The sequence below is a fragment of the Melanotaenia boesemani genome, chromosome 2 (assembly GCF_017639745.1).
Source record: "Melanotaenia boesemani isolate fMelBoe1 chromosome 2, fMelBoe1.pri, whole genome shotgun sequence".
Lineage (NCBI taxonomy): Eukaryota > Metazoa > Chordata > Actinopteri > Atheriniformes > Melanotaeniidae > Melanotaenia > Melanotaenia boesemani.
Genome location: NC_055683.1, coordinates 4,423,623 through 4,488,713, shown reverse-complemented (window position 1 = coordinate 4,488,713; position 65,091 = coordinate 4,423,623). Strand labels below are relative to the sequence as shown.

The following is a 65,091-nucleotide window of genomic DNA, read 5'->3' as shown; positions in this document are numbered from 1 at the left end:
TGAGCATGTTTCATGCTAGCAGCTATTTAACAGTTGCTAACATTTATGCTCTGGCTAAACTAGCTTAAAATAGCAATTTTCCTTGAACTAAACATAGATTTTGATAAAAAGCTTCCATTTAAAAAATATTTGGGTTTTTCTTTGAAGTTCTTATTAAATTTATTCACCCAACCTGCCATTAGTATGCACAAAAGTAAGAATAAAATGTGCATGCTTTATCATATACTTACTGTCGAGCCTTTTGAGCTGATTGCGTCCATTCTATTACCAATGGCAACATCGGTCTTTCATCTTCCAGCTTCAGTGTTCTTGCTCTAAGGCCCTTTCAGTAGGACCCTACATGTGAGGTGCCCTCTGTATGCCTGATTAAAATATTTTTATTTACTTTTTTATTAGCTTTTGAAATAGTTTGACATTCAAATATAAAGAAAGTGTGCTGTGAAGTGGTAATAATAAAAAAATAAAATAAAAAAATAAAAATACACTATTTTCTGGGGTGGCCAGTGGGGTGGCCAGCTTTTTGTTCAGCGTGGCACTGGCCACCCCTGGCCACCACTTGGGGGCGTCCCTGTGGTTACTTAATCTAACATAAAAACAAGGAAGGGAAATAAAGGATAAAATGAGCATATTTCATGCTAGCAGCTATTTAACAGTTGCTAACTTATGTGCTCTGGCTAAACTAGCTTAAAATAGCAATTTTCCTTGAACTAAACATAGATTTTGAAAAAAAGCTTCCATTTAAAAAATATTTGGGTTTTTCTTTGAAGTTCTTATTAAATTTATTCACCCAACCTGCCATTAGTATGCACAAAAGTAAGAACAACCTGTGCATGTTTTATCATACTGACGAGCCTTTTGAGCTGATTGCGTCCATTCTATTACCAATGGCAACATCGGTCTTTGATCTTCCCGCTTCGGTGTTCCTGCTCTAAGGCCCTTTCAGTAGGACCCTACATGTGAGGTGCCCTCTGTATGCCTGATTAAAATACTTTTTATTTACTTTTTATTAGCTTTTGAAATAGTTTGACATTCAAATATGAACAAAGTGTGCTGTGAAGTGGTAATAGTAAAAAAAAAAAATAAATAAAAATACACTATTTTCTGGGGTGGCCAGTGGGGTGGCCAGCTTTTTGTTCAGGGTAGCACTGGCCACCCCTGGCCACCACTTGGGGGCGTCCCTGTGTTTTTAGTTAATCTAACATAAAAACAAGGATGGGAAATAAAGGATAGAATGAGCATGTTTCATGTTAGCAGCTAGTTAGCAGTTGCTAACATTTATGTTCTTATGAAGTTTGTTCACTTTACCTGCTACTAGTATGCGAAAAAGTACAAAAACATTAAGCATGTTTTATGCTTGCAGCTGTTTAGCTAACTGTTCATGTACATTTGCAAGAACCCACTTAAACATGAGGGCGATGTCTTACATGTGGTGCCATTTCACGTGAGTTAATGAATTATGCATGTTCAAACAATCTAACATAAAAGCAAGGATGGGAAAAGGACAAAATGAGCATGTTTCATAAAATATAGCTTTTATTTTCTATTATATTTGTTTGGATAAAGTCCCACATTAAACACGAATGATCTAATTCTTTCTGATCATGGAAATTATACCGTTTCTTAACATCCCATACCTTCATTTTTATATTTATCACCTGGTGATAGTAAAATAATCTGTCATAAAGAAGGTCTGTTTATTTCTTTGAGTCCAGGAGGCTAAAGAGAAACAACATATAAATGCAAATATACAAATATTCAACAAAGTGAGATCAAGCAAGTTCTGATTCTAATGTGCAGAAATACTTATGGAAATAAAAATCATCTTTAGCAGTGATTTCCTCTAAAACTAAACAAAGAACAAAGAAAACCACCATATAAAAAGTCAAATATACAACAGAACAGCAGAGCAGAGACATCACAACAATTAAATCTTGGCAACTAATACAGAAAATAACTTTACGTTACAGATATCAGCAGTGGATCCAACACTCCAAATCCAAAGTCCAGCATGGAGCGGCTCAGTGAATGTAGTCTGGACTCTGTGGAGGAGAATCCTCGTTTCAGAGACGCTGTAAAAGGACAGAATACTTACTCTGTGATCCAGGTACACTCCTACTCTGGAGGACCGAGGACCTGAGATGGAGGTACTGATGTTGTTGTAGTAAAATATGTAACTAGTTTGGTCACAATCTAATGCCCAAGATTTGTCATCATGTCCAAATCCACATTCAGTCCTTGCTCTGCTGATGTTCCTGTAATCGACTGCTACAAAACCTCTTTCTCTCATTTCCACCTCCCAGTAACAACGCCCAGTCAGACTCTCTCTACTCAGAACCTGATAATATCCAGTAAATCTGTCTGGATGAAGAGGATAAGACTGATCATGATCCATTACGGTCACCTTTCTGTTCCCCACTGATATGGGGGTATTTTCCTATCTTTAATGAAGAGCACAATTGTTTGCTTTGAGAGCAAGATTTCTGGTTTTCACACTCAAATATCATCCTGCTCGCTCTCAAAACTCTGATCTCACACTCAGAAAGTCCCTCTTGCTTTCAAATATATTGTTCTTCCTTTCAAAACTCTGTGCTCAGACTTGGTCTCTTTCCCTCACACTCAGACACTTTCTCTGCGCACTCAAAACTTCTGCTCTTGGATATTTTTTCCTCTCTCTTGGGTTGTAGAAAGAGCTGTCTGTCAAACCTCCTCCAGCCAATAGAATACAAGCTAATTCGAGCAACTCGTCCTCACCTTCTTCAGGGTGCACTTGTTTTACTTGACACAGTGACTCCACACTCTTAGCCCACATTTTGTTTGAATATAAACTATTTAGTAATGACTAATTATCATTTTATGTTTTGTACAACAGTTTCTCATTAATAAAACAAATAAGTTGTTTCTAATAGTTTTCTACATTGTGCAGTGTAATAATAATGATTAGCAAAGAAAACTCAACATGTTACATTTCTGTCAGAGGGGGTGGGGCTATTTTCAAAACTCAACATATCCAGACCACAAAGGCTCATGGGAGATGCAGATTCAGCTGGAATTTAACCTTTTTTTTATTGCTGTGCTATAAATTTGAGTTTTCTGCTTCAATTCATGTGTCATGTTAACAAGTAGACAATGTCATAAAGTTCTGCCCTCTTTGAATTTTAAATTTGGCACCATGAATGCAAAGGACAGTACAGGAAAGGAAATCACCACCAGCATCTAGTTTTTACTGTGTAATGATTAATGTAAAGAATTACGGGAGCGTGGCGCTGTCACCCAAATAAAAAAAAAAATCGGACCTTATAACGTGATACTTTATTGTAAAAACGTGAAACGTATCACGTTAAAACGTGATAAGTTTATTATAAGAACATAGCCTGTACTGTATGCAGATGTTGTTACGACCTATATTGGAGCAAAATACATTTTATGGAAAATATTCTCATCAAGCAGAAACATTTCAGTTCTTTTTGACGATGATTAATTGTTCTACTCTGATTTATTGTTGTACAGAAATGTGGGACAGTTATGAGAAACATGTAGGTCACCTGCCTGCGCACAGTGAGACGGTGCGTGCCTGTGTGTCTGAATTGCCACAGAGCAGGCATTTTGTTTTAAAATTAGCATATTAGCATGAAATTAGCATGTAATTAGCATATAATTAGCATATTAGCATGAAATTAGCATGAAATTAGCATGAAATTAGCATGTAATTAGCATATTAGCCTGAAATTAGCATTAAATTAGCATATAATTAGCATATTAGCATGAAATTAGCATATAATTAGCATATTAGCATGAACTTAGCATGTACTTAGCATATAATTTGCATATTAGCATGAAATTAGCATGTCATTAGCATATAATTAGCATATTAGCTTGAAATTGGCATGTAATTAGCATATAATTAGCATATTAGCATGACATTAGCATGTAATTAGCATATAATTAGCATATTAGCATGAAATTAGCATGTAATTAGCATATAATTTGCATATTAGCATGAAATTAGCATGTTAGCATGAAATTAGCATGTAATTAGCATATACTTAGCATATTAGCTTGAAATTAGCATGTAATTAGCATATAATTAGCATATTAGCATGAAATTAGCATGTATTTAGCATATAGTTAGCATATTAACATGTAATTAGCATATAATTAGCATATTAGCCTGAAATTAGCATGTTAGAATGGAATTAGCATGAAATTAGCATGTAATTAGAATATAATTAGCATATTAACATGAACTTATCATGTACTTAGCATGTACTTAGCATATAATTAGCATATTAGCATGAAATTATCATGCTAGCATGAAATTAGCATGTAATTAGCATATAATTAGCATATTAGCATGAAATTAGCATGTAATTAGCATATAGTTAGCATATTAGCATGAAATTAGCATGTAATTAGCATATAATTAGTATATTAGCAAGTAATTAGCATGTAATTAAAATATAATTAGCATGTTAACATGTACTTAGCATATAATTAGCATATTAGCATGAAATTAGCATGTAATTAGCATACAGTTAGCATATTAGCATGAAATTAGCATGTAATTAGCATATAATTAGCATATTAGCCTGAAATTAGCATGTTAGCATGAAATTAGCATGTAATTAGAATATAATTAGCATATAATTAGCATATTAACATGAACTTAGCATGTACTTAGCATATAATTAGCATATTAACATGAACTTAGCATGTACTTAGCATATAATTAGCATATTAGCATGAAATTAGCATGTAATTAGAATATAATTAGCATATAATTAGCATATTAACATGAAACTAGCATGTACTTAGCATATAATTAGCATATTAGCATGAAATTAGCATGTAATTAGCATATAATTAGCATATTAGCATGAAATTAGCATATAATTAGTATATTAGCATGAAATTAGCATGTAATTAGCATATTAGCCTGAAATTAGCATGTTAGCATGAAATTAGCATGTAATTAGCATATAATTAGCATATTAGCATGAAATTAGCATGTAATTAGAATATAATTAGCATATTAACATGAACTTAGCATGTACTTAGCATATCATTAGCATATTAGCATGAAATTAGCATGCTAGCATGAAATTAGCATGTAATTAGCATATAATTAGCATATTAGCTTAAAATTAGCATGTAATTAGCATATAATTAGCATATTGGCATGACATTAGCATGTAATTAGCATATTAGCAAATTTTTAAAAAAACAATTTTGTTTATCATGCTCTGCATGCTGACACAGTCACTGAGTTGCCCAGTGGGTTTTTATACTAAGCGATAATTCTTTTTTTTTTTGTTAGTATCTGGTCGCTGTTATGTCTTTTTGATTTGGTTATTATTTAAAATCTCTTAATGACTAGCAGCCCTGTTTTTTCTGTGTGTGTGTTTCTGCTTTTGTAAAAGTTGTAGGAAATTTTCTGGTGTGTTCATGTACAGGTATAACAGTTTGTTGTCTGGTGATGGTGTGGATTGAAGGGTCGTTGCCTTCTGTCTGTGATCTTTTTATCTCCTTTCTTCTTTCCCTTTTGCTCTTTTTGCTATTTTCCATCTTTTTCTGTCCCCTCCGGTCAGGTCCAGCAAGATTACATAGATTCCGTGATTCAAAGTAAATAAATCAATAAATTAATCACATTATCAAGAGGAGCCTTACCCATAGGTCTCCCCTTGGCAGAGCAAATTTGTTCAGTACGATACAGCAACCAGATTATCATTTTGCTTGCTATGATACTGGACAGGACAAGTTAAAAAAAAAATGTTTTAAATGACAGTTTAACATACTGAGATCTGCCCAAAAGAACAAGTTTTGAGCAAGCTATAACTGTTCCCATTGAAATTCTTTGAGGAGATTATCTAAACTCTCATCTCCTATTTAACTGCAACCAGCTGTCATCTGAAATGTAGAAGTGATGCATGGCAAAATATTTTGGCAACATGTTCCAAGTCCAAATGTTTTCTGTAGTGCACCATCTCTGTATATCACAGTAACCATGATCCATTAAAGTAACTGTGTCACACCATGTTTAACTTTTTAACCCTAGTTTGTATTTTAACCCTGAACCCTAACAGTTTGCAAGTGAAGTAAAAATGTGATAAGACTACTGGAAATGTTGATTTGGTCTTGAACTAAGCTTTGTCATGGAACTCAGTGAACCAAAGTCTTCGTCTGTCTCTTCTTCCTTTTATAATTAACATTGTCCCAATGAACGATGTTAAATATCTTCATTATCATGACACTGAATGGGAGCATGATGATGGCTGTGGTGAGACAATGGATGTCAAACATCACCACACCATGCCAAGAAGGGACAAGTTGGTAAACCTATGTCATGTAATAAGACATGTAACATTGAGCTAGTGTGTTAGTGATATATATATATATCCTGATCTCTGATCTGTTCTCCAGGCCACCAAGTGATCTGGAGTGTGGACCAGAATGTTTACAAGAGCCCATGTTGTCAAAACATTAGTTTGTCTGCTACATTTTCCCAATCCCAGGCCATGGTTTACTGTCAACTGTCATGGTGCCACCCCCACTTTGAAAACCACTAATCTACTGCACTGCCTTTTTTATGTCTCTTTCTCAGAATGAAAATCACTATGATCTCCACTGTCATGTTTGCTGTTGTCTTAAACTGACGTCAGAACTTGGAGGTGAACTGTTAAATTGCCCTGCACTCCCCTCTGGTGGTTATGTTTGCTAACCATGCATGAAAGTATGAGAGCATTGACGTTTGAAGTGGATGTACCTAATCATGTAAATAAAGGGAGCATAAATGAGACTATAGCTGTAGCGTGCCTTAGGAAGAACTGTGTATGAACCATCTGGACAGGAGACAAGAGAAGCTCTTACATATCTTTATTCACCAACTCATTCTGTACATATACAGCCCTTTATTTATATGTATCCTACCTAAACCAACATACTGTACATTGGTTCCTACCACATTTGCTCCTGCTACAGTAGCACACAGCTATTACACATTCTGTCATGACATTGTGTTGTGTGAGCAAAATATAAAGGCTCCTACATGTGTGATCACATGAAACTCATATGCAGCATTTAAACCAAGGCTGGATGAAGGGCAGAAAATGAAATTGGTCTTCTTCCCCTATTAAGAGAAGTGTGGGGCTCCTGTGTGCAGCAGACCTCTCCATACCTGAGAATGTCCAGTTTCCAGTGAGGATCCTTTAGTCCGGCTGATAGCAACTTCACTCCTGAGTCTCCTGGATGGTTGTAGCTCAGGTCCAGCACTCTCTGATGGGAGGGGTTGGAGGTCAGTGCTGAGGCCAGAAAAGCACAGCCTTCCTCGTGATCAAACATCCTGATAAGCTGCAGAAAACAACACATATGACAAGCAATCAGAGACTGAAAATAAAGGTGAACCACTGTGGGCCCAAAGACGACCGTGGATCAGCTTGCCATTTTACATTGAAATGGAGGACCATCCACACTCTTTGCCCTGTGAGATGAAGATAAAAATAGCCAAGAAAAGAAAAAGAAATAATAACTGGGAGCAAACGAGCGTGTACATTGGTGGAGCATTTACCAGATGGAGGCAATTGATGAGGGAGAGGGACTTAAAAACTGATGCAGAGATTGCAGGCTTTCTGCTGGATAGGTAAGTTAATTCAATCTAGCAGCAAAGTTTATTTTGCCATTATGTTAGAAACAGGGCAGGGTAGTCCAGCAACTACTTTATCCTCCTGTTTAAGTCGTATCATTTACTGTTACTTGTTTTTTAAAGCAGCAGAAATGGCTAAGTTGGTAGTTAGCCTACAGTAGAAAAGCTCCGTTGCAACAGTTTTCAGTTGTTACTCTTCACAGAAGTCATACCAGTAGGCGACCGTGCGCTTCTTTCAGGCGTATTTTCTGAGAGCTTTCCCTCGTGTTTCATAATTTATTTCAGCTGATTTGTCAATGTGGGTGGAGGTGGTTGTCCTCCTTCTAGTCATACAAAATACACCAAAGTAATACCAGTTTCTCGTCGTGATTTAATCACTAGAACCGCAAACATTTTGATGCAAAAATATCTTTCAGATAATTATTTCAAATCAATATGTCACCCACCGTCCTTGATAAATCAGCTGGAATATATGTTATCAAACACAGAGTAATGTTACAGCGTGGGATCTTCCTCTTGCAGCGCTGACAGGTTCATTGCCCTGCTTTGACTTCCTCTTTCTCGCCCTTCATCAGATGATCTCTGAGTCTCCAAGTCACAAAAAAATGTTTTCACACAGTAACATTAGCTGTTAGCAGTAGCTTGGTACCAAATACATGGAGGCCATGCTTGGAATTTATCAGCAAAAAAAAAGACATTGTTACGTATCGTTCTGTACCTCACTCGAAATTCTGCGAGATGGCGACATTTTAACATTTATGACTCTCCGCGGCTTCTGTAGCTGTAAAAACGTTCTTAAATGGTGAGGTTCCAGTAGAGCACTACTCGGTTGCTTGCATTACATTAGCGCACCAGTAGATGGGAGTAATTCTTACATACTGGGACTTTAAAAAGCCAGTTCGTGCTTGAAGAACCTCCAATGTGCCTGAATTATAACAATTCTGCAAAGATGAGTGGGCCAAAATTCTTCTACAGTGTTGTAAAAGACTCTTTGCAAACTATTGAAAACAACAGATTTTTTTTCTTTTTATTTTTTGCTAAGGGTAGCCCAACCAGTTGTATGGTTTAGGGGCAATCACTTTTTCACGCAAGACCATGTATGTTAAATAAGCCAGACCTATCAAGATAAGCCCGGCTTTCCCTTAATCCAGTTTCGTGGAATACCCCTCTAGTCTGTGTCAGTAACTTTGTTCCCTGAATTGAACCCTGGATTATTGTGTTTGTCTGCCTCCTGCCTTGTCAGTCCAATTTTCGGTCCACTTCCTCTCCACTGCTGTGACAGAAACATTTAAGTGTGACAAATATGCAAAAAATAAGAAATCAGGAAGGGTGCAAAAACTTTTTCACACCACTGTAAGTAATATTCCTGTGTCAAGAACACTTATTTAGCTGTGTAGTCTAGAAACATTTTCAGACAATTTCAAAGGATGTTACTAATTGTAAAGTAAATAAAAACTAGAAAGAAATTATATTTATCCAAATGATGTTTATTTAACCACATTCTCTGGGTTTAAAAGACATTTGTAAAGATTAGAAAATATATTTTTGCAAATTGCAGCACAGATTAATTGCAGCTGAATTAATCAATGAATCCTGACCTGAGAGTTTCCAGTTTGCATTGGGGACTCTGCAGTCCACCAGACAAAAGCTCCACTCCTGAATCCCACAGGTTGTTGTTGCTCAGGTCCAGTTCTCCCAGGCTAGAGGACTGGGAGCTGAGAACTGAGGACAGAGCATCACAGCCTTGGTCTGAAAAAATTACAGTAACTCAGTCTGAAGAGAAAGTAATGAGAAAAGATTTACAGTTATGAGCTATATAAGAATCTTTAGTCAAACAAGTAAATCATGACATGATACAAAAAATAAGAGGTGCTAATTCAGTGAAACATCTGTATTAATAGCTGAATGAATGTCTCCTGCTTTAATGAATAAATGGAAGGCTTGTTTAAAAAAAAAACAGCTGAAAACCTGTTGAAGTCTTAGCTGAAGTAATTCTAGGGTTGAATGGCTATAATGAAAGAATATAAAGCTGTATAAACTGTTCTATAAAATGTCCATGGCTTAATTCTCCTTCTCACAAATTAGTAATCAATGGCCATGACTTAATAACATGTGGCCACATGTTAAAAGTTTCCATGCATAAGTAATCTGTGGCCACACAATAAAATATACTTTGTCTGGTGTCACCAGACAGCTAGCCTTTACTTCAATTACTATCTTTTTTTTATATATGTTTAATAATTTAAAGAGTAGAAGATATTTAAATATTTAATATTTGAATTATTTCAAAAGCAGAAAATGTCAATTAGTTGTTGGATTGGAGGAAACTTACAGAAGTCAGATATTCTGAATGTTTTATAGAGGAAAACAGAATACTGGCTTAGCATCCAAAACACAGATAAACTATCAGACTTATGTAGCGTCCACTTATCTGAAAAGCAGGACCACAGAGTGTGTCTGCTGTAACTCACACACACAGCAAGGTTAAGTATATGATGCGATTGTTGACTTAAAGCAAAGACATCCATTGGGCACTGCAGTTTGCAGCAGAAAGTGAAGGTGCCAAGATGACAATTAGCACAGCTAAGTCTAGGGCCATTGTCCTCATCTGGGAAGGGGTGAATTGCTTTCTTTAGGCTGGGAGGTCACTGCCTCAAGTGGTGCAGATGAAGGATCTCAGAGACTTGTTCATGAGTGGAGGGAAAATAGAGCAGAATATAGACAAACTGATTCAGCCGCTTTAGCGATATGGAAATTGTTCTGATCTGTCATGTTGAAGTAAAGGTTAGCCTAAAGGCAAAACTGTTGATATACCAGTCAGTTTTCATTTCAGCTCTTTTTCAGGGTACTGTGCCACCACCCACAGTGTGTGCATTCACACAGGCGCTGTTTGCTCTGCTTCCATGGATGACCCATTCGTTTTGGAGCAGTGTGAACTCACATTCGGACTCTGCTGCAGACCAAAGAAGCAGACTCTGTTCCGCTTGAAAACAAGAGGTCTTGGTCCACTTGCAGGTGAACTCTGGTTTGGTGCACTGACAGTGGGAGAGCAAACGGACCATTCCCGAGAAGTGACGAATGAGGCGATGTATGACAACATGTTGGATATCTGGCTGCCTCTCCTGCTGCTCAGACTCAGCGGATTCTTGTGAAAACCGCATTAGTTTTGAACACCAAACTTCAAAACAAAAACCCCAAGACTGAATAAATTTGTTATTTCTTCGTTGTTTAATTGCAATGAACAAGCCTATTGTAGTTACTGGGTGACAAGGTTAAAGTGGTTTGATCCATTTGAGTAAACAAAGGTGCGAAAATTTTTGGATTTCCTGTACAATCGAACAAGGTACCCTGGACTATTCTAGTGTGAAGACAGAGAGACAGTAAATAAGTGGAAATGAGCTGCCTCCAATGGGGAGCTGAGCTCACCGTTAGAGATTGATTGAGGTCAGTCATTAGGGAGGTGCTGAGAGAAGAGTTTGTGCTCCTTCTTATCAAAAAGACTAAGTCAAGGTCAAGGTGGAGCAGCTTCGCAGGATGCCTTCAGGACACATTCCTAGGCAGGTTTTTCAGATATGTCCTACTGGAAGGAGGCTAAATAACAGATCCAGGACTCCTGGAGTGATTTCAACCCTTAACTGACAAAAGACTTAATGTCCCTACAGAAGAGCTGGAGGAAGTAACCGGGGGTAGGGAAGGATCGGATCTCTGCCCTGCATCTCCATTCTAGGTTAAGAATTGGATGGATGGACAGATGGATGGATGGACAGATGGAGTAAAATAAATGAATAATTGTTCATTAGATGTTGCCACATTCTTGTTTTGTCTTTCTCTTGTTTTCAGAAAACTGACTTGAATCAACTCTTTCCTACATGAAACTGAAATTCTGAAATTATGAATTCTTTTCTTTCATATGAGCAAGAAATTAATAGAGTTTCTGCAGCACTGGAGGGTGCAGTTCCAGGACAATCCTTTTCAACATTTTCCCATAGCAATGCATTTAAAAAGCATGTCCCATTGTGCATCTTTTGTGTGACAAATATATAGAAATAGAGAAATAAGCCATCTCATTTTACACTTTTAATAATCCAAATGGGTATGGTATAAGTACCTGGCCAGTGCCATTTTGTCACGATACATACCACAACTCAGATGCTATTATTAGTTTATAGTCCTCTGAAATAACTATCTAAAAAGATTACAGTCCAGATGTTGTGCTTCTGAAGTTCATTTACTCAAGTAAGCAGTGAAAAATTTTTAAAAATAAACTTACTGCTTTTCTATGCTTGAACTTACATAGCTTTAGTGGAAGCTTTCACCACCATCAGCAGCCTCAGGAGAACATCTTCAGAAGCAGAGTATTCCTTCAGATTGAACATGTCCAGATGCTTTTCTGACCACTGAGCAGGAGACAGTTTATCCATGGAGAGACGTCCTGAATTTAGGTACCTTTGGATCGCCTTCATCAGAGAATGATCATTCAGTTCATTCAGACAGTGGAACAGATTTTTCTTTTCTCTGCTGACAGATTCTCATTGATTCTCTTCTCGATGTACTGGACAGTTTTTTTAATGTGAGCTACTTCTTGTCAGTGTCAGCAGGCCTTGTAGGAGATTCTGATTTGTCTGCAGTGAAAGGCCCAAAAGGAAGAGGAGGAACAAGTCCAGATGTCCATTTGAACTCATCAAAGCCTTGTCAACAGCACTCTGGTGGACATGTTTTAGTGTTGGTTTCTTTGAAAATGTGGACTTCATGGAAGTTGTTTCTGTTTCTTCAAGCAGGTTAATTCCAGAGCTGATGAAGGTCAGTTGGACATAGATGGACGAAGCTGAACACCTTCTCCTGGTACAGTCCTCTCTCCTCTTTAAAGATCTGTGTGAACACTCCTGAGTAAACTGAGGCTGCTGTGATATCGATGCCACACTCTGTCAGGTCTGATTCATAGAAGATCTGGTTTCCTTTCTGCAGCTGATCAAAAGCCAGTTTTCCCAGAAACTCGATCATCTTCCTGCTCTCTGGACTCCAGTGTGGATCTGTCTCAGCTCCTCCATCATACTTGATCTTCTTGACTTTGGTCTGGACCACCAGGAAGTGGATGTACATCTCAGTCAGGGTCTTGGGCAGCTCTCCTCCCTCTCTGGTTTCCAGCACATCCTCCAGAACTGTAGCAGTGATCCAGCAGAAGACTGGGATGTGGCACATGATGTGGAGGCTTCGCGATGTCTTCATGTGGGAGATGATCCTGTTGGCCTGCTCCTCATCTCTAAACCTCTTCCTGAAGTACTCCTCCTTCTGTGGGTCAGTGAATCCTCTGACCTCTGTCACCATGTCAATAAAACCAGGAGGGATCTGATTGGCTGCTGCAGGTCGTGTGGTTATCCAGAGGCGAGCAGAGGGAAGCAGTTTCCCCCTGATGAGGTTAGTCAGCAGCACATCCACTGAGGTGGACTCTGTAACATCAGTCAGGGTCTCATTGTTGTGGAAGTCCAGAGGAAGTCGACTCTCATCCAGACCGTCCAAGATGAAGACAACCTGGAACTCTTCAAAGCTGCAGATTCCTGCTTCTTTGGTTTCAGTAAAGAAGTGATGAACAAGTTCCACCAAGCTGAACTTTTTCTCTTTCAGCACATTCAGCTCTCTGAAAGTCAGTGGAAAAGTCAACTGGATGTCCTGGTGGGCTTTGTCTTCAGCCCAGTCCAGAGTGAACTTCTGTGTTAAGACAGTTTTCCCAATGCCAGCCACTCCCTTCGTCATCACTGTTCTGATTGGTTCATCTCTTCCAGGTGGGAGTTTAAAGATGTCTTCTTGTCTGATGGTTGTTTCTGGTCTGTCTGGTTTCCTGGATGCTGTTTCAATCTGTCTGACCTCATGTTCATCACTGACCTCTGCAGTCCCTCCCTCTGTGATGTAGAGCTCTGTGTAGATCTGCTTCAGAAGGGTTGGGTTTCCTGCTTTAGCAATCCCCTCAAACACACACTGGAACTTCTTCTTCAAACCAGATTTTAGTTTACGTTGACAAACTGAAGTAAAAAGTTCTGAATGAACACAAAAAATAATATCAGTTAGTAGACAGACTCAGCGTTTAGCAAACTGTTGTTTGTGTCTTTAGACGTCAGTAAACATTTATCATTGTCATTTATCCAGCACGTTAAGTATTTACAGAAATCCTCTTACTGCTCTGCAGACGGTCAGCCAGCTCCTCCTGCTTCATCCTCCTCAGGAAGTGCAGTGTGATCTTCACAAATGCTTCTCTGCTGATCCTCCTCTGCTCTGCATCCTCACCCTCTGGCACCTCCTCATCCTCTTCCTGACTTTCTGGGTAATCTGGATTCAGGACCTTCTGGATCTTCTTCAGCTCATTCTTAACAAAGGTGACAATGTTGTCCTCCAGCGGCTGGAACAGAAAACTATATCAATCAAACAATCAGACTGAGATCATGGAGCCAAACACCAGATCCATTTTGGAGACACTGACAATTCACTGGTCTACAAAGTCCAGCATAGAGATGACTGAACACAATAGATGGAAAAGTAGTTGATGTACATGTACAGACCATAAATATAGAGTCCAGCTGTGTTTGATGCTACTGGGTAGACTGACCACTGGGACCATCTGAGCTCTGCTGGGCCACTCTGAAACAAATCAGGAACAATGAGCTCACATTTTGTCAAATGTACAAGCTGCTGTCAGTTTCTATCCAGCATAAATATGGAATAAACTCCCAGAGGACTACAGGTATCTGTTGACTTTTGTATCTTTAAACCAAATCTGAAGGTTTCCTTTTTGCTTCTGCATTGGAGTGATGTGTCATGGTATGTGTGTGTGTGTGTGTGTGTGTGTGTGTGTGTGTGTGTGTGTGTGTGTGTGTGTGTGTGTGTGTGTGTGTGTGTGTGCGCGTATTTGTGTAGGTGTGGTACTAGTTACTGCAAGTGGGGTTATCTGACAGTTATTCATTGTTATTGTTATTGTTATTCATCCTTTATTCATCAACCTCTCAGTATTTCTGCCCTGGTCTGGTCATCATTCTCCACCTAATCATTGTCTCTGCCTGTATGATGACATGAGGTCAGGAATCAATGCTGTTTCATTCCTCTGGTTTTCCTCTTTATTCAAATTACATTCTCTGCTATCACATGAGAAACTTCTCGGACATCTGCCTTCCGTCTCGCCAGTCCAAGTACCTTGCCCATAAGCCACTTCTCTTGTCACTGGATTAACTCACCTGAATACCTGACTGCCTTTTACCTTAAAGATGATAAACTCCTTAAACCTTTTTACTGCTTGTGAGTACATTAGGGCTGGTGAAACCGAAGTCTTGTGAAGCACTGAATCACTGTGACTCAACTTCTGAAAAACTGACTGACTGCTTTGAAATATTTCGTACAGTCTAATACAGATACAATACAATGTCGCTGATATAGAGTGAAATAGACCCGTCTCTGCATAGCTGAAGTATATCTGTTTACCACAGTCAACTACTGTGTTTGAGAAGGATCCTGCCAAAAACAATACCTTGGGGTAAATATGTGCTTGTGTGAGCCATGAACAGCTAGTTTCCTCATACATTTAAAAAAAAGCAACAAAAGTGACGGCACTAGCAACAGAAAAGCTGATCAGCTGATCAGTGACAGCCCGTGTCATGAGTCACAAGGCAAGGCAGTTTATTTGTACAGCACATTTCATGTACAGGACAATTCAAAGTGCTTTACATAAAACAAAGACATTACAGATATTTAGAAATAGTAAAAGGCATCAACACATAATCACAATAAAATAATAAATTACATTAAAATGATTAAAAGCAAGATAAGTTAAATAGTTACCATGCAGATTTCATGCATAAGCACATAAGAAATGTTTTTAACCTGGATTTAAAAAGGTCTACATTTGGTGAAAGTTTAATCTCCACTGGCAGTTTGTTCCATTTATTTGCAGCATAACAGCTAAATGCTGCTTCTCCATGTTTAGTCTGGCCTCTGGTCTGGACTCTAGTCTGGACTAGTTGACCAGAGTCTTTGGATCTAAGAGCTCTGCTAGGTTTATATTCTCTGAACACATCACAGATGTATTCTGGGCCTAAACCATTCTGGGATTTGTAAACAAGCAGAAGGGTTTAAAATCTATTCTGTGACTGACAGGAAGCCAGTGTAAAGATTTCAAAACTGGTGTGATGTGTTCAGATCTCTTAGTCCTGGTTAAATCTAGCAGCAGCGTTCTGGATGAGCTGCAGATGTTTAGTGCTCTTTTTAGGAAGTCCTGTTAAAGACCATTACAGTAATCCAGTCTACTGGAGATGAATTCATGGATGAGTTTCTCTTGGTCTTTCTGGGAAACTAAACTTTTAATTCTTTTAATTCTGTTGACAACAGTAGAGGCAGAGGAGGAAGGAGCTGCACAGACACGGAGAGGACCAGAAGACCCACCAGACCAACCACATTTGTACAAAATTCAGGAAATGTTTTTTAAAAATATGCGGGAGAAGTGCGGGTCCTCACCACAGAGGCATCCAAGAGGCATCTTGACTGATGCAGAGTCCGCATCACTGCAGACGCCACACCGATCCGCCTGTCGATCTCCCATTTCAGCCTTCCCTCACTCATGAACAATACCCCAAGATACGTGAACTGCTGCACTTGCTTCACGTGACAATGATTCTGAACAGAATCGGTGACAAAGGGCAGCCTTGGCAGAGTCCAACCTTCACTGGAAATGATTCTGATTTACTGCCATCAATGTGGACCAAGCTCTGACACCGGTCGTCCAGGGACCGGACAGCTCGTACAAGCGGGTCCGGCACTCCATGCTCCTGGAGTACTCCCCACAGGAGTCCCCGGGGGACACGGTCAAATGCCTTCTCCAAATCCACAAAGCACATGCAGACTGCTTCAGCGAACTCCCATGCCCCCTCCAAGACCCTGAAGAGAGTGTAGAACTGGTCCACTGTTCCCAGACAGGGACGAAAACCACACTACTCCTCTTCAATCCGAGGTTTGACTATCTGACGGACCCTCCTCTCCAGCACCCCTGAATAGACCTTACTGGGGAGGCTGAGAAGTGTGATCCCCCTGTGGTTGGAGCACACCCTCTGGTCCCCCTTTTTGTAGAGGGGGAACACCACCCCAGTCTGCCAGTCCAGGGGAACTGTCCCCGATGTCCACGCGATGCTGCAGAGGCATGTCAGCCAAGACAGCCCTACAACATCCAGAGCCTTAAGGAACTCTGGGCGAACCTCATCCACCCCCGGGGCCCTGCCACCGAGGAACTTTTTAACCACCTCAGCGACCTCAGCCCCAGAGATGGGAGAGCCAGCACCAGCTACCTCAGACTCTGCTTCCTTATCGGATATAATAATGATAATTATCATTATATTTATATAATAATTGATATTTGCTGTCTTTAGTAAAAATCCCACCGTATTTTCCCCACCAGCAATTTGAATAAAAAGTTAAATGTCCATGTAAAAAAAAAAAAAGAAAAAAAAAAACTGTATTTGAGGTGGATCAGTCAGAAGTGCATCATGTTTAATGTTAGTTGGTAAATCTCCTGACTGACAATAGCCTTGAGTAGTTTAAACAAACAGAAGCTACAAACAGTGTCCAGACAGGTGCATTTTCTCTACTTTCATTTGCCAGATCGTCTCTTTTGTGCCAGTATTTCTGGTATTGTAACTTTTTTTTTGCCAGAAAGCATCAGATAAAACAGATGTTTTCAAATATCTGTTTTCAGATCAGCAGCTCCACCATGAGACTCCTCAGATTATCAGTGTCTTTCATGAATGTGTTTAGATTGAACTAAGTTATGACTGATGACGTCTACTTCTCCTTTATCTTTATCCTGCTAAAGCTTCTGAGCTTTAAGCTCTCGACTCTGTAGTTTATTTCCCGTTTACAAACACACAAACACACAAACAAACAAACAAACACAAACAAACAAATTTGAATTATGAGTGTGATGTATTTAACCAACCTAGTGTAATAAAAAATTATGGTGTTTTACAAACAAAAAACTTGTGTTGAACCCCTTTGCAATAACAGTCTATTTTACTTAATGTGACCTTTCTATCACTTATTTTTCTAGTCCTTTCCTAATGTCATGGACTCATGATTCATTACAAGTATTAGTGAGTGTGCAATGCATTATTAATATAGGTGGGTTGGAGGTAATATTAGTTTTAATCTAAAAACAGGACTTTCTTTACTTTTATTAGTTTGAAACAATTCTTACTTTTGCTAATGACCTTCCCAACCTTGGAAAACACCCTCTTGCAAGGGAACAATGATGCAGGAACCTTAAGATAATATTGTATACATTTGGATACACATGCTTTTGCATATGCCAGTATTCCAGGGCATCCTCAGGCTTTTTTGTGTTGTTTTCAGCCAGGTACTGCTGAAGGCATTGAAGCTTATTCTCTTCTGATCCAATGTTGCATCCAGCGGAGCTCACTGTACACTTTAAATAGCTGAAGCACTGATTAGTAATACGCCTTTGTAACATTAGTAATCCATTAACAGCAATTTACAGAATGATCAAGAAGCCCTGCTAAAGTATTATTTAATTTATTCTTTACTAATAGTTTGTTAAATGTAATGCATTTGTTGTTGCGCCATGTCAGATGTGCGATACAATAAATAAATATCAGCTTACATCCAGCGCTCTCCTTTCTTTAACATCTTATGATGCTATTTCTCTAATTGTTCCCCCTAAAATATTTGAGAAAAAAATGGTTAGGACAAAAGGTGCTTATTAAATTAAAAAATATATATTTCTTCTTTTCATTGCACAGGTGGTCAGAATGAGCCAGCCCAAAACTACCCTCATGTGAATGACACAACATCCTGTCTTAAATGAGGTCACTGAGGAAGAACCGCCTGTCTTCAGACTTCCTGGTGAACTTTTACCGCTGTGTGATCAAAAGCATCCTAACAAACTGTGTCACAGTCTGGTATGGAAGCTGTTCGATCGCAGAGCTCAAGGCCCTGCAGCGGGTGGTGAAAACTGCCCAACGCATTGCAGGAACTCCACTTCCCGTCATCGAGGACGTCCAGAAGAAACGCTGTCTGAACTGTGGATAACCACGTTTGAGCTGCAGTCCAAGTTCTTCTCGCAACTTGATGCACACTCTGAAAACTTGATGAAGGTGTTTGCCAGAAAAGGAGGAGTTCTTGGGAAAAAGATAAAGGAGATGATGAGTCAGGTAAGAAAAACTAGTCAGGAAGTCTAGAAGCCTATCAAAAGTTATGATAATATGACTAAGTATTATAGGTATATAAGCTATATACTATATCACTACTATCACTAACTGAAAACTCACCAAATTTAAAGTCATCTCACCATGTTGATAACTTCATTGCACATACATGCTTGCACTTCTTGTTCTCTTAGACCAAAAACATAATTGAATATATAATTAAAAAACAAAATACGGATGCACACATCGCTGTCTCCAGCTCGCTTCTGATGTATGGTTTAGATGTTGGATTTTTGGGATTTTTTGATAGTTTACAATTTGTGTCAGAAGTTCCCAACAGAAATGTCATGGACCTTGTAAACTCAAACCTAAACTAAATTGGTTAAAAGAGCCGGCTAAAGAGAAATCCTTATTTTTCTTTTTACATTCATAGGTAGAGGAAGTAACACAGTTCATATTATATCATAATATCTACAGGGAAAGCATATATTGATTCAGATGAACATTAATTTGTCAGTTCACATCTATATTGTAATAGCATTCAATTTTAAAGGTGTGTAATTAAGATAATCGTACATGTTACTTTCTACAGTTCAGATGTACAGTATTCTTTCTAATGTTGATTTTAAGTAAATTTTTCCAGAACTGCTCTTTTAAGAGAACATCCATTTTCTAAATGTGCTTAATCCTGACTTGGTTTCTGGGGGTGGATTCCCAACTCCTGTGGTCAGTGGATGACAGACAGGGTGCACCCATGACAGGTTGTCGGTCATATCAGAGGCCAACACAGAGGACAAACACACTTGAACTAACTAATGAATATAAAGTTGAGAGCATCTCCGACTAATTGTGGCTCTGCTTAAAGCTACCCTCTTAAAGTTACACCTAGGTTTGTTTTTTAGACATTTTTTCTGCCAATTGATTTTGATGCTAATGTTGTGGTGTGTGTGAACATCATTTCTAATTTTATTCTTAGGTTGACAGCATTGACGTAAGACGAGAATGCATCCTCAGAGGCTTGACTGTGTACTTGAATGAGGAGCCGCAAAAATTTGTCAAGGACTACAGGGTATGTTGAACAGCCATCAGAGGCAACATAATTAAAACAGCAATTATACAAAATAAAAATGTGGCCATCACACACATAGAAGATTTATTGTGCAAAGTTTAATGGGAGGAATGATTTTTGTGTCTTTTTAAAACTCTGATAGTGCAGCAGTCTGAGCAGTCTTTTCATCTTAGTTAATGCAGGATTAGTTTTATTTCTGCTACATAACAGCAACATATGGAGCTGCATCAGATCCTGGTGGCCTTGTTGTCTTTTATATCAGAACTGACCGTGAGCCATTCCTCCTGTCCAGTGCTACCCATTTCCAACAAGCGCTTATGCTTTGATTGCATTCACTCACAATGCCGCGTTCATGACCCACAATGCACTTTGTTTTTGTAGTCTGCTTCCTGTATTTGGTCTGCTTCATGCAGACTGAGACCTGCATTGGAGGCAAACAGAGTCCGCTTCTTTGATTCGAATTAGTCCGTTTGCGAATTCACAATACCCCAAACAAAGCGGCCTTTCTGGGCAAACGGACTAAGATTGAAATCAAAGAGGCTGGAGTGAACACACACATAGACATTGGTGGTTATTTACGCTGTTATGAACGAGAATGCAGTTTAAAAAATGTCTGTATTAGAAACATGAATGTTAAGAAAAGACTTAAATAAACTTAAAGTGCTAGCTTCACTGAACTGAATGAAACTTTGAAATAGTTCATGAGGCTGAGCTGCTTGTGGCAAATTTTTCTCATTTGGATTTAAGTGTAATTTTTTTCATGACATTTATCTAAGAGGACCTGGATGTTGTGAAATGCAGCTTCTCTGGCTATATTAGTTACCATGAAAAATTTTAACTCTTAACCAAACCCAAATAAAACAACGCGAGAAGATGACAGACCCTAAAGGTTAGTTGGACCGGGCCCCACCCCGGAAAGGGTGGACCTTTTATGCCACATGGAGACCCTTCCAGCTTTCTAGAATTTAGAATAATGTCTTAGTCTGCCTTAGCAGTCCCGAGCAGGTCTACTTGGAAGCAGAGCATGCGCTGGTCCAGGATCTCAACATGAAGCCGTGCTAGTGAAGCACATCATATCCCACTCCTGTTGTTCCTTCTAAGTCTTCACCAGTGGGCAAAGTTTATCCACAATGTTTCCCAAAAACCTCGTGTTTCACTTGATGACCGGTGGAACCAAGCGTTTATATCAGTTTCTGCAGCCATTACATATCACTGTCACACTCACCGTCACAGTTGCGCCATCATCCATCTTTGTATTGTTATATTGGGGCTCATTATGAACAGAGCGTAAGACATTTCACAGAATAAACTATCCTGCTTCTCTGTCTTGCAGGTGAGGTACATTAAATGAAATGGGCAAAGAGATGGTACCACCATTGATATTGTTTTGATATTACAATTTATCAAAAGATGGAATTACAACCCCTGACAAAAATGATAAAATCACCAGTCTTGGAGGAAATTTATTCAGTTTTTTAAATTTTGTATGGAAAAAAAAAAAACAAAAGAACAAAACAAAAACAAATCAAACATGCTACAAAACTCAGAATTGAGTGATTCCATATTTTTCCCCTTTGCTTGATCTAAAAAATGGTTGTTGACTACCACATTTGTTTCTTGCTTTCTTTTTTATCGTTTCTTAAGCCAGAAAGTTGCCATTTTAAATGACTTTAGCTTTGCTGCATGCCTGATTTGCTTGTTTTCTATAAAGTTAAATAGAATGAACTCTCTCCAAACTGGTGATTCTAAAATTTTTGCAAAGGGCTGTTGATTGATTTTGTAATCTACAAGTCACATTTTCTCAGTTTAACTTTTAGTGTAGAGATCAATGATGGAGTCGGCAGGAGTGACATATAAAGAAAACCTACAAAGAAATGTGTAATATGTTTACCTTTCTAACTGTTCTTTTACAGAGCGAGGATCAGGGCATCGAAAGAGACATGGAAAAAACGGTCTATGGGATCTATGTGATTCGACAGGAAGGTGCAGACCCTCAGGACTCCCCTCAGGATATCAGAATCATGTTGGAGGGGGTAGAGGTACTGAGTGGGTTGAGAAATGTCCCGTTTGCAATGGCAATGTTTCTCGGACTTGTGTATGCCCTGAACATTAGTTACCCTCCCGAGTTAAAATACACATTTTAAGCTGTACAGAAAATTATTATGGAGATGGAAGGAAACAGATTGTCAGCCAAAGTACAAACTCTCAAAACACTGCTGGCACGTTAATCACTACAAAGGAAGACATTTTAGTAACAGCCCAACCTGCTGTTACCTGCTATATTTATATTAAAGGTTTCATGTTGCACTTAAAAGCGGTGAAGTCTGGGTTTGGGACAATTACAATAATCTTAACAGTTTATTAACGATTCTTTCATAATACATAACAGTTGTGTAACATGTCAACCAAACGACTATGAAAGTTTAGCTTTTAGAGTGCTGACTACATTTAAGAGAAATATGTTAAAAGCAATGTGAAATACTGAAGATGGAATAAACTTCCAAAAACACTCAATTTAATTTTTTTCCTGATTTCTTTCCTGAGTTAAATTGTACATTTGAGGTTGTGCAGAAAATGATTCTAGAGATTGAAAGAAACAGGTTTTCAGCCAAAGTCCAAACTCTGAAAACACTGCTGGCGTGGAAATGGCTAAAACGAGAGCACATTTCACACACGGCCCGACACACTGTTCTTTCTTTCTAACTGTTGTTAAAGGGTTCATGTTGCACTTTAAAGCGGTAACCAAGTCTCTGGGAGAAGTAAAATAGTCTCAACAGTTTAAAAGGTTATTTCGTAACTTTAATAGTTTTGTAACATGTTAACCAAAAGCCTTTTGTGTGTGTAAATTTAAGAGAAACTTGAACAGTAATGTAAAATACTGAATATACTTCTAGTCACATCTTTCTTTTTTCATTTCTTAGACATTAGTAAGCTGCTGCATATTTATGAAATACATTTTTTCCTCAAAACTTGACAAGTTTGAACATTGTCTAATATTATATTGAATCCATTACTGTCAACTTGCAGACTGTCAGGTGAACTGGGAGTGCCATTAAGGGGGTTATTTTTTATTTATTTACTCGTTTATATTTTTTGTTAGTCTTTGTTAGACGTGGTTTTTTTATGTTTAAATTTTTTTTGTGAATTAAGAAAACTAAAAACCTGTGTGCACTTAAGAAACTGAGAACGGTGTTCTGCTGTTTTCTTGTTTTTATAAGGTCCCTACACAGCTTTTGTAAGCCAGCGTCACCATTTTATTAGACTGTTGTTGTTTTTTCGCTTAAATACAGTTTGGTTCAAACATGTAATGACTGTGTTTTTATTCCTACATTTGGCACCAAAGTTTTGATTTTATTTTGTTGAATGAACTTGAAGAAATCATGGAAATCATTTCGACCTAATTAATTTATTTTCAACATTAAACATTTTAGTTCTTTAAACCAAATATCCTCAGTTTGGGTCAACCAAATATATCTGAGTAAAGTAAACTCATTCTTTATGATTTACTCTGATCCTATTTAGATAAGTCTTTTAAACTCTTTTTTAATTAGTTTAGATTAGATTAGATTAGATACAATGAAGTTAATTTAACAGATGTAAATTAAGTTGAACGAACATAAAGTATTAGTTTAAATCAAACTGATGTAAAATTAGTTAAACAGACACAACTGAACTGACTCACACTAGACAAAAATAAGTTAAACAATTTAATTTAATTGTGTGGAAATGATTTCCATTATTTTTTTTAAGTTCATTCAACAAATTATTTCTTTCAGTGTAGTGATGCTCTGGTCGTCTCAATAATAATAAATAATAATAAATTTTATTTGTATAGCACTTCATATTGCAGTAAACTCAAACTGCTTACGGAAGACAGGAATAATAATAATAAAAATAAATAAATAAATTAAAAAAGCTGCTTCCTCCCCCTCCTCTCATGTTGTTCCATGAATGGCTCTCACTGATCAGCTGATCGACTTATCTCTTGTCGTGTTAGTTAATCATTCAGCTGAGAAGGAAGAAACTAGCAGTTCATGATTCACACATCACGTTTTTACCCCAAAGTGTTGTTTTTGGCAAAATCTTCTAGAACAAAGTAGCTGATGAAAGGATGTAACCATGGAAAGGATTTATACTTCAGCTATGCAGGGGCGGGTCTAGAAAGGTTCTGATGGGGGGCCAGGCAGGAGCACTGACCAGGAAAACACAGATGAGACCATTTTTTTAGGTCTAGATTTTATGAAATTTTGACCTGATTATTACAAAAAAAGTGAAGAAAAACTTGTAAAACAAACAGCCAATGATGTGTTTTATCAGCAGGTGTTTACTTTGGGTGATGCTGCTGAAGAACTTTTATCACTGCTGCACAAACACTCACTTCAGTGATAAACGGAAAAACATGTTTTTATCCAGATCATCATTTTTATCAGAGTTTCTTCATCAACGTTAGCTGTTCAGTCGTCACATCTGCTAGTTTTATGACAGAAATGATCACCATGGAGACGGTTGATGAGATGATGAGATATGAATTCTGAATTAAGATCTAGAACATGGTAGAGATGATTTAGAGCAGGGTTATTCAAATAAATTTAAAGTGGTCCAGTTAGAGAAAAATCTTTGGAGCCAAGGTCCAGGAGATCACACACACACACACACACACACACACACACACACACACACACACACACACATATATATATATACATACACATATATATATATATATATATATATATATATATATATATACATATATATATATATATACACATACATATATATATATATACATACATATATACATATATATATATATATATATATATATATATATATATATATATATATATATATTAGTGCTGGGCAACGATTAAAATTTTTTAATAGTGATTAATCTCATTACATGTGATTAATTGCATATATATATATATATATATATATATATATATATATATTAATATATAGACACTTTATAGTTCTCAAGATGACATAAATTTTAGGAAAAGTCATGAGGTTTGAGACAGATAGGGTTAAATTTAGGAGTTACGGTTCTTGTGTTAAACATCCAATATTTGACCAAAATGGTTCAAATTAAAATGTTAAAAACAAAATAAAAAATGTGAACAGCAAAATTATTCTTTAATTCTTTGTTTTAAATATAAATGTAGACCTGCAAAATCAATTATTCAATACATAAACGAATGTCATAAAATTCCAATAAAGACAAAACGAGAAAAGCTAAAATTACAATACTTTGAGGATTTTGATTTCTAACATGAAGAAGTGAAAGATGTTTAAACAAACTGATTGGATAATTTAAATGAATTTGAAACATGTGTGTGTTTAGCAGTCACTGTTTCTCTAACAGGACCACACTCATAAACTCAACACAGGAACACTAAGGAAGCAGAGGACCAGATAGCAAATCCTGGAATCAGAGGTTGAGTGAATGTGGTGTCGAGAGTGTGGAGGTGGATCAGTGTGTGAGAGCAGACTTTATAGAAGGACAGAGTGCCAGCAGGGCAGTCCACATACACTGCTACTCTTCTAGAGAAGGATGAGGAGGAGGAAGAAGAAGAGAAGATGGGTGTGCATCTGTTGTTGTGACAGACAGAGTTACGACCATCATCATCACAGCACTCTAGACTCCACGACTGATCGTTGGATCCAAACACACACACTTCATCTCCTCTCCTACTGATTCCTCTGTAACTCAGTGATATAGAAACATCTCCTCTCCACTCGACTTCCCAGTAACAGCGACCAGTCAGAACACTGCTACACAGCAGCTGAGGCCAGACATCAAATCTGTCTGGATGATCAGGATATGACTGAAGCTCCTCCATGCGTGTCACCTTCCTGTTGTTGTCAGACAGTCTGAGTTTCTTGTTTACTGTTTTTGTGTCAATTGTAAGTTGACAGGAATCTGATGAAAAAGAACAAACACAATTTGGCTGCAGTTATTTGTCTATTATTGGTTTGAAACTGATGGCAGTTAAAAATGAGTGGTGTGACAGTGGAGATGGATGTCATTAATTAAATGAAAAACTGTTATGTTAATTAATAAAAAACACACTTACACTTCCTCAGACCTGGTCTCAACCATCGTTCTCCAGCAGGCTCCCACCTAAAAGGAGGACAGGAGGTCAGAGCAGCATCGTCTCTATCATGGACATCTCATGGCTTTCACACAAGCATAGTTTTTCACTAATCCATTGGATCCCCAGTCAGAATGGAAGTCAGTAGCCTCTCTAGTGCTAATGACAATATTGATTTGTAAATTGATAGCTCAATAAAGGAGGGACTACATCTCTTGGCTGGCCAGGGAACATCTTGGGATCACCCTGGACGAGCCAGGGAGAAGGAAGTCTGGGCCTCCCTGCTTAGGCAGCTGCCTCCGCGACCCGACTCAGGATGAGCAGTAGAATATGAATGGATGGATGGATGGTATTAATTGTGTAGGGTTGAAGCTTTTGTGTTTGCGTTGTGATATTTATGTGATATATTCATCAGGGGCTCCATACTTCCTCTTCTATCAGACAAATTGTGTGGATGGCATCAGATTCTTCATACCTGAGTTTGTGTGAATCTTTCAGTGCATCCAAGAGCAGCGTCACTCCTGAGTCTCCTGGGTGATTGTAGCTCAGGTCTAGCTCTTTCAGATGGGAAGGGTTGGAGGTCACAGCTGAGGCCAGAGCAGCACAGCCTTTTTCTGTGATTAGACAGCCTGACAAGCTGCAGAAAACACACAACAAATATTCAGAGAGAACAGCTGTAAAACTAAAGCTGAATTTGTCCCATTCATCAATATCTTCCTACAAATGTTCCTTATTTCTTTACAAGTTTGAAAACAAAAAACAAACAAACAAAACTCATATCATTATACCCATCAGTCATATTCACAAACTTGTAAATATTTTTATATCTTGGATCTGAGATTGGTGTATAACAATCTCTTTGTAAATTAAAAAGAAGTGCCCAGAAAATTCCCAAAAGACTAATGGGCTGTGTGCAGACACAGAGGTGAGACTGATGGATCAGTGGATGAGCTGAGGAAGCATTTAGAACAGGAGCTAAGGTATGAGCTAGGCGGTGGCGTAACCCACTAGACTTTTGCTAAGATTCAGATGCTGCACCTAAGTGCTGTCATTTTTTAACAATATCTCTCTCTTCTCCCACCTGACTGGTTTCTCTCAGTATGTGGACTGTCCAGCGAGCGGAGGAAAGTCCACATACTCATTATGGAAATGCCAAAGGTGCCTGCAGTGCCTCAGCCTTACCAAAAGTGGAAGTGGTCGTTGGAGGCTGAGTCTCAAGGGGACTATTTTGAGTATACAAATTGGACTGTACTATTAGGGCCATGGGACAGCAACTTAGGTACGGATATGGACAGCAGGGTGGACACCCTCACTGACTATATAAACTTTTGTTGGGACACGGTGATGCAAATTGAGATGGTATGGTGCATTCCTAATAATAAACCCTGGGTTAAAACCGACATCAAGCAGCTTCTCAACCAGAAAACGCTGGCATTCAAGGTGAGGCTGAGGATGGTCCAGTGTGAGTTGAATGGGAGACTGACATGGGCAAGTGTGAGTTATAAAAGGAAAGTGGAAAGCAAGCTGCAAGAAAATCACATTAAGGAGGTATGAAAGGTAATGATGTCACGTCTGACACAAAAGCCCTGAGGCCTGCATAGAATAAAGGGAGCATGTCCAAATCAGGCCTGAAGCAAGGCCCATGTAATTTTCCTGAATAAAATGTGAACAAAGACAAATGAGGCCCTGCTTGTCGTAAATCACGTGACTGCCTTGTTGCGTGCAGAGAGACGCTGAAAAGCTGCAAAAAAATTGAGGAAATGTTCTGTGTAATTTGAGGTCATAGCGAGGTGACACAACACATAGATGGAGCAGCCAAAAAGAAGAAAGACATCAGCAGTTTGGGAATATTTTCATATGATATAGTCCGATATGGTAAGATATGATTTTAATCAATCCGTAGACAGACAGACAGACAGACAGATATCCGGCTTATACCATGGTCACGTACGAAAGAAAACAATATTAAATAAATGATTAATGCTGTTTTTTACTGTTAAAATCATTGTTATTCACGACAAGAAGCGGCTGAGTGGATTATTTCGTTGTGACGTGTTGCCAAGGTAACCGGCTCTGACACAGAACCTGCCGCTCGGTCGGCTGCAGTTCCGTTACGTGACGTGACACAATCATGTCAGAGGGCGGGTGAAGTTCTTACAGCTTGTGTGTGTCCAGAGGATGATGCGACATTTTGTTTCAAACAGTCAAAGTCCACAGATAGTTTCCTTCATCATTCAATAAGCCTTCAGGCTGCTTTGATTTGGTGTGTCTGCTACCAGGCGTCTGAGTTTCTGAGTTAAACTACCATTTAGTCAGCACAATAATTTACAACAATAAGTCTATTTGACCGGAACTTCTTTCATAGGTGTCCATTATCACTTTTTAATGGACACCCTCCAGCCAATCAAAATCAAGTATTCACCCAGACTATGGTATAACTATAAATAGCTTGGCATCCATATTGATAATCGGTTGGACTGGTCCTGCAACACCAATGCTGTCTAAAAAAGAGTCATCTATTCTTCTTGCATTTGCTGAGTTTTTTTTTTTGTTTTTTTGTTATTTGATTGTAATTTTAACTCATGATGTCTGTTCAATTTATTTTTTCTTTTAGTTTTTAAGTATTTATTTGTGAAATGTAGAACAGTCAGTGATCTTAATGAGCAGCCAGACAAGTTGAAAATTGTCCTCGGGGATGAAGAAAATTTTATCTGTCTCATCCGTCCATCAGTCCGCCTGCCGATTTTTATATTAAATGATCATTTTAGTTATAATAATCAGTTTAATATTACATAAAATCAAGGCGTTAAAAAGTATATCTAATTTGTGTCAACCTATACCTGGTCAGTGCCCCTGCCTGGCCACCCATCTAAACTTTTCTAGACCCGCCCCTGCATAGCTGAAGTATAAATCATTCCTACCACCTGTCAACTACTTTATTTGAGGAGAGCTCCCCTGATTTGTATTTCGGAATCGGTTTATAATTTCTCTCACTACATGCATGGCCCCTAAGTGATCAGACCTGTCTACAACATCTGCACAACACCAATGATTAAGTGAAGCCATCCTCTTGTTTCTGTGACAGTGACATGAGACTGATAAATGTTCCCTCCTCCTCCTTACTTGCACATACCAGATGCAATCCATCAGTGCTGACTGCGGGGGTGGAGCTGAATGATTGTATATTTGGGCAGGTGCTTCCTGGGTGGCGCTGTGGCAGATCATTAGCTGTTGTACCACTTTCTTTCCCCTGCCAGATTATGGCATGCATCTTTAGATGCTCGGCACATCGTCTTTAGATGCTCACACTGGTATAACCTCTTTGCAGTGGAATAGACCACTAATCACTGCGGTCAGGTCAGAGTCACCTGCGACTTCATTATTGCGGATCAGCCGATTTGTTGGCTGATCAAGCTAAACGCTGGGCGATTTCATATGCCTTCCTGCAGTATGCCTATGAAAACTACATGCATTGTTACAACTGTTGTCCTGCTGCTGTGATTTTAATACTATCAAATCAATAACAACATGGATTTGTATGAGTGTGTGTGTGTTCCGGTAGGCTGGTGAACGAGTGTGCAAAAAACAAATTATCAATATCAAATATGATCATTTGGATTCAGTTTTTTAAAGCAATTATTCAAACAGGCATATTCAGATTCAAATTGAATGATTCAAATTCAAATATAAAGAATTCAGATTTGCTCCCCAGTGGCACAAATTTATTCCATAGGGTTAGCTCCAGGGTGCGAACCACAGGGGAGCTGGGGGAGCTATAGCTCCCCTTAATGAAACATGAGCTCCCCTAGAAACAGGATTTATGAAATGTTGAGGGAGCTATATAATACTGACAATAAAATGTATGCTGATTGCTCACAAATTCACTGTAGCCTCAAGTATGACTATGGATGCTGTAATTATTGTGACCACTGGAGCGTGGCGGCGCTCCAAGTTAAACTTCCTGTAGATCTACGTTAAAAACAAAATAAAAGAAGTAAATGCGTAAAAGGTAAGGTAAGACCTGCTTTAACTATTTACAATATGGGAAACTATCATTGCTCATTATATTGTGTACGGCAAGCATCGCTGTGTACGTGTGTGATATGTGGGGAATATTAACTATGTAAGTTGATCTTCACAAAAGTAGTGGTAAAAATTTTTTTTTGCAAGGGACATTTGCACCTGTTATGTATTATTGTTGCATAAGAGTTGTTAACCATTATGTATTGGTACGCCTATGTTCTGTGGGGCAAGCTGTAATATCAGCTGGCATCATGTTCTTACTTGCCGAAAAAAGATAGGAAATGCAAAAAAGCGGCTCCCCCTAAGCCCACGGTATGGTTCGCACTCTGGTAAGCAGTACCAGGAAGATGGGAGAGTGGCTGCCTGCCACAAAGGCCTCAGTCAGAACTATTCACGACTGCACTCTGAGTCAGACAAGAGATTCATTAGCAACATGCAGTTTTGAAAACTACTTTGTGTTTAAAAAATCCTTCATTCCAATTTGTTTCTGAACTATCAGTGTTGTTTTAGTCCATACTGGATGGAGCTTTGACCGGGCATCTCCCTCTCTTCCTCAAGGCTCTTGCCCTGCTCCCCCCCTCCCCTTTGGAGAGCACCCCGCCTTCTAAACGTGAACCACACGTTATGTCTTTACGTTCGTTGCTGATTGCTCTGAATAAAATCAGTAGGAAAGTAAGCAGTTGCTTCGTGTTTTATTTATTTTTATTTTTTTTATTTTTCAATTTTACCGGCACAGAACAAAAGTGCTTAACAACTGGAGATTTCACTGTGCATCTACTTCCCAAACACAGCAATTGCTATGGAGATTAGTGAGTTTGATTTAATGCACTGGGACATTTTCCACAATTGGCCAATAGACATCAAGAACCCACAGGAACAGGACAAAATTTTTAGTTGGACAAATGTTTATTAATGTTCCAATTAAAATAAATAGTTTAACATATTGTCAAGTGTTTTTAATTTTTCCTTACTCCATAGGCCTACATGTAGCCTACAGTAAAATATTTAAATGTTTGTTATTTTAAAACGCATGAAGTGATAGAGCGATAAAGGTTTTGGAACTAGTACCGGCAAGAGTTCAAAACTATTTTTACCCCTAATTACAACTATATGTACCTATATGTTAATTCAGTCATTTAGCAACTTCCAGCAACTTTTAGGACAGCCAATGGCAACTTTTCTTACTGAGGAGTTGGCAATAGTGCAGAGAATGTGTCTGAGCATGAAGAAACAAGACCAAGCTTGAACACAGGAGATTTGAACCTGCAACAGTAAAATTAAGAAGAGAAGCAAGTTTTGAAAGGAAGAACAATATAGTTAAGAGCTAGTAGGGACTTTTGAGTGTGAGAGCAGTTTTGAAAGAGAGCAACATGATATTTGTGACAGTCTGTTCTGTTGCTCTGCTCAGCTTAACTGTTTCCACCTGCTGCTGTCACCAGCTCCAATCAATGCAGCTTCACTCCACTCGCTCTTTGCGTTTATGCCTGACTCTCCAGCACTGTTTCTAGGACTGCTGTCCCGGTATCGACTCGACTTGCCTCTGACCATTGCTTTCGCCTCTCAGCCCCTGTCTGGATCTGCACCAGCTCTCACCTGAACCATTTTCCACAACTTCCACCTGCACTGAGTCTGTGCTTTTTCTCCTCCACTGCATTCATAGAGCCTGTTGAGATCACTTGGACAATTATGTGTTTACAAGTCTTATGCAGTTTCTGCCTGCACTGTTGGTCCAGTGATTACTTGTAATGCCTGGCACATGTGAGACCTGGGTTTGAACTCACCCTGCTATAATCTCTGATCCTGCACAACCTGCCTTAATAAAGACTGTTTAATGATTCATTTGTGCTGCTTTTGGGGCCACTCATTACCCTTTACAATTTGAGCATTAAAACAAGAAATCTTGCTTTCTAATCGAACAGTTACTATTGGTTAAAGACAGGAAAGGGAAATACCCTCATACATCATAGCTGGCTTAAGATGCCAGGGGATTTAGCAGCCTCGAGCACAGGCTTTATGACAGGATTTATTAAACCTTCTTTCTGGAATATCCCACTAGTCTGATATTGATACAAACACATTTCCACAGGTATTTAGCTAGTCATCAATAGTTAACCAATTTTCATCATTTTTTCAATGACTAAACCTCACCTGAGAATTTCCAGTTTACAGTTTGAACTCTCCAGTCCTCCACACAGATGCTTCACTCCTGAATCCTTCAGGTCATTGTTGCTCAGATTCAGTTCTCTCAAACTGGAGGACTGGGAGCTGAGAGCTGAGGACAGAGCTTCACAGCTTCTCTCTGATAGGTCGCACACACTCAGCCTGAGGACACAACAGAAGAGAAGAAAAAACTATGTATGAGATAGAAATTACTCACCTCTCATGTTTGTGAAAACTAAAACACAGACAGAAGCGAAACACTGGTTTCTAACTGTGTCATCATACCCAAAGATATATCATGAAGGAAACGGAGATTCAACATGGTGGGTGAGAATTTTCAGCTTTTAACTTTAGTTTATAACAGTTTAAAATCTGATTTTTACAGCAGAGGTAATGAAACTGGTAACTAAATTTAGAAACTAATCAATGACGTTGATGAAGTTCAGTTCAAGACTTCAAAGCTGGCAGTGACCAACCATGTTTAACATGTAATAATAGTAATAGAAATTATAATAATCTTCATTTAAAGGTGCCTTTCAAAACTCTCCAAGGTCACCTTACAAAAACACAACACAATAATATAATAAAAAATAGACAATACAGTAAAACCACATTTTCACGAGGGGCAAACCAGTCTGAAAGATGTTTTGAGACATGATTGAAGGTATAAAGATGTTATTGTACACATGTGCTGAGGGAGTGTGTTCCCTGAAGGGGGCAGAGCAGCTAAAGGATCTAACACCCAATTTCCACCGCTGTGTGTGTGTGCCACTTTCCAGTGTTGCATCAAAATCTGTGACCCATCAGAATCTGTGACCACAGGGGGCAACAATGCACATTTTTCTGCATGTGCATCTTAAAAGACAAGCAAAGAAAATACATTTTCATAGCTATCAGAAATGGTGCCCTAAGTCACCCCTCTTATAGTCTGGGCTCTTCTGGTATGATATGTGATCTTCACATAGCCAAGAACACAGAGATCACCATTTCTGATAGCTATCCGAATGTGTGACTTTAGTTACAATGAACTCAGACCTAAACACGCGTGTCTTCGAAACTTTGCTTGTCTTCTAAGACTTACATGCAAAAAAATGTACACTATCGCCCCCTTGTGGTCACAGATTCTAACGAGTCACAGATTTTGGTGTAACGCTGCTGCGCCGAGATTTCATTACGACCTCCACAGCGGGTCAGTCCGCCGAACTGTATCCGCAAGATCACGAAATCACAGGACAGTTGGAGAATCTTGTGATACTTCACTTATAGGATGAATGTCTTGTCAGCCATCATAGGGCGGAAATAAAAAAAAACAAACACTGAAACCCTCTGACCAATTAATGACATCATGTTTATATAGTTTAGCAACGTAAATCTGCACTTAGGCTTTTATTTTAAAAATTACAGGAAGCTTTAACACTGCTCCCGTGTCTGATTTTCTGTCTGGTCTATCTGAACTGCTGAGCTTGGCATGTTCTGGAAGCTTTGTCAAATATCGACTTTGCAAATATGTTTTGCATAGAGCTGCAACGAAGCGTTTCTGGGACGCTTCTGCACCAATCTCAGGAGGCTGCAGTGCACATGCACACGGTGGAAATTGGCTGTTATGATAAAATGTCATCCCATGCTGCCCTAATATCTAAACAACCTCACCTGAGAGTTTGCAGTTGACAGTGTGGACTCAGTCCAGAGAGCAGCTTCACTCCTGAATCCTGCAGATTGTTGTGATTCAAGTAGAGGGATTTCAGAATGAAGGACTGGGAGCTGAGAAATGAGGACACAACTCCAACATTTCCTTCAGAGAGGCCGCAGACACTGAGCCTAAAAAAGGTATTGAACAAATAGATATAATTTGCATTAAACTGTCATTACATTCAAATTCTGCTTTCAAGTTTACCTGTTATATATATGAACAAACCTAAAATTTTACGCTTACGAGAATGTGTCAGATCATTAGCGTAGCTTATAATACACCAGTGATAACACATACATGCATGCAGACATCGATTTTGACCAGTAAACAATAGAAAATATCCCCTTAAATGAGCTGATGTTCAGACCTTTGAAGTATTGTTTACTTTTCTATCACAGATATTTTAGCAACCTACGTAAAGTCAGTAAAGGGTTAAATTATCACTGCATAAAGTAATACTTTACACACAGCGAATGCTCTTTCACACCGCTGCAGATGTCAAATACAGAAATTATCTGAGAATACAACTATAGCAGGCATCAGAAGGGGTGAAGAGGAGGAAAAATCAGTGCCTTGTGAGAGATTTTGTAGCATAATTTAACCAGAAATGGTTTTCAGAGATGTTTGAAACATTAAGATGCGAAAGTCTTATTAAGTTTTGGCCGTTCGTATGCACGTTAACAGAATTTTGGTTGGATGAAACCTCAAAGGTTTAAAAACAGGCTCCACAGTGACATTTTCTTAAAATGCAAAGCGAATCCTGTCAATGTAAAAATGAACAGAAATCTTTTTGTACATAATGACGTCTGTTTGCATTTGCACATTCAGGCTCTGTGTACACCGGCAAAAAGCATGACAACAAAATAATGTTAGGTGTCTGTTCTCTTTGTGCTTATTTGGTCTCTTAAAACAAAACCTATCTTTTTTTTTTTTTTAAATCAACACACCATCAGTGAAGACACAGAGATTACATGCACTAGATAACCAACACACCTCTTAGCTACATGAGCGGTTATTAGATCTGATGAGGATGTCGTTTCACCAGCAACTACAGGCCTGGCATGCATGATCATTTCTAGCCCTAGTTGCGTTTTCCTTTTGCATGGAGGTAGTTTTCATTACATTAAATTACATTTAGCAGATGCTTCACTTTATTATTCCTTGGGAATTATAAAGTACTTCATGTCTCTGTTCTTATTCATCCTTTTTCATCTGTTTGGATGGATGGAAACAAAGCAGTTAAATTAAAAGTGGAGAAAAGGTCCATCATTTCATGTATTTCTACCAGAATTAAATAAAAATCTTTTTCATCCCGAGTTCATGTGTGATCTATCAAGTATAGATTAGAAGAAAATATTAATTATTTTCTATCTATTCATCCATCTTCTACCTGTTTATTCCAATGCAGGGTTGCTGGTGAACTGCAGCCTATCCTAGCAGTGACTAGGCACCCTGGATGGGTTGCCAGTCCATCTCAGGACCAGGTTGTGAAAATGTTTAAGATTATTGCATCTCAGTGACGGCATGAAAATGAAGCAGTAGATAAATATATCAGTAAAGCAGAGAAAACTAACCTGAGAGTTTCCAGTTTACAATGTGAATTCTGCAGTCCAACACACAGCGGCTTCACTCCAGAGTCATTGATACTCAAGTCCAGTTCTGTCAGACTGGAGGACTGGGAGCTTAAGACAGAGGACAGAGCTTCACATCCTTCCTTTGAGAGGATACAGCTTCTAAGTCTGAAGAGAAATTGTTGAACAGAAGTAAGAAAAGGTCACATTTTATGTTTACTGAGTTTAATGGATTTTATGGTTGTTGCAATTGTACAACCAAACAGTAAAACCCAGAAAAGAAAACAAAACTTTTTATTACCTTACAAAAAAAAAAAAAAAAAACAACTAAGAAGACAAATCATAAGAAGCAACAACATCATCAGGATCAATTAAGAACACAAACAAGACTAGGAACAAGTAAATGAAAACACAACTATAGATATGGGTGATTAAACCCGCAGGGTAAAACAGTAACTCTGTAAGAATAAGGGTATTTATGCATGTGGGTGGATTTGAGATTGTGCAAATGCAAGTGAGACCCTCAAAGAAACAAGGACCAGCAGCCACTACTAACCTTGAAATTCAGGCAGCCCACACAATTTACATTTAGCTTTGACAAATATGTAAAAACTAAGGGTGTCAAAAATAAGACGTTAACGGCTGTAACTAATTCATGTAATTAATTGCGTTCAAATTGTTAAATGCATTTAACGCATGTGCAGCATCTGTCATTCATAATGGCAAGACATGGAGATGTCTCGAGCCAATATGGAAAAAGGTGAGTAGGCTGGTTCTATGGATGGATTTGAGGGCATCACACCTGTTAGAGATGAGGATGCTTTAACACCCACAATTTACTGGTGAGAGGGTTCAACACCCGCACTTTTTCTGCATTTAAAAAGAAAAAATTTAATTTTCATGTAGTTTGCCCAAATGTCACTGCTCTGGTCGTCTGGTGGCAGCATCCCCCTCCCTCTCCTGTTGTGAATCATGATGGCTGTCTGCGATCAGCTGATCAGCTTTTCTGCCACTAGCACCGTCTAGCACCGTCTCTCTTGTTGCATTTGTTTATCATTCAGCCTAAAAGGAGGAAATTAGTGGTCTGTGGTTCACACTGGTACATATTTATCCAAGTATTGTTCTTGGACGTGCTAGCTTAAGTTAGCAACATTTATCAGTTTCATATCAATATTTGAGCTGAGAGATATAGTACATTCATCGTGTCCTGGGTCTTCTCTGGGTCCTCAGCCTAGTGGGATGTGCCTGGAACACCTTACCAGGGAGGTGTCAAGGTGGCATCCTGACCAGATGCCAGAGCTCACCAAGCTTCTCACCCTATAAGGGAGAGCCCGGCCACTATGTGGAGAAAACTCATTTCGGCCACTTATATTTGTGATCTCGTTATTTCGGTCACTACTCACAGTTCATGACCACTGGTGAGGGTAGGAACATAGATCGACCGGTAAATCAAGAGCTTTGCCATTTGGCTCAGCACTTTCTTCACCACGACAGACCAATGCAGAATACGCATCACTGTAGACGCCGCACTGATCCACCTGTCGATCTCCTGCTCCATCCTTCCCTCGTAAACAAAAGAACAAGAGACACCGAGATATGTGAATGCCTTCACTTGGGGCAGGACATTATTCCCGACCCAGAGAAAGCACTCTACTCTTTTCTGGCTGAGAACCATGATCTTGGATTTGTAGGTGCTGAATCTCATCCCAGTTGCTTCACCCTCGGCTGTGAATTGTTCCAGCGAGAGCTGATGATCATGAGCTGATGATAATTTTGCGGATAATGAAGCCAACAGAATCACATTATGGTTCTGTTGGCTTCATTATCCGCAAAGAGCAGAGACCCAATCTTGAGGCCACCAAACCAGATCCCCTCAACGCCTGGGCTGTGCCTAGAAATTCTGTCCATAAAAGTTATGAACAGAATCAGAGACAAAGGTGCTCTGGCACCAGTCATACAGGGACTGAACAGCTTGTACAAGGGGGACCATATACTTTCAGATTCCAGGACCTCTGAATAGACCTTACCAAGGAGGCTGAGGAGTGTGATCCCGCTGTAGTGGGAGCACAACCTTTGGTCCCCCTTTTTGAAGGGGTGGACCACCACCCCAGTCTGCTAGTCCAGGGGAATTGTCCCCAATGTCCCCGCAATGCTGCAGAGCTGTGTCAGCCAAGACAGCCCTACGGCATCCAGAACCTTAAGGAACTTTGGGCTGACCTCATCCACCCCTGAGGCCCTGCCACTCAGGAGCTGTTGAACCACCTCAATGACCTCAGCCCTAGAGATAGAAGCACCCATGCAAGTGTCCGCAGACTCTACTACCTCATTGGAAGATGTGTTGGTGGGATTGAGGAAGTCTTTGAAGTATTCCCTCCACTGGCTCACAATGTCCCAAGTCGAGGTCAAAAGCCCCCCTATCTCCACAGTATATAGTGTTGATGGAGCACTGCTTTTCCCTCCTGAGTGTCGGATGGTGGACCAGAATCTTCTTGAAGCCATGTGGAGTTCTCGAAGACATCCGGATTCTCCATGGCCACTCCAGACTTTTTCAGCTTGATGGCATCTCTCGCTGCTGGTGTCCACCAACGAGTTCAGGGATTTCCTCCATGACAGGCACCAACAACCTTACGGCTACAGCTCCAGTTGGCCGCCTCAACAATAGAGGCACAGAACACAGCCCACTTGGACTCAATATCCTCCGCATCACCTGGGACCTGGTTGATGTTCTGCTGGAGATGGGAGTTAAAACTCCGCCAGACTTTCCCAGCAGACACTCACAACACATTTGGGTCTGCCAGGTCTGACCGGCATCCTCCCTGACCATCTGACCCAACTCACGACCAGGTGGTGAACAGTTAACAGCTCCGCCTCTCTCTTCACCCAAGTGTCCATGACATGCCTCAGCATACCATGTATAATTTAAGACCCGATACTGACCCTTAGGGGACCGCACAAACCCCAACTTACAGGCACCAAGTTGAGGGGCAATAAGTATGGCCAAACCTGTTCTGCGCCTCTCACCGGGAGCAACTCCAGAATGTGAGAGTGTCCAGCCCTTCTCGAGGACAGTGGTTCCAAAGCCCAAACTGTGCATCGAGGTGAGCCCAACTATATCTAGCCGCAACTGCTCAACCTCGAGCACCAGTTCAGGGTCCTTCCTGCCAGAGAGGTGGCATTTATTACTATCATGCATATTTTAATTGATTAATTTTATTATTTGTAATAATAACTATGTTTTTATAATAATTTCCTAATGATATTAATACATTAATATCATCAGCAAAAAGTATTAATTTCAGTAATTTGGAGACTTGAAATATGTCAAAAATTTAGGACCCAATACTGACCCTTGGGGGAGCCCACCTCCACACACTCAGACATGTGTTCACCCATTTTTACAAACGGTTGTCTCTCAGACAGATAACTGGTGATCCAGTACAGCGCTGCTACCTTGATGCCGTAGAGCTGCAGTTTCTTAATGAGTATTGAAGGATTTATTGTATCGAAAGCTTTCCTAAAGTCTACAAATATACCAATTACATGTTTTCCTTGATCTATGCATTTATTATTTCTTCTGTTACTTCTATCAGTGCCAGTGATGTTCTACCTTTTGCTGTAAATATGTACTCATTGCTGTTATGACAAGTCATGCAACACTACAAATTTTACTATCAAACCTGACTAAGAATCCATGGATGCACTCTCTGCACTCCAGATTGTAGCCCCACCTCTTCTGTAAAAAAATTACCTCACACACACATACTACCCAGTTTTCATTCAAGCCAGTGTTTGCTTATGCATGCACATGTATAACATCTTACTGGTACTATAACGACCTCACTCATACACTTATATAACCTCTCATATACAGTACTGTTTTCATTGGTTCCCGTGTCTAGGGTATTTTGTATGTGTGTGTGAGAAGCCACTGAATCCAAATAAGAAGATTAACAAGGGGAACAAAGACACTGAGGTTTAAACCAGGATGTCAAACACAAAGTAGAGCATCATTGTTTAAACCAACACTGTTCTTTTATGCTTTGTACATTTCTTTGTTTTGTATAAGGATGCATTTGTTTATATTTTTAAATACACTCCTAGTTAACTGTGTTTGTGATAAATAGCATCAGGTGTGTGTGAAGGCTGTTCTGTTGGTGTTGGAAACATTTGTAATGCATTTTAAGAAGAAAATTAATAGCTAAAAGTTATTGCTAAAAGGCTGTGTATTCATATGATGCTGTTAAGAACCATTCTTCTTTAGGATGCCAGGCTAATCTGCTTTGTTGACTTTAGTTTATGATCAGTTTTTTCTTAATTTCTGCAGTAAATACACGTGAAACAATGAAATCTTGCAAATGGGGATGAGGCAGTTTTAAAATGTTTCGATTATGTCATAGAGACAGTATATGAACTGAAACAGTAGGCAAATATGTCAGAGCAGCAGAAAAAACTGACCTGAGAGTTTTCAGTTTACAGTGTGGACTTAGGAGTCCATCACACAGCAGCTTTGCTCCAGAGTCGTACGTACTCACGTCCAGTTCTGCCAGACTGGAGGACTGGGAGCTTAAGACAGAGGACAGAGCTTCACATCCTTCACTTGAGATGGTACAGCTTCTCAGTCTAAAGAGAAAAATACTCAGAGAATTAATAATTTGTCACAACAAAATCAGCAATATGGTTGTACATATCCTATGTCCTTACAGAGCTTTATTGGAAGCTTTGACCACTGGCAGAAGCTTTAGAAGAACCTTCTCTGAAGGAGAGTATTTATTCAGGTCAAACACCTCCAAATCTCCTTCTAAAGACAGTAAGATGAAGACCAGAGCTGACCACTGAGCAGGAGACAGTTTATCTGTGGAGAGACATCCTGATCTCAGGAACTGTTGGATCTCCTCCACTAGAGAGTGATCATTTAGCTCATTCAAACAGTGGAACAGATTGATGCTTTTTTCTACACGTTGATCCTCATTGATCTGCTCTTTGATGTACAAGACTGTTTCCTGGTGGGTCTGGGGACTACTGCCTGTGGGTGTCAGCAGGCCTTGTAGGAGACTCTGATTGTTTTGGAGTGAAAGGCCCAGGAGGAAGCGAAGGAACAAATCAAAGTGTCCATTTGGACTCTGTAATGCCTTGTTCACAGCACTATGATGAAGCTTTGTTAGATTTTGTTTGTTAAATAATTTAGACCACACAGAAACTTTTAGTTGTTCCTCTTCCATCAGGTTGATTCCAGAGTTGATGAAGGTCAGACGGACATGAAGAGCAGACAGAAACTCCTGAACACTCAGATGGACGAAGCTGAACACCGTCTCCTGGTACAGTCCTCTCTCCTCTTTAAAGATCTGTGTGAACACTCCTGAGTAAACTGAGGCTGCTGTGATATCGATGCCACACTCTGTCAGGTCTGATTCATAGAAGATCTGGTTTCCTTTCTGCAGCTGATCAAAAGCCAGTTTTCCCAGAGACTCGATCATCTTCCTGCTCTCTGGACTCCAGTGTGGATCTGTCTCAGCTCCTCCATCATACTTGACCTTCTTGACTTTGGTCTGGACCACCAGGAAGTGGATGTACATCTCAGTCAGGGTCTTGGGCAGCTCTCCTCCCTCTCTGGTTTCCAGCACATCCTCCAGAACTGTAGCAGTGATCCAGCAGAAGACTGGGATGTGGCACATGATGTGGAGGCTTCGTGATGTCTTCATGTGGGAGATGATCCTGCTGGCCTGCTCCTCGTCTCTGAACCTCTTCCTGAAGTACTCCTCCTTCTGTGGGTCAGTGAATCCTCTGACCTCCGTCACCATGTCAATAAAACCAGGAGGGATCTGATTGGCTGCTGCAGGTCGTGTGGTTATCCAGAGGCGAGCAGAGGGAAGCAGTTTCCCCCTGATGAGGTTAGTCAGCAGCACATCCACTGAGGTGGACTCTGTAACATCAGTCAGGGTCTCGTTGTTGTGGAAGTCCAGAGGAAGTCGACTCTCATCCAGACCGTCCAAGATGAAGACAACCTGGAGCTCTTCAAAGCTGCAGATTCCTGCTTCTTTGGTTTCAGTAAAGAGATGATGAACAAGTTCCACCAAGCTGAACTTTTTCTCTTTCAGCACATTCAGCTCTCTGAAAGTCAGTGGAAATGTCAACTGGATGTCCTGGTTGGCTTTGTCTTCAGCCCAGTCCAGAGTGAACTTCTGTGTTAAGACAGTTTTCCCAATGCCAGCCACTCCCTTTGTCATCACTGTTCTGATTGGTTCATCTCTTCCAGGTGGGAGTTTAAAGATGTCTTCTTGTCTGATGGTTGTTTCTGGTCTGTCTGGTTTCCTGGATGCTGTTTCAATCTGTCTGACCTCATGTTCATCACTGACCTCTGCAGTCCCTCCCTCTGTGATGTAGAGCTCTGTGTAGATCTGGTTCAGAAGGGTTGGGTTTCCTGCTTTAGCAATCCCCTCAAACACACACTGGAACTTCTTCTTCAGACCACATTTTAGTTTACGTTGACAAACTGAAGTAAAAAGTTCTGAATGAACACAAAAAATAATATCAGTTAGTAGACAGACTCAGCGTTTAGCAAACTGTTGTTTGTGTCTTTAGACGTCAGTAAACATTTATCATTGTCATTTATCCAGCACGTTAAGTATTTACAGAAATCCTCTTACTGCTCTGCAGACAGTCAGCCAGCTCCTCCTGCTTCATCCTCCTCAGGAAGTGCAGTGTGATCTTCACAAATGCATCTCTGCTGATCCTCCTCTGCTCTGCATCCTCACCCTCTGGCACCTCCTCATCCTCTTCCTGACTTTCTGGGTAATCTGGACTCAGGACCTTCTGGATCTTCTTCAGCTCATTCTTAACAAAGGTGACAATGTTGTCCTCCAGCAGCTGGAAGAGAAACGATATGAATGACACAATCAGACTGAGATCATGGAGCCAAACATCAGATCCATTTTTGACACACTGACAATCCAGTGGTCTACAAAGGTTAGCATGGAGATGACTGAACAGAACGAATAAATACCATAAATATGGAGTCCAGCTGTGCTTGATGCTGCTGGGTAGATTGACCACTGGGACCATCTGAGCTTTGCTGGGCCACTCTGTGAAGGAATAATAAAGAATGAGCTCACATTCAGTAAAATAGGGTACGCTGCTTTCAGTTTCTATCCAGCATAAATGTGGAGTGAACTCCCAAAACACTGCAGGTCTGTGTCCACACTTCCTTCGTTAAAATAAATTTAATTAAGTAATTTTCTGTTTAGTATTGATTCAATGACATATACAGAGTTGGATTATTAACTTTAACTGCACTATATTACTGTTTATCTTTTTAACCATTTCCAATGTAGTAGGGAAGGACAACTATGTTCTTACTCTTGCCCTTAGTCCTTTGTTCTGACTTGGACTAAGTGCAAGAGTGTCCAAAGCTGCCCTTGAGGGCTACTGTCCTCCAGGTTTTTCAATGTCTCCGTCTGCCACACACCTGAATCAGGTCAACATTCTTGGGCAGAACTTGACAACAAGCTGTTGATGATTTAATTTGAACACCAACCTAGACTGTGTCCCTCAAGGACAGAAGCTGGACACTCCTGTTCAAGGGAAGCTCCTGTACATTTGCAATTTTTCAAAAATCTAATTTCTGTGAATTTGGGAAATTGTCTAAAATGAAAAAGGGAAATTTTAAACATGTCAACAAATCACAGATAAAATTAATTGACTAATCAATACAAAGAAATTTATTTTCAAGGTCTTTGCTGTAACAAAATTCATTGTATTTGGAGTTTTTTTTAAAAATGGCAGCATTTACAACGTAATGACTTCCTTAATCCTCTTGTTTTGTAGTGGGCTTGCAGAAGCCTCTCTCTAAACACACTGTGGTGTCTCCTTACTGTGTTGTGTAGAACGGTGTGAAGAACTGTCCATTATATTCAGCAGCTTGTGCTGCATTCTTCTCTGTACAATCAGCTCCAGCAGCATTAGTTATCCCTCGTACAGAACTGCAGGTTAAATGTTCTCTTGCAGTCTGTCCTAGTTTCTAGTCTTGTCATTTTGAGTTCTGTCTTGTTTCCTGTTTTATTTTGTCGAGTTTATTTTCCTTGTGTATCTTATTTGCTTTAGTTCCTCATCTTGGCTTCCAGTCATCATCTGTCACACCAGCTTCTTGTTTTTGTAATCAGTCCCTCAATATATATGCTCCAGGTTTTCTTTTGTTAATTCACTGTATGTTAGTGTTGTTGTCAAGTCTTCAGTTGTGTCTTATGTTTAGTTAAATCTTTGCATGACCTTCATCAGCCTCTGGTGTTTGTGAGTCCACTTCCTTGTTTCCTGCTGCCTTGATTCATAACAGAATGAACTGGACAAAACAGGACCCATCGGGACATCAAATTTCGTTGCTTGAGTTCTTCTTTCAAGGCCTGCTTCATTTTACAAGCCCATGTCTCTAGTGCACCATTCACCGGTGCTTCAGCGCCCAGTTCAACTCCAGCAACTCCTGACACTGCTCCTGCCAGGTCTTGCACCTGCTCCACCCTGGTGTCCTGTAGCTTCTCCGCCTTAATCTGGGCCACCCCATTGGAGACCCTGTCTTCTGGACTGTTTTGTTTGGCTTTGGCATTTTGTTAATTTTGTTCTTTGTGTTTTTCTGCTTCTGAGAAATTTTGTGTTTGATTAAATCATTGGTAATCATTCCAAGATCCACTTGTCCTGCATTTGGGTCCAGCTTTCACGAACCAGCCTTCTTGATTAGTTTGTTCAGTCTGTAGTTGTGATGCTGCTGCAGATAATTTCACTTCCACAATCGACTTACAAAACATCTACAACATCTACAGACTTCAAGGATCTCAGTTTTCTTATGTCACACAGGTGTGTTTGTGTGCTCTCCACCCTACTCATCCCTCCATGTATAATAAAGATTAGGTGATTAGAATGCAACTGGGAAGGAGGAGATTTGCTCGTGGGTTGTCTTTGTTTCTCCTTCTCCTTCCTTCTGAGCGAGCAGGCAGACAGAAGCGCAGCAGGGGCCTCATTTATCAAACTGTGCGTAGCAAAGCAAACTACAGGTGGTGTCTGCAGTGCAAAAAGGAAATGCGGCGCACTTCAACTTTCAGAGTTATCAAAGCATGCGCACGCACGTCCTACGACTTTTTTCGTTTATAAATAAGAATCAACTCTAAAGTGGGCGCACATGGTGGCTATAAATGGCCCGGTAAATGGCTATGATACATATTCATCACATCATTTGCATGATGGCTCGAGAGGGAAAAATGGACATTCAAATCCCCCAGGGGTGAACAGTAACACCTTCCATTTGGGGCTTTAGGCAAGACATTGCAGCCCACAGTAAATCCTTTTGGAGAAAAGCATCTGCTAAATGACAGTAATGATGCCGGTAATGTAGTCTTATGTTTTAATGTCTAAAATAAACATGTACAGATACATCTGAGATTGGTAGCAGTTTATTTAGTGTTAAATAATATTTCTTTCTAGTTCCTGGGTGTTCCAGGTGGGTCGGCGGTGTCCTCAGAGGAAGTCCTGCAGGTGCAGATGGACACCATCACCGCTATTAACAATGAGGCCAAGGAGTTGCAGGAAATAGAGATTGTCTTGATGGAACAATTACAAAAGGATTGTGTAAGAATAAATAAATGAATGAAATCCACCTCTTGTGTGTTTCATAAGCGTTCTAGACTCCCAGTCTGTCCCGCTCTGCTGGATCTCAGAATAAATGACCAAAGCTTACTTCTCACATTTTCTTTTACTGACTATTACGTGTTGGCAGCAGACTCTCCACCTCATCACCTCATCCTTGATTTTATTCTGGACCTTTGTACAACGTTTGTACGTACGCTAGTGTCAGAGTTTCCGTGGAGGTAGGAACATTCTCCTGCCAAGTTTGGTTTTTATAAAACCCAAAAGTTGACTATATTTGGCGTACGCTGGTTTTTGTACCTATGCCAGCTTTATAAATGAGGCCCCAGGTGACAAGAAGGGCAGCAACAAGCTCGAAACATCAAGAGCAGCAGGAGCAGCATGACTGGAATGTGCAGTGGCACTGGTGCAAGGACCAAACGTAACAGAGAGCAACAGCAAGTGGCCAGGCAAAGGACTTTATTAGCAGAAGGAAGTGGAGAACTGGTTGTGGGAATGTGGACGGGTACAGTGACAGGCGTAACAGGGAGATGAGCGACAACTGGCAACAAGACCCTGCATAGAAGATTTGAAATTTCAAATTACCACCTTAATTACTCATGTTAATGCATAAACAACAAAGTTAGTACACGTCATATTAAAAATCTGAATTTGACATTATCGCTGCCAGAGAAGCAGATTTTGACACATTGGTGAGCACCAAAATAACCCCACTATACTCCTTATTTATATATATACTGACTAGTGAATAACTTTCCAACTGTATGGCTGAGTATTTCTCTTAGAAAAGTTGTACTATCATGAACATTGCTAACAGTCGCTAAGCTAGCGCTAGGCTAACGTAATGAGTTGCCTTGCCCGCCTTGCTCTTGTGGTGTGTACTGCATGTGTTGAATATATGATGCATTCACAATGGGCCAAAACTAAGTTTAGAGGTCAGTCTCTCTGAATGATGGAGTTGAACCAAATTAAGAGAAAAATATTTAATTCAGTTCAACTTTATTCACACTGTATTATCTCAAGTCACTTTTACAGACATTGTCTACCCACTTCATTGTGGTCCAACTATAATCCAGATAAAGCTAATCCATTATCTGATCCACACTAATCCAATTTAAATTAACAGTGTTCGTTTAAAATAGTTAATAAAAATAATGACCTAGCTAAGGAAAAACTGGTCAGGTGATGTGTTTTCTTTTTGTTTTTTGTTGCTGTGCATTGCTGGGATAAGCTGAGTTCAACAAGACTGTCACCATAAATCCAAAGAGTGACTTTCTATGCACCGGACTGCTCCACACCATGCTTTCTCATCATCTTCAATCCAAGAAAGGAAGTGTTGGAGATAAATTGATTTCAGGGTAAGTCTACTAATGCATAATTTTATTTTTATGAGTATGAATGAACATAAATACTATAGTTTTAGTACTCTGGGCAACTTGTCAAAACACTAGTCCAGCTTTCCAGAGCTGCTGGAGCTGCTGACAGGCAGCTAACAGCGCTAACGGCTCAGACTGATACGGTTCAGGACCACCTGGTTCATGTGTAGCTGAGCGGATTCTGGAGGTGGAAAATCTTCCACCTCAAAGACGCTCTGTGGCGTAGCTGCTTTGTAAATCTCGCTTTTCATCTTTCTTGTGAGCTGATTTGCTGTCTGTCAATCATTTCTGCATCCCAACCTGCCCAACGGTTGTTTATCTGTCTGTGATGGACTGATGATCTCGTCCCAGATAGCAACTGAAAATAGGCTCCAACCCTTGTGACCTGCCTTTGGAATAAGCAGGTACTACTAATAATAGCATATAATAATAATTATCTTTATACACAGGCACTTATTTTGAAATAGACTTTTTCCACATTAATTGCTGTATTTGTGGAACACACCCAGCACCCACCACTTCACATATGAACACAGAAATAAGAAAAAGAGCTGAGATCACATGCTACATGCTGAAATAAAAACTGTTAAGCATTTGCATACAGCTTACCTCTGATGGTCTGATTTGAAGAAGATAAACGCTTCTTTTGACACGTTGCTCTTAAAGGACACACAGCTGGGTTCAGATTCAGTGCCCGGTTCGTATTGACTTTGACGTTCAGGTTCAGGTCTTTCATAGATACTAACAGCAAAACATTGAAGCCAACATGTTCAGTTAAAGTGTCACAGCAATAAAAACATTATGACAAGTTTCTCCTCTCAGTCTCCCATAAAACAACATTTCACATATTAACATAGAAAAAAGCTAAGATCACATGAAACATGTTAAAAAGTGTTCAAAGCCACATTTTACACACTAACAACATTTCCATACATCTTACCTCTGATGGTCTGTTTTAAAGTCGATTAAAAAATCGTTCGATTGGTTGCTTTTACAGGACAAACAACTGGGATCAGGTCCAGGTTCATGGTGAGGTTCAGGTTCTGGTTTCTGATGGATCCTAAAAGAAAGCACACATGTTCAGTTCAAGTGTTCCAACCATTAACATTTTCATTCATTCATTTTTTTGATAGTTTAAGAATTTTTACTCTTTGTCTAATTTAAAATCAAAGGCAGCATGTTTGCACACAGCTAGGTTTAGGTCCAAATCCAGGTTCAGGACCAGGTTCAGATTCAGGTTTAGGTTGATTCCGGTGAAGAAAACTGGTTTGGTGAGTTCTGACATGAAGAGGAGCCAAGGACAGTTAGAGATGGTCATCTCACCTCTGAGCCTTATGCTGCTCACACTGATCCATGCTGCTGAATTCACATCAGATCACACACACTCCTCTCTTATCTGTGGAGGAATCACAAGTTACTCATCTGCACATCATCTGAAATCCTCCTCTCCACCGTTTATGCTTTAAAAAGATCAGCTGCTTCTCATCTGATTGGCTCTTGGCTCTGACTGTTGAGTGCAGTCAGACAGCAGTGTGAGGAAGAGGAAACCACCGTCAGCTGCTGGAATTCTTTGATTAGACCTCTAGATGGAGGCATGGAGCTGCAGCCCAGCACACAATGATGATGATGATGGACATTTCCATTCACTGACACTAACTGACTTTGAGCAGAAGCTTCATTCATTTTCACTTGCAGCTACTAAATGAAATGGAACTTTTAAAAACAGGAAACAGGACAAAATATTTTGCAACAGAAACTAAAGAATGATGTTTAAGAAAGATAAACTGGTTCCAGTTTGGCTGTAGTCTTAGTGGAGGATCTGTAGAAGCTCACAGTGGTTCTGATTCTACAAACTGGTTTCTGCAGTGCAGTGGAGCAAGTTTATTTAGAAAAATGAAATATATTGCATCTACTCTGCATTTTTAAAACTTGTGTTAACTCAGTACAGTACATTAGAAGATCAGCACACTTTCAAATAAAAAAATAAAGATAAATTAAAGAAAAAAAACCTATTGTAATGAAAACCTAAAGCAGCCTATATCACTCTCAACACAGGAGATAATGCTACTGTAGCTGTGCCTACATCTCAAATAATTAACAAATTTTATAAAAAAGGTTAATGGAACTTCATGTCAGACTCAGTTGAGTGTTAGTACATGTTACCGTCGTATACTAATATCTTAAATCCGCACATTTGTCAACAACTTTTTTTTACCAAATATAGCCGTGGCTGTGCCTCTCTGCATGTGTTCTATTATTATTAAAGACCACAGGAAAAACTGCAAACTCAGTGATGTAGGCAAAGGTACTATTACAATCAATGTATCAGACAGAAAATAAATCATACAAAAACACGCTCACATTATGGGGAGGGAAAGGGAAACCAATGCATCCAGAACACTTACAGCTGTTTTCATGTGGTGTTGTTTACTGCATGGGTTGATAAGGAAAAGACAAGGAACAAAACATGGCTGACGCTGATTTTTAATCCCATTTCCATTTAGATAGATCTAAATAATCAGGATTTAAATGGTCCTTGTAAAATAAACTGCTGAATATTACAATGGCTATTTTTTATACAATTTTTAAAATTCGACCAAAATTTCAAAGGTATCGGATACAGTAGATGTTCACTATAAAAGTTACAAGGGGGTCTGTTTACACATATAAACTGTCTTCAGTTTCGTCTACCACTGCCCTCTCTATATACAGGGCTACAGTACAAACAACACTTTGGATCTAGAAAAAGGAGACGTAGTTTTTTTTTTCTTTTTGTTTTGTTTTTGAGAAAAACAAACTTCAGATGATCAACATGACATTTGATTCAAGTTCATGAATTATCTGTTAATCATGTAGATTTCTCTTCAAATACAAGAGTGATCAAAGGTTTAATCTAAAATGAGAAATTTAAATGTTTTCCAAACGTTACAGAACAAAAATAAACAGTAAAGTTACTAAAAACAAAGCTGAAACTTACTTTTTTTTTAAACCAGTCCACCGTGTTGAGGAAGACTGTCCACTTGAACACAACCTCTGGTGACTTTGTAAAAAGATAACACTACCCTCAGCATCTCCAGAGTTGCTGTTAGAGCAAATTCAACTTCCCTTTACTGGTTTAATGGGAAAAAATACAGCAGCAGTTTTCAGTTGCGCTTCCTTTTCTTTTGGAAACCAGACATAACCACATGTCTCCGTTGTTTGAAGTCAACATTCTGCTTTTCCAGATCCTGCAAAACAACAGAATACAGTTCTTGAAGAAATGGAGACATTTATGGTGATTTGTGAGGGGGTTAAAGCAAAAAATGGGGGGGCATTGTGGTCTATGCTAACAATACATAAGTAAATGGACCTTGTATACGTTTTCATAAATAGAATAAAGGTTTCACATATCAGACGCTGTGTTTCAATGAATCTACCAGCTCGGTAGAATAATTTAGGTGTTTTTTTTTTTTTTTTTTTTAGCAGGACCTGGTGGATTTGGCCTTTTTTGTATATTACAGATCAGAAGCTAACTTCAACAACGTCTCATCTCTGGATGTTTCTTCCATCCAAGCTCATAAGGGACTTTCCCTGTGTAGGAACTTTTTGAAGTTCCTGTAACGTTTTCAGGAGCCAGACCATTTTTTCGTACATTCAGACAGATAGGAACCAGGGGTAAAGGCCTTCAGTTTCTATAACCATTTTAGCTCCCACTCCAAGGCATTGTCTTTTCGGGGTTCCATTGGGACCCACATGACATAGGTGTTTGGTGATTTGTAGCTATGCCCTTTGCCAGATTTCAGCTTCTTATGTCCCCACCATTATTAAAAACCACTGTTGCAGCTACGGACGACAACAACAGAGCATGCGATAAATGAACTGAAGAGGAGGTCAAAGCTCTTCTGACCGTTCATACCACAGAGGATAGTCAAAGAGGTTTTAAAGGCTCGTAGCGGAATATAAACTAGAGAACACGGGGATTTATCACAACGCGAAGCAGTGCAGGGAAGAGAATTAAAATCTCCTTACGTCAAATTTGACAGGTCACCTGGTGCACCTGTATTAATGATGGTGTAAGAGAGGGGCGTGTCTGTTATGATCACTTGATGTAAACACAGCTGTTGTTATGGTGTTGTAAGGTTGATCATCCATTGTTCTCAATCAAAAAGACAATCTGCACGGCAACAGGACCATAGGTGTTGAGGGAGGAAGTGACCCGTGTGTGACGGGGTTGTAGTCTTATCCTGAGGGAGGACGTAATGTATGTGTGTGATGGGAGTTGTAGTCCTGGATCATGGGTTGTAGTCCTATCCTGAGGGAGGAAGTGACATGTGAGGAAGTGATTGGGAGTTGTTGTCCGTGGGGAGTGACGCATGTTCCTGTTGGTAGTGGTGGTTTATTTAACGAAGCAATCCATATACAAACCAAAGCAAAGCAAAGCAAAACAAAGCAATCCCCTAAGCAAGAAGGCAAAGTGTGAGTCAGTGAGGTCCTCTGATGCTAGTTTGCCTCTATGTGTGTCTCTAGGAAGCAACCCTTGCTTCCAACAATCAGGCTCCTGCACCTGTCCTGTTCTATTAGAGAGATGTGATCGAACACTAAAAATCATGTCTTGTCCCAGATGGAAGCCTTGTCTTACAGAGGATCCCGTTGTGGACTCTACTTTTTTAAAAAAGGGAGACCTGTCAGAGAGGTCAGTTTCCAGACCTTGGTTCATTAGGATCAGCAGATGTCTGTAGTGTGGTTTAAGAATTACAATATTGTTCTCCAGCTATCTGAGATAATTTAAATGCAAGACACCTGCGCTCTACAGAGTCTCAAAACTAACGGTAAAAAATGCCAGCCTATGGGGTGGTAGAATGATGTCACAGTTCTATGAACGCATTTTAGGAAAGAGTTACAAGGCTTGTCTTTTTCTGAGTTTAACCGTCAGAACCCATACTCTAAGGGAACAGGGAAGCTCTGAACTTTCAAAGCTTCAAAAATGGAAAATAAAGCAACGTGTCTTGTCTCATTCTGAAAGTTTCAGTATTATTCCGAATATGTTTTATAGCCTGTTTTCTTTCAAAAAAGGTTGGTTTTATTTTTTCAGACTGTGGTACATGTACAGAACAAATTTCCAGACATCTGTGAGTATTTCTAGTCTTATTTAAATTAAAATTTTATTTCCCTATTGGGAAGATGTGTCTCAGCAGTCGAAGGAAATTGAGATTTGTTTAAAGCAAGTCCACAGATGTTCCACTCCGTCAGACGTGAGTTGGATGAACTTTGCTGAGGAATTAAAGTTGTCTGGTGTTTCTCAGGATGCCCAGAGAACGGAGGTCCCTGAAATTTTTGACCGTAGGAAAGACATGATTCCGAAAGAGGATCCTGGAAAGTCACTGGCCCCCGCCGGTCCAGTTCATCCCGGTTTTTCAGGTTCATCGCGACGTGCAACAGGAGACAGATTAGGTTCCTGGTCATACAGATTCTGTGTGCGTGTGTGTGTGGGTGTGTGTGGGTGTGTGTGTGGGTGCTAGTCAAACAGACTCTGTAGCAGCAGGTGGACTTTGTCTGCTTGGTGCAGAGACGCTTTGCCGGTTCTGTTAAACCCTCAGCAGGACGATGAATGCCACTAAGGTCTAAATAATGATCTGTTGGTTTAATGTTATTCACAGCTTGTGTTTTACTTACAGATGTTGTTTGTTGTTTGTCGCAGAGGCGTTTCTTTCTTGTTGCTCTCTCAGTTTTGTGTGGAACCAGTTTGGTTTTTGGAGGCCCTGTGAATCAGGTTAGTGACCTGAGCTGTTTATCTATTAAAATTTCTTGGTAGTAAAGCAAAATAACCAACTTGTTTTTGATCTTCACAGGTTTCCCATCAGACAGCAGACAGACAGCAGGGTAAGGTGTATTTCTGTGGTTTAAACAAAGATGCAGTGTGTTTATGTCTAATAAGAAACTTTAAATTTATGTTGCAGGGAGCGCTGTTCTCTTTTACGTCGCACATCAGGGACAGCTGAGAGATGTTATGTTCAACCCGGTCATCCTTAATCAGGTGTTGGTAAATGAAGGTTCTGCCTATGATAACAACACAGGGGTGTTTACCGCACCGATCGCTGGAATCTATCAGTTTGTGTTTGTAGCCCAGCTGTGCCGTGGGCCACACAACAACAACTGGGATTTTATGGTCAACGGCGATGAGAGGATGAAATGTCATGCTCAGGTACATAAAAACAACATAACATTTCCAAGACAATCTAGTTAAAAATCCAAATAAAAATTAAAGTCTTTATTCACACCTCTCAGGTGTCTGGTGGTGACACGACCCTCAACACCTGTTACTACATGGAGAAACTGAAGAAAGGAGATCAGGTCTGGATAAAACAGAGAGCAGGGAGCTGTGCCTGGGCCAGCACCACATCCAAAACAATCACCTTCTCTGGCATCCTTCTGGCAAGTCAGGGTGCCTCCACGCTGGGAGGGAGGTATGGCAGCTCCTGCCCGCTACCAAGTCTGAGCCACAGAGTGGCGCCCAGCTCTGCAGGCCGGAGAGCCGCTGGGTCCGGTGTGTTCTTCATCATGCTGCTCTGCCTCTTCCTCTGGGAATAACCATGTCAAAAGGTGACTGAGGGATAAATAGAGTTTTTATGCAAGTATGTTCACTATATTTGCAGATATTTCCTTGAGTTTTTTATCTTTCAAGGTGTTCAGATTTATGAGATTGCATCTTTAAATGTAGCATATAAATAAATTTATAGTGTCATCATTTTTAAGAGGATATACTCTCAACTCCCTGTTTTACCATAAAAAATGTTTTGATTGCAAACTGCAGTGTTTCTGCCTAAAGAATTGTATCAACAGCTGGTTGCTGCATGCTAGCAGCAAAAGCTAACTACAGTGTTTTTTACCTGTTTGATCTCAGGATAAATCAAAGAACAAATAAAATGAATTATATTAAATAAAAATGTTTTTCCCCTGTTTGTTTCATATTATGATGTAAAGACTGAAATAACTGAGGCAAAAATCAGTGGTGTGACCGCAATGAGTGAGAGTCTCCAACAGATGGAGACATGTTTAAAGTTTATATCTGCAGCATAGTCAAGTAGCCATTTATCTCATCGAAATACAACATTTTCAGTTAAAAAACTGTCAGAAAACTCTTTGCTCATTGGACCCCTGGCAGTGAGGATAACAAACAGTATTCAGAAGGTCTATAAGTAGCTGTGAGAAAAGCAGGCTGGAGTTGTGTAATGCAGAGGGTTCCCAGATTTACAAGGCTGTTTATTTTTGTGGAGCAGTATCTGAGGTGAAGTCACATAAACAACATGCAGCAGAATACAGCAGAGATCAAGAAGATGGTAGTGGACGTGAAGAGATTCGAAAACATTTCAGGAGTGGGTAAAGAGCTTCAAGTTTCTAAGGGTCCACATCCACAGTGACCAGCCAGGACACTCCCGTTTCTCTGTTCTCCGCTGTAAATGAGAACAATGAGAACAGCTTTTGATTCAACCAACATATCAAAAGTTTCTCCTGGAAATAATTTTGACATTCTTACCTCTTTCTCGCATAATAATACTGCATATACAGGCTCAGATAAGATTTACAATTAAAGTACTGCAGCTCCCAAACAACAGCTAACTTTCTTAGCTAAAACTTGATGTTCTGGTCGTTGCATGAATGAATTGTGAAGTCAGCACAGGCACATTGAACGTTATACAGAAATCAGCATTTAGCAATTGTCTATGCAGCATTGCAGGTTCAGATTACTTCCAGATTATAAGAACAGATACAGGAAATAGGATATGCAAGATATGGTGTTTTGTGGCATATATACCAGTATAATAGGTAGTAAATTTGTCTATAGAGATGGAGAATCTCACACACTACTCTCTGCTCTACTCTGGAGCTCTTACTGGTTTTTAATTCACACTGTGTAAATCAGGAGATGCATGACTGACACGAAATGACACCAAAACACCTGGTGCATCAACCATCATGCAAGCTACCATTCAAGAGGGCCAGATTGGTGACCTTAAAACACATAAAGCTGCATGAGGAGGAATAAATGCACATACTGCTGTTTGTGTGGTGAACTGGTGCTACAAGCAACTGTAGAGTTTTCATCTTTTTTGGAGATCATTAAAAAAACCATCTTAGTGGCGAGGAGTAGGTAACCTATTGTACAATACATGATTAAAGCACCAAATTTGGTACATAATCTTTAAAATTATTGGTTGAAAAAAATCTGGATATTGGGACATTGGGACATTGGGACATTGCATATTGCAGCCATTTTGCAAAATGTTCACATGAAGTGAGTGAAATAGCTCAATTCATCACCACAAGCTGCTTTTATATAATTTATGGACCATTAACAATAAAAGAGCAGATGAAAAGATTCATTATTGCAGCATAAATCAATGATAAACAAGAACATGTGGATATGTGGCATAGTGATAGTTGCATTATATCCTAACAAATGAAGTTCAGGTCAGTTATCAGCTATGATCAGGGTATCGTAGGGTGTATGTGAGGGCCTTGGAGATGAGGATGTTGAGCCTGTTGGACAACCTGAGTCTTGCAACAGAACTTTTTCACACACTGTAAACTAGTCACCACCACAATTAATCTTATTAGAGTCAACCTAAAATATTACCTTGATTGTTCTGCGACCTGAAACAAAACATCACAGATTAGCCTTCACTCCGTTCCCTGTACCAGTGGCAGCAGAGGCGTGCAATACAGAAGATGTTTGGAAGCATCAATCCTAACATGTAGCATGTAACATGTAACATGATGCTGAGAAACTCGGCTAAAAGACTCTACCAAGCATTGGAATCCAAACCAAACAGAGTTCAAAGCCCAAGCAATTGTATGGCAATGTAAGACATAAGAACAGCTCTCTCCACTTTAGAGCTTCTACTAATTTCTCCACTTCAAGCAAACCACACAAACGCGGTGCCAGATGAAAGCAGAGACTCTGCTGGTTACAAAGATGTCTGTCTCATCACTGTGGGACAGAAACTCTGTAAGAAATCATGTCTTACTGTTGCTGTTTGTGGTGAAAACTTTGATTCAAGCACTAAAAACTCAGCTGTGTTCTCCTACGACTCTGCCTTTGTTCGAAATGAACCATGAAGGTCCTGCTGGTTTCCATGGAGATGAAGGAGGTTTTATAGTGAAGTATTCTCTCTTCCTTTCATAGACTATCTTAGGTTCACTTCATGGTGTTTCTAAGGTGATTGTGGGGCTATCCCTGGATTCTTCTGATTCTGACCACTGATAGAGGCATCCATCATCATCGTGAGCTGATGGCTTCATGAGATATTTATCTGCTTGACACCTCTATTAAAACACCTGGAAACCTGCTCAGGTTCACTTTTTTACCGTCTACTGTAGCCCAGCTGCACAGCACCGTAGCGTCAGTTGACCCAGTCACAGCTGTTCGGTTTGCAGCGAAGCAGCCAGCAGGGAGGTTGCACAGATGCAGGTGAAGCTCACAATGGTTACGGTTACATCTGCACCTCTTTCATTTCTCAGCAACCTGCAGCGTTGCCTTGTGACCACATCCTCTCTTCTGCTGTTGCTCCATGCCCTGCAGCAGCGTCCTCAACCTTCTCCTCCACAGAGATGAAAATATTGATTTCCTGTTGCTTTGAGCTGAGGTTAACTGACATTTTAACATTGACTTATTTTTGTAAAGCCTTCCACTTCCACTAGTTTTACTCACAAAGAATAGACACATGTGAATGTGGAAAAAAAATCAGCATACGAAGAATCCTCTGAAAAGTTCTAGGTTAAACTATGTTTTTGGTTTGTCGATCAGTGGAAAAGATCAATTCTGCAGATGGTCCAGTTAGTAGAGTTCATGTAAGCCCGTACTCTCATGTTCTCAGAAAAGCTACAGATAAGCAGCTAAAAATAGCTCCATGCTAAATTTGAGTCCCTGTACTCTCAGAAACAATACTAATAACTATGTAAGGGTTAATCTGTGATCTGTTGGCATTCAAGAGTGTCTTAATAGAAATACCCACACTCTCTGTCAAACTCTTTTTAATTCAGAAAGAAAGCAGAACACAATCCCACACAGAGACCACAATGAATCATCAGCAGGCGCCGGACTTCGTGTCCGTTTGCTTACAGTCAGAAAGTTTACGTTTAAAGCAAAAAACTCTCCCTCGGACCGGTTCAGGTTTAGTTCAGCTCAGCTCTCACTTCTTTTCTTTTCCAGATGAAACCTGTGAAACAAACAGATGAAAACACATCAGTCATCTAACGAAGTGTCTACATTTTACACGACTTTTCTTTCTCTCCTTCTTTTATCTAAAATCAGTTTTATGTGAAACTTACTGAATAAATCTAACTATGTCAGACACAAATGCCACATCTAAATATAAATGTTGGGACATGTTGTTCCTTCATCATTTAAATTATTCTCCTAAAAAGCAATGAAGAAATAAAAAAACAACAACAACAATAATAATAACACATATGGAAAAAATAACTTTAAACTTTTTTTTTATTTATTTTAGCAAAAGAAATTCATTTTATAGAGTTTTTGCAGCACATTTAGGAGCATAATTTTCTTTTTTAACTGTACTGAAGACCTGACGAAGAAGAGGAAAAATACCAGTTTACTTATTAATATATTGTGTTAAAAGTTTTAAACACGAAAGGGAGAATTAACTAAAATACCGGAACATTTTTAACATAACAGCAGCAGATACTGAACAAAATGACCTCACATGTTAATAAATAAAATTTTCTGGAATATTTAACTAAATGAAACAAATTTTTTTGTTTTTTAGGCCACTGACTCGGTATTATACAGCAGCAGGCATTATTTCACAGCAGGAGGTGAAGCTTGTCTTAGCTTGGTGTGGATGAGTTGTTTTCTCTTTTCTTTTCCTTTCTTTTTCTATTGTTTTTAAAAAAGATTGTGTTCTTGGTTTTAGCTAATCAAAAATGAATAAACCCCAAATATAACCAAATGCCTTCAGAAATTAATCTGAAAGAAACAAAAACGTATAAAAGAAATAAACAACACTACATTTAGCAAGATGGAAAAAACCGGCATTGACAGATAAATGCAAACATCTAAACAATATGAGAAAATAAAAAAAGCCAGCTGTAAATGACTCATGATTAATCACACTTACAGCACAATACTTATTTAAAAGCGTATTTAAAGCCTCACAGCTTTAATTAACACCAGTTTTAGTGACACTTGCATGCAAAGTTATTATTCTGTCTTGCATATGTGACAATTTTCAATAATACAGTGATTCTAAACAAACCTGAAGCTTCTTCACCATGAACACCACCACGAGTCCATAGATGCTGCTCTTCATGATCAAAACCAGGTAGGACAGTTTGGCAGCTTGTGTGATTCGTAGATATTTTTCTGTAAAAAATATCAAGATTTCCGTCATTAAACCATCAACAGTCGATACTTTGGCTCAGAAACTCAGACCAAACTCACCTCTCACTCCATCAGCTCCTGATCATGGTGGGAGAAAATGGGATGTTAGTTAAAGGAAACGCGTCTCTAGAATTTCATGTTGCTTAAAAACACAGTAACGTACCTATGATCCAGTTTGAGTAGGTAACAGAGTTTGTCCCATTGAAGAAGACGGCGGTACAGGTAAAGTTTTTGAAGGGTGTGGACCACTGGGAGGTGGAGACCCTCATTCTGCTTGTGATGCTGTAATATTCACCGTCCCGTCGGGCAGCACCATCCGTCACCACGCCATGCGCCATGAGTGACCCATCAATCTGCCAGGACACACTCACATGGTCTGGATAGAAACCAGAGACAACACACACCAAAGTCGTCTTCTTTGTCTTGTCTGTCCTGTCGTCACACTCCTTTTTGGAGGGTTGAAGCACCTTCACTGTTGGTATTTCAGACGTGCGGCCCGACTCTGGCAGGAGAAGAAACCAGGGAGTGTGATTAACCGGACAGTGTGTGAACGGCGCTTCATGGCCTAAATGTGTTGGCCTGCAGTCAGCGGCTAGTTAGCTTAGCACAAAATCTGGAAAGAGTTTTATATTGCTGTCAGTTTCTGAATGAACAAAGATAGATTTTAATAGAAATGACTGATAGTTACTGAAGCCACAGAGTTAAACCAGCTAACCTAAATAAACAGGAAGTAACTTTTCTAAAACTATCAGCGCGTTTATGGATTCTCACTAAAAAAAAGCATTGCCAGGCAGCTAAGAATAACTAAAACCTGCTGAACAGCAGCCAGTCTTTCAGTCCGAGGATTACTCACATACTACCGTAAAAAAAACGTCATGAAAGGTTGTAAATAGAAAGCTTTACGATTGCTTTAATTTTACTTCTGTAAAGTAAATTCCAAGTCAAATATTAATATAAAGTGATTAATTAAAATTTTTAGGTAACACCTAAAGGTTTTAATAAATTTTACTCTAAAATATAAATTAAAAAGTAGCTACAAAGACATCTTCATGTTTAATTATGTTATTACTAATAGAAATGCTTTGAAGGTTTGTAATTTTAATTATGTTAGCATGTTAGATGTAACACGCTGATCTTCTAAGTTTTTGTAAATTGTTTTCAGTTTGTTTGCTGTAGTTAAAAAGTTACCTGTATCCTGAAGCTATGTGTGTAGTAAATGGGATTAAAGACAACCTCTTTTACCTACACTTTTTACTTTTACTTCAGAAAATACTCAGTTTTATAGACTGTTCTCAAATTTCTCCTTACGTGATATGGATTTTTTTTTTTTTTTTTTTTTTACAATAAAATAATAAATAAAGTAAATAACCTTTATTTCTGAATTCAAGTCCAGAAACTTTGGAGTTGTTCACAACCAATTCCAACTACTGCACAATTAAGTGAATTAAACTGAAAAATAAACATATTATGGTGAATTCAGGGAGAATGTTTGAATTTAAAATGAACATCTCCTCTGAGTGAAAACTTTTAGCCTGATTTTCTGAGTTAGAGTCCCACAGTTTATTTTCTGTGTTTTATTGTTTTAGGAGGTTTTTTTTCTTCTTTTGGCCTAATTAGACAAAATAAAAGTAAGCTGCTGAAAGATAAATAGAACTTGGAGGTTTGACTTAGTTAGTACAGGCTTACTTCATTTTCCGTGAAATGGAAGAGAAAAAAGAATTTGTTTAGAAAAGCCTGAAGATTTTTGGATCTGTTATGAGTTTTGGGAGAATTCTTAACAAAAGACTTTTACAGATGACGTTGCTCGAGTTCAGTCATCATAATCATATTACAGACATTACAGTCAATAGTTTTTAGGACTAATGATTTATTTTGTTGTTTGTTTGATTTGACAAGAAAGTAAATCAAAGGCACAGCAGACATACACGCTTCATTTAAAAATGTTGGTGTGAAGAAAATACTGAGCTACTTCTTAACTTTTGACCTGAGTGTTTCTACATTGCTGTTACTTTTTGCTCTTTACAGGAAAGACAAAGGAGAGACTGTCTTAAAATTCACCACATGATAAACTAAAGCTGTTACTCAAAACCCTTAAACGTCTAACTTGTAAATATTAAATCCAGCTAACATGCAGCTACAAGGAATATCACACAAGAAACATTTATTATTATAAATATTATTATTTTTATTATTAGACTTCTGGTTTGTACCCCAGACTTAAAGTAAGGTTCCCTTTCTAAGGAGAAAACTTGCGGTTGTTCAAAGAACTGATCAAGAACTCCCAGCGAGAGCAACAATCTGGGCGTAGAGCCAGTTAGGCGTGTCAGAGTAGTTTAACGGAGAACAGATGACAGAATAATCCCAGTTACTTCTCAAACTGTTGTGTTTAGTGCAGCAAAGTAAAACCAGGTCAAATCATTTACTGTATCATATTAAGAAAGCATAAGACATATTAGTGGTTTATTTATTTCAGACTTTCTTACCTAAAACGGTGATTTTGGTCCCAGCTCCAAAGTGAGCCTGGCTGAATGAACACAGAGCTCTCTGCCTGTTACAAAAACACCTGCTGCTTCTTTCCTCATCTTCCTGGTCGGGTATTTTCATGCTTTATTGTGTTTTTAAGCATAACATCTTAAAAAGTAATCTACTGTAGCCAAAAGAGATTTAAATGACTTTCAATTATTTTTTTCTTCTTTAAACTGCAGCATATGACACAGTTTTGATGTTAACTGGTAGCAGTTTCTACTTATCATCACAAGCAAAGTGTCAGATGTTTCATATAAGCTTCTTCAGAGCAGAATTATTCTACACAAAACCTGTTTCTGATGTTTTATGTCATTTTATGTTGATTTCTTGCCTTCAGTAGTCCGTTTGGTTCCTTTGCCAGACTGAGCCTCAGCTAGCAGCAGCTCTTAACTACTCAAATCACCCTCAATGTGCAATTAGTACCTTTCTTTTTAATTCTAAATTTGAATTAGCCAGGATAATGGACTTTTTACTCACCAAGAACAGTAAGTTTTGCACTTCACCCGAAGTTGTGTTCATAATTGACAAGCTCAACTTAAAAAACAAGTTTGCCATTTCACACAGTGCCTGGACATAGACAGATCCTTGCAAATTCTACTTATCTTATTGCTGACAAGTGTCCGCACCACCCTGCAGCCCCCCACACTAATCGTTCTCCAGTGAAGAAGTTTTTGTACAGCAGCCATATTGGATTGTATCACTGTGCTTCCTGTCCCCACAGTAAAAAAACACTGTACAAAAACCTGAGACGCTAATGCTTCTCTTGCCTCTCCTTCCCCTCCCCATCTTCCCCATATCTCAGTTTCCATCTTGCTCTATGTAAGCAGCTGTGTGTGCTGACAGAGGCCAGGTGAAGTCCATGCTGCCTTTGTATAATGCCTAAAAGAAGCAGAGAGGGTGAGAAGTGTGTGTTTCTATGTAAGGGAAGGTGATGTGTTTACTGGCCACACCTTCTTGTTCCACCCAGTCTGTAACTGTTCTGTACAACATCAGAGTGGATCAGCGTTGTTAGTTACTTATGGTTCCTCCTTGTCCAGGGAGTCTAAGCCTGGGCTTGAAAGTGCTTGTAAAACGGCAGTAGCTCAGCTGGTTGAGTGGTACAGAATGTTTTTCCACAGGGTTTTTTTCTTTTGCTGGGTTGGAGCCAGAGCCTGACTTACAACCAGTAAACCAAACCAGCTAAAGGCAAAGACCTCCATGTTTAAAATCCAGAACTACTTTCATGTTTAATCTGCTTGATTCAGCAATAAATAAACAAATAAATACATAAATAAATAAAATAAAACTGAGTTACAATATGGATGTGAAGTGGAAGCAGCAGAACAAAAACATGAGCACAGTTTTTAATTTTTTATGTCTCCAGTGATGAGATATAATGTGAGATCTCCACATACACACACACACACACACACACACACACACACACACACACACACAGACAGAGCATACAACCCCCTACCCTCATTCCCCTGTGCAAACATGAACTCTAACCTCTTGTTTGTGTCTCTGAATATTAATCTTAAAATATAAATATAAATCAACATCTGGCTGGATGCTGCATGTTTGGCTTCATGAGTGGGATTGTCCACACCTGGAGCAAACCCACCCACGACCCCCGAGGCCTCCATCAAAGGGACCACCCAGATCACGGCAGGCCGAGGACAGCATCACAGCCACGGGCAATCCCCACGGTGAAGATCGAGCAGCCATAGCCCCCAGCGGAAGGATCACCATGAACAAAACATTGGAGTTAAAACAAAGAAAAAAATAACGGTAAAATAAAAAATAATGATCATATAAACCTGGTGCGGAAACTCAATTTGATAGAGTGGGAAATTCAGAAAAATTGCTGACCTTCATTTGGTTTAGTGTGCTTTTTACAACACAAGCAAACCGGCTGAATGTCACACAGTCACAACAACTGCTCGCTAAGGGCAATATTTCCCGAAATGACCACTGACCACAAAGAACAAAGAAGAAAATCTGGCTCATCGATTGTCCAGGACCAAAGCAGTTTGATCAAGTAACAAACAAAGCAACAAAATGATTATCAACCTCAGAGATTTTGTTTTTTACATTGGTGTTCAAACCTAAAGAGATTTTCTTCTGGGAGAGGAGATGCTAAACTTGTCATTATCAGCATTTCACTTCATTGTCTAGCTTGGGATGGATGTACAGGTGCTCATCATAAAACTAGAATATAATGAAAAAGTTGATTTATTTCAGTAATTCCATTCAAAAAGTGAAACTTGTATAATGTAGACATTCATTTCTCACAGACTGACACATTTCAAATGTTTATTTCTTTTCATTTTAATGGTGATAACTGACACCTAATGAAAATCCCAATTTAATGTCCAAGAAAATTAGAATATTACTTATGACAATACAAAAAAATTCTAGAAAAGTCCTGTTGGAAAATGAAATCTGCATCTCCATAAAAAGTTGGTCAGCGGCAGGAAGCATGAAGTGCTCTAAAACTTCTTGGTAGACACAGAGGACCAACACCAGCAGATGACATGGCACCCAAACCATTATTGACTGTGGAAACTTTACCCTCCACCTCAAGCAACATGGATTCTGAGCCTCTCCTCTCTTCCTCCAGACTCTGGGACCTTGATTTCCAAAGGACATCAGCATTTCCTTTCATCAGAGAACATAACTTTAGACCACTCAGCAGCAGTCCAGTCCTTTTTGTCTTTAGTCCAGGCGAGACGCTTCTGACGCCGTCTCTTGTTCCAGAGTAGCTTGACACCAGGAATGCGACAGCTGAAACCACGTCTTGATACGTCTGTGCTGGTGGTTCCTGAAGCACTGACTCCAGCTGCAGTCCACTTTTTGTGAATTTCCCCCACATTTTTGAATGGATTTCGTTTCACAATCCTCACCAGGGTGCAGTTATCCCTATTGCTTGTACACTTTTTTCTACCACATCTTTTCCTTCCCTTCGCCTCACTATTATTGTGTTTGGAGCTCTGTGAACAGCCAGCCTCTTTAGCAACGACCTTTTGTGTCTTCCCTCCTTGTTCAAGGTGTCAATGGTCGTCTTTTGGACAACTGTCAGGTCAGCAGTCTTCCCCATGATTGTGTAGCCAACAGAACTAGACTGAGAGACCACGTAAAGGCCTTTGCAGGTGTTTCGAGTTGATTAGCTGATTAGAGTGTGGCACAATAACTTCAAAATTGAACCTTTCCACAAAATTCAAATTTTCTGAGATACTCAATTTGGGGTTTTCATTAGTTGTCAGTTACAATGACCAAAATGAAAAGAAATAAACATTTGAAATGTGTCAGTCTGTGAGGAATGACTGTCTACATTATACAAGTTTCACTTTTTGAATGGAATTACTGAAATAAATCTACTTTTTCATGATATTCTAGTTTTATGATAAGCACCTGTAGTTAAATGCTGCTCCATGCTCCAGAGCAGTAGATACTGAGCAACGACTTATCAAACATGTAATGCCAAAGTCACCCTGTAGAGGTCAGAGGATGATCAACTCCTAAACTGACCAGTTTCTTCCAAATTAAGAACAAAACATTTTTTATCCATCCATCCATCCATTTTCTGCAGCTTATCCGGAGTCGGGTCGCGGGGGCAGCTGCCTAAGCAGGGAAACCCAGACTTCCCTCTCCCCGACCACATTCACCAGCTCATCCGGAGGGATCCCGAGGCGTTCCCAGGCCAGCCGAGAGATGTAGTCCGTCCAGCGTGTCCTAGGTCTTCCTCAGGGCCTCTTTCCGGTGGGACGTGCCCGGAACACCTCACCAGGGAGGCGTCCAGGAGGCATCCTAACCAGATGCCCGAGCCACCTCATCTGCCTCCTCTAGATGCGGAGGAGCAGCGACTCTATTCTGAACCCCTCCCGAATCACCAAGCTTCTCACCCTATCTCTAAGGGAGGGACTGGCCATCCTGCGGAGAAAACTCATTTCAGCTGCTTGTATTCATGATCTCATTCTTTCAGTCACTACCCACAGCTCGTGACCATAGGTAAGGGTAGGAACATAGATCGACCATTAAATCAAGAGCTTTTCCTTTTGGCTCAGCTCCCTCTTCGCCACGACAGACCGATGCAGAGTTCGCATCATTACAGACGCCGCACTGATCCGCCTGTCCATGTCCCACTTCATCCTTCCCTCACTCGTGAACAAGACCCCAAGATGTGTGAACTCCTCCACTTGGGTCGGGACCTCATTACCGACCCTGAGAAAACAATCCACCCTTTTCCGGCTGAGAACCATGGTCTTGGATTTGGAGGTGATGATTCTCATCCCAGCTGCTTCACACTTGGCTGCAAATCACTCCTGTGAGAGTTGAAGATCACGGCCCGATGAAGCCAACAGAACCACATCATCAACAAAGAGCAGAGACCCAATCCTGAGGCCACCGAACTGGATCCCCTCGACTCCTCGGCTGCGCCTAGAAATTCTGTCCATAAAGGTTATGAACAGAATCGGTGACAGAGGGCAGCCTTGGCGGAGTCCAACCTTCACTGGAAACGATTTTGATTTACTGCCGGCAATGCGGACCAAGCTCTGACACCGGTCGTACAGGGACCGGACAGCTCGTACAAACGTGTCCGGCACTCCATACTCCCGGAGTACCCCCCACAGGAGTCCCCGGGGAACAAGGTCGAATGCCTTCTCCAAATCCACAAAACACATATAGATTGGTTGGGCGAACTCCCGTGCCCCCTCAAAGAGGGTGTAGAGCTGGTCTACTGTTCCACGACCGGGACGAAAA

The 65,091-nt window shown here is 39.7% G+C and overlaps 2 protein-coding genes and 1 gene segment (V, D, J or C); 1 reads left to right on the top strand and 2 right to left on the bottom strand.

Moving 5' to 3' along the window:
- Positions 1-7,157: 7,157 nt before the first annotated feature.
- Positions 7,158-49,673, bottom strand: LOC121650930 (NACHT, LRR and PYD domains-containing protein 3-like). Of its 2 annotated transcripts, XM_042002769.1 has the most exons (14): positions 49,417-49,671; positions 47,763-47,835; positions 47,380-47,499; positions 47,049-47,180; positions 42,437-42,515; positions 42,081-42,300; positions 40,138-41,941; positions 39,892-40,056; positions 35,440-35,604; positions 33,826-33,993; positions 32,164-32,337; positions 26,468-26,629; positions 25,975-26,021; positions 24,814-25,820 (listed from the first exon to the last, which is right to left on the bottom strand). In XM_042002769.1, exons 2-14 carry the CDS (start codon positions 47,792-47,794, stop codon positions 25,279-25,281), a joined length of 3,810 nt encoding a protein of 1,269 aa, XP_041858703.1. In that variant the 5' UTR covers positions 47,795-47,835; positions 49,417-49,671; the 3' UTR covers positions 24,814-25,278. The 2 variants fall into 2 exon arrangements, with proteins under 2 accessions (XP_041858712.1, XP_041858703.1); XM_042002778.1 differs by lacking the exons at positions 24,814-25,820; positions 25,975-26,021; positions 26,468-26,629 and adding an exon at positions 7,158-7,344 and having other exon boundaries at positions 49,417-49,673.
- A 2,254-nt stretch (positions 49,674-51,927) lies between these two features.
- Positions 51,928-53,355, top strand: LOC121651011 (multimerin-2-like). The gene is made up of 5 exons (XM_042002853.1): positions 51,928-52,037; positions 52,117-52,188; positions 52,268-52,298; positions 52,376-52,620; positions 52,704-53,355. Exons 1-5 carry the CDS (start codon positions 52,023-52,025, stop codon positions 53,004-53,006), a joined length of 666 nt encoding a protein of 221 aa, XP_041858787.1. The 5' UTR covers positions 51,928-52,022; the 3' UTR covers positions 53,007-53,355.
- Positions 53,356-56,433: 3,078 nt separating this feature from the next.
- LOC121651020 lies at positions 56,434-61,196 on the bottom strand. The segment is given in 5 exon segments: positions 56,434-56,635; positions 57,695-57,801; positions 57,880-57,897; positions 57,983-58,321; positions 60,303-61,196. Coding segments are annotated over 5 exon segments (612 nt in total).
- Positions 61,197-65,091: the final 3,895 nt, after the last annotated feature.

What these genes read in the sequence shown, in the direction of transcription:
- LOC121650930 (XM_042002769.1), bottom strand. Translation starts at nt 47,794, where the DNA reads ATGGATCAGTGTGAGCAGCATAAGGCTCAGAG. An exon ending in AAAGCTTCCAATAAAGCTCT is followed by an intron (nt 40,057 to 40,137) that starts GTAAGGACATAG and finishes TTTTCTCTTTAG; the next exon opens with ACTGAGAAGCTGTACCATCT. An exon ending in AAAGATTCACACAAACTCAG is followed by an intron (nt 26,022 to 26,467) that starts GTATGAAGAATC and finishes TCCTCCTTTTAG; the next exon opens with GTGGGAGCCTGCTGGAGAAC.
- LOC121651011 (XM_042002853.1), top strand. An exon ending in TTGGAGGCCCTGTGAATCAG is followed by an intron (nt 52,189 to 52,267) that starts GTTAGTGACCTG and finishes TGATCTTCACAG; the next exon opens with GTTTCCCATCAGACAGCAGA. An exon ending in GACAGCAGACAGACAGCAGG is followed by an intron (nt 52,299 to 52,375) that starts GTAAGGTGTATT and finishes TTTATGTTGCAG; the next exon opens with GGAGCGCTGTTCTCTTTTAC.